The 69,060-nt window shown below is 58.3% G+C and overlaps 1 protein-coding gene across 7 annotated transcripts; it reads left to right on the top strand.

Moving 5' to 3' along the window:
- The first annotated feature begins 46,696 nt into the window (after nt 1-46,696).
- On the top strand, nt 46,697-66,164 carry PDGFB (platelet derived growth factor subunit B). Of its 7 annotated transcripts, XM_034644024.1 has the most exons (8): nt 46,774-46,827; nt 48,478-48,556; nt 54,734-54,830; nt 57,101-57,190; nt 58,397-58,602; nt 59,881-60,052; nt 64,096-64,249; nt 64,575-66,164. In XM_034644024.1, the coding sequence occupies exons 3-7, from the start codon at nt 54,764-54,766 to the stop codon at nt 64,221-64,223; spliced, it is 663 nt and encodes a 220-aa protein (XP_034499915.1). In that variant the 5' UTR covers nt 46,774-46,827; nt 48,478-48,556; nt 54,734-54,763; the 3' UTR covers nt 64,224-64,249; nt 64,575-66,164. The 7 variants fall into 7 exon arrangements, with proteins under 7 accessions (XP_011217152.2, XP_034499914.1, XP_034499913.1 ...); XM_011218850.3 differs by lacking the exon at nt 48,478-48,556 and having other exon boundaries at nt 46,697-46,827; nt 59,908-60,052; nt 64,099-64,249; XM_034644023.1 differs by lacking the exon at nt 48,478-48,556 and having other exon boundaries at nt 46,697-46,827; nt 59,908-60,052.
- Nucleotides 66,165-69,060: the final 2,896 nt, after the last annotated feature.

Raw genomic sequence — 69,060 nt, 5'->3', positions numbered from 1 at the left:
TAAAGGCCAGCGCAGAGTGAGGAGAGAGACTTCATGGGCTGTAGCAATCAGGGAAGGCTTTCCGAAGAGAGAGGCTTGAGATGAGCCGCGAAGGCAGAGCAATACCCTGCCCACAGCTAACCTGAATGGAATGGATGGTTCTGGAAGGGTGGGAAAGCATAATTCAAAGGAATGAGCTTCTAATAGAGAAATGTCAGGCACAGCAAGAAGCAAGTTGGGGAGAGATTTAGAGGGGGTTTTGGGAGGTCTTCCCTGTGACCCTCCATTGTATCAGGGGGTCCCAGTTCTCCAGACCATGATGGGGTGGGTGGGGGTGGGGAAGTTGACCCCCATTGTCCATCCGTGCACTGGGGGCCAGGCACCACATCTGGCACTTGCCAAGCATTGGCTCCTTTGCTCCTCCCATCTATGGGAGACAGGCACTAAGAGGACCCCATTTCACAGAAGAGGAACTTGGGCTTGACCCACAGGCTGCTCTGGGCCCCTTTATCTGGAGGATCAAATGGGGAGGAGGCCTTTCATAGAACCTGGTGGCTTCTGCCTAGGCTGTTCCCCTGCCAGGAATGCTTTTCCCTCTTTTCTGTAGTGGACAGTCCCAACTTGCCCTTCTGGGCTGGACTCCAATGTCGCCTCCTCCTGGAAGCCTTCCCAGACCACCACCCCCGCCCGCCGACCAGAGTGCCCTAATGTCGGCTCTTCCTGCTGTCTCAGCTTCTCTCTCCCCACCTCTCACAATGGCCATCACGTTATCAATTCTTGCTGCTTTTGGCTCCGTGTCCAACTTGCCAGCCAGATAGCAACCTCCTTGGGTCAGGGGCTGTGTCTGTCCCCGTTCTGCTCTTCTTGTGCCCTGTGCACCCAGCAAGTGCCGAGCACATAGTAGGTGTTCAACACAATAAACGCCTGTTGAATAACCAGCTCACTGAAGGCGAGAATGAACACGCAAATTGAAGAATGAAGCGATTTTGGCAGGGTCACCCTGACGGTCAGGGCTACATGGCCCTGGTGGAACCTGGGGGGTCTTTGCCCTCCGTCTGGCTTCCCTGCTTCCATTCTGGAGGCTCATGTCCATTCTGCACTCAGCAGCTGGAGGGATCCTGTTAAAGCCCCCATCGAACCGCACCCCTCCGTGCAGGGTCTCCGCTTTCCAAGACGGAAAGGGCTGTGTGGGATGTCAGCTGCACCATGTGAATGAATTTAATTCCGCCAAAGCATACATTTAAAAATCCATAAAATGGTAAATTTTATGTGATGTGGCTTTTACCACAGTAATCAAACAAGGTGTCTCCCTTCTCGGCTCCAAACCCTGCAGAGCTCCCGTCGGATGCAGAGTGCCAGCCCGAGTCGCCCCCGTGCCCAGTCCCCGACCTCACCTCCCCCTCTCCCCCTCTCCCCACACTCGTCCGTGCCTCACTGGCCTCCTCTCTGTTCCTCTCTTGTGGCAGGTGCAGAGCTGCCTCAGGGCCTTTGCACTGGCTCTCTCCTTGTCCTGGAATGCTTCTTCTCTAGAAGTTGGCAGAAATGCCGCTTTCCCAGCCGGGCCTCACCTGCCCACCCTAGTGAAAACTGCAGCCCTCTCTCCCGACGTCCCCCTGTGCCCACCTCTTCTCTTTTCCACGGCACTGTCGCTTGCCACCTTAGGGAGAATGACCTTAGTCATCACGTTGACTGTGTTCCCTGTTCCCTTATTTTGGTCATTGTTCTCCAGGTTCCAGAGAAGCTGGGGAGGGAAGGGATGTGGTCTGGAGCGCGTGAGAGAGAGGGAGAACCCGGAGGCTGCCGCAACTTCCTCAAAGCAAATTTAGGAAAAGCTGAAGTGAAAAAGGCTTGGGCAGCTGAGGGCTTCCTGCAGCCGGTCCCAGGGGCCAGGGACACGCGGGTGTGTGTGTGCACGCGCATGTGCGCGTGCATCTGTGCGCGTGGCAGTGCGCACGTGTGCATATGCATGTGCACGCGTGTCTGCCCGCATACCTGCATCTGTGCGCTCGCACACGCATGAACTGTGTGTGCGTGTCTGCGTGCGTGTGTGCTGCATGTGTGCAGGTGTGTGTGCATGTGTGTGCCATGCGTGTGTCCACATGCACGTGTGTGCGTGGGTGTGAGAGAGGGACAATGAGAAGTGGCGTGTGTCTCTGCGTGTGGAGTGTGTCTGTGGGGCTGCTGGGAGAAGGGACTTGCACTCTTGGGGCCTCAGGGCGTTGAGCTAGGGGGTCCTGGATACCCCAAGACTCCTGGGCACTGTGGGGCTCCGTGCTCTGCCCTCGCCCTCCCTGGGGGGTGCGGCCTGGTGAAAGAGCCTGTGGGCTCGGGAGCCAGGCTCTCAGGGTCCGGGTCTCAGCTCTGCCACTGATGAACTGTGGCAACTTGAGGAAGCCCTTCAGCCCCACTGCCCGAGTCTCAGAATCTGAAAAATGGGGATGACTGGACAAGAACCCATTTCCTCGTGTCGTTGCGGGATTTGATGACCACAAGCACGCGAGGGGCTGAAGCCAGCAGTGGGACCTCCGTTAAATCAGCACAGTTGGTATTGGTCTCAGATCTGGCCTGGGTGAGCTGGAGCCCAGCCGCAGAGAGCAGGCACCCAGGGGGTGGTCACCGCCTGCCGAGGAGCGAGGAGGGTCCAGGGTGGTCAGGAGGAGGCACCTGTTCCCAGCAGGTGGTCTCAGCTGCCGCCAGGGGGCTGAGGATGGTTTGGCCAGGGAGGGAGGGAGGGAGGGAGGAGGGCAAGGGGCTACAGGGAGCAGGGAGTGAGGGACAGAGATGGCTTGGTGGCAGCTGACAGGAACTTGGTGAGATCTATGCCCCGTGGGATCAAGGAATGAGGCTGCAATGCGGCCACCACGGGGACCCCATCCCGGAAGTACCTGCCTGCATTTGTCCGGGGCAGCGGGGAACCACGGTAGGTGCTTGAGCAGGGGCAGGGAAGCTTCAACACAAGGCTTCTGGTTCCAGACTGATAGGCGGAAACCACCGTAGCACAGTCTGGAACATTTCCCCACAGAATACCTAGAAAACATAACCTGTAAAAACAACACAGTAGTTAGAGCGCCCTCCTCGGGTATGGAGTGGTAAAGCCTTAAGGGACATAGGGGCCCAGGGGAGCGGGATCTGTAAAGCCTTCCTAGAGGAGGAGGCCCTGGAAGTGGATCTTTGTGGAGGCAAAAAGAGACTCTGCTGTGGTGTGCTGGGTGGCTTTGGGCAAACCACTGCCCTCTCTGGTCTCCGCTCCCATCTGCCCTGCCAGGGCTGACCCAGGCCCCTCCCCAGAGGCTTTCTCACTTCTGACATTCCTCCATCAAAGTGAGGACCGCTGGAATCTGCCGGGGGCCAATTGGGGTTCTTGGTTTAGAAAGAGACCCCCACCTGCCTTGGTTTCCCCTCTGCACAGGGCGAGGTAGGGAGGATAATAATGCTTGATTGTCAAGGACTTTGCACGCCTCAGGGGCGAGATGCCAAGGATTGTTTTCCATTCCTAGGAGGGTGGGCCCTTCCTGCCAGGAGAAAATTCCAAGCTCCAGCAGCCGGGGAGGGGGGAGATCCTGCCACCAGCCCCTGTGACCACATACCCGCCGCCCAAACCTGTGGCATCAACGGCTTTCTTTCTCTTCTCCTTCTCTCTTGGCAAAGGTACTTGCCCAGGGCCCAGAGGAGAGGCCCTCAGCAGTTTTTGTTTGCTCAGAAGCGCCCTCTCTCTTCCCCTCTCCTTTCCCGCCTTTGCTAGTCAGGCCGAGACACAGCCCCGAGGCAGGGGCCCTGTGGAAGGACCCCCACCAGGGCCTGGCTCATCCCCCTACGGGATGTCTGTCGGTCTGGCCGGTGGGAAGATTGCAGACTGGAGTCCTCTGGGACAATGGAATTTTTGTTTGGGAATTTGCTGCTACTCAGAGCCCGCTCCCACTATTCCTAAATCCATTTCCATGGTTATGATCTTTGGTTGCAAGACGCTGCATTTCTGAAATTATTTGGTTATAAGAACCTTGGGCCTGGAACGGAAAACGTTCCAATATTCGATGGTCTTGGAATTTTCTGGTTGTAAGGAACTGTGGTGCTAGAATTTTCTAGTTCAAAGGCTCTGTGGTTCCGGAAGTCTGGATCCAGTTGTCCATAGTCCCAACGCCACATCGGGGGTTGAAGGTGCCACGGGAGCTAGGGGGGCGGGAGGAGAGACTGGGAGGGGGCCGTGGCGGGTGGCGCAGTGGCAGGCCAAGTGCCCCAGTGCGGGCGGTGGTGGCAGCCCCTGTGCTGACAGCTGGTCAGGGGTCGCTGCCTGAGCTCACGGCGCTGGACTTGACTCTGGACCAGCAGGGGACGGGATGGGAGGGGGATCCAGAAGAGGTCAGGCTGAGAACCTTCCACAAGCTCCGCCACCTCCTTCCCTCCCTGGGCCCCCCTCCTGTTGCAACTGAACTCCCAGGGGCCGAGCCCACCTAGGGCAGCCCCTTATGGAATGAGGGGAGACTCCAGACGCAGGGAGGGTGGGAGGGGCTTTCCCAGTCCCACTGAGGGCAGGGGCAGCCTAGACACCCCTCACCTCCTGCTGCAGGTCCAGGGCTCTTTCTACAGGGTCTCAGGCTAATCAGCCCCTCAAACATCTCTCTTCTTCCCTGGATGTGTGGTGTCTGCTCACAGGCTGAGCCCCCACCTCACGCCCCTAGAACACTGGCCATCCCAGATCTTCGGCCTGCCAAGAGTGGGGAGCTCGGAGTTTGACACCAGGGGGCCTCAGTCTTCCCATCTGGGCGCGGGAGGCGGTGAGCTCCCCGCCCTTGGGCCCAGCCCACGTCCACTCTGACGGACCGGTGTGCTTCCTCGGCACCCCACCCCCAACACCGGCCCTTCCCCAGGCTCCCCCTGGGCCCCCTGGCTTCTGTGAAGGGGCTCCCCGCCGCTCCCGGCGCACTTTGGCGTCCTCCCAGCAGGCTCGTGGGAGCTGGAATTCGGAGCAGTCCCTGGCGTGTGTGTGCTGCATCCCGCCTGCCGGGGCACCTCCCCTGACGAGGGGCCAGGAATTCCTCCCGCTGGCTCCCAACAAGTCCCCGGGGAAGGAGGAGCTGTGGGAAGGGGCAGGGAACATACTGGAAGTTGGGACTGAGTGGGGGGTTGGGAGGGAGCCCTGGCCTGTGGACACCCAAGGTAGGACAGGCAGGTGGAGGGGAGAGTCGGGATGTGGGTGAGCTCTGACCACGTCCTCCAACCTTGTCTGTGGTCCCATCATGTGCACCCGCGATGACAGCCTTGGTGTCCTTCTCTGCCCTTATATAGATTTGTCTGCTGATTCAAATGTTTACCGAGCAGCTACGATGTGCCAGGCATTACGCTAGGTGCTGGGGACGCAGCCGTGAGTGGGGCAGAGACAAATGCCATCCGCATGGGGCTTACATTCTGTGCAACGACAGCTGATCAACACGGACCCCATCTGAGTTGTGCTCCTGTGAGTTCCTGGGGACAGGGGTCTCTCCTGAGCACAGCCCTCTCCCACTGCTCATGCTTCTCTGGTCCTCACCCAGCAGGGTGCTGGGAACCATGGCCCTTGGCTGGGTACAGTGTCCCAGGGAACATTGAGGGCAGAGCCCTGTGCTGGGTTCCTTCCAAGATTTGCCCTTCCCTTGCTAGGTAACCTTGGGAGAGGCGCTGCTCCATGTCCCTATCTGCAAGATGAGGCCCTGGGACCAGATGGGCACCTTCCCCACCCCAATGGCCTCTCAGTCCTGTTTCCAAGACACATGAGGGCTGGTCATCCTCCAGCGGTCTTTGGCTGCTGATGGGGATAGCCCTGGGGTTGGTGACATACTTCTAGCTGCCTACCTGGCCCCGCCTCGTCTTGCCTGGTCCTCCAGCTGTGCGGCCCAGAGCAGTGATGTCACTGCTGGGGAGACAGTGACCTCAGGTGGGGGTTACCCTGCCCCAGGCTCCTCTGGCCTATCGCCAGGCCTGCTTCCCATGGGGAGGCTTCACAGCTTACTCTGCCACTCTGAACGACTCCCAGCTCACGTGGACCCTCAGCATGGGCTCGGCCTTCATCTGGACACGAGTCAGGTCTCTCCAAGCCGATCTGGCACAGCCAGAGGGCAGGGCAGGGAGTTGTGGCTCAATCCTAACCTACTCTGTGTCCTCGGGCAAGTCACTCTCTCTTGCTGGGTTTCAACTCCTCTCCTGAAATACAGGTCTGTTTGGTGTCCCAGCGGAGAGCGGGTGGGGGGCGTTCCCCAGAGCAGGTGGCCCTGGGTCTGTGGCCGGGAGAGAACTCCCTCAGTTGTCTGGATAATTCCAACACGCCCGTACTCTCCTGCTTTAATGGCGCCAACACGCTGATGTTGCCTTCATCGCCAGCCTGGGCTCAGCTGCCTCTTCCGTGGCCCCCAGAACTCGGGATCCCCCCCCCCAAACTGCTCCTCCCTGGCCTTCCCTGGCTCAGTAAATGGCACCACTGCTCATCTAGTTTCTTTTTTTTTTTTTTTAAAGATTTTATTTATTTATTCGACAGAGATAGACAGCCAGCGAGAGAGGGAACACAAGCAGGGGGAGTGGGAGAGGAAGAAGCAGGCTCACAGCAGAGGAGCCTGATGTGGGGCTCGATCCCACAACGCCGGGATCACGCCCTGAGCCGAAGGCAGATGCTTAACCGCTGTGCCACCCAGGCGCCCCGCTCATCTAGTTTCTTAAGCTAGAAACCCACGGTCCTCCTTGCTGCCCACAACAACATGGACACATCTCCCATCAGGAGCAAAAAGTCACGCACGCGAAGGAGCCCAAGCCACCACTACCGCTGCGTGCAGGTCAAGGAGGGGCGGGGCAGGAGGACGGTCCTCCTTGGCAGTCGGGTGGGTGGGTGCTGACCAGAAAGAGAAGAAGGGAGTTTCTGGGGCCCAGAAGTGATCTGGCTCTTGACCTTGGAGCCCGTACAGGTAGGTTGAGGTTGAGTTAAAACATCTGTCATCAGTCTTGATTCTTCTCTTCCCTCGTCTACATTGTACAGCGGGAGACAAAAATCCCAGCTGTTGCACACCTTCCCATCTATAGGAGGCAGGGGCGTGGGGGGGGGGTGGGCAGCTGCCAAACAAGGAAAAGAGGTAAATATGTTGTAAATCGGAGAGTAGGGATAGGACGAAGCAAAAGGACACAGCCAGGGAGGTGAGCCCTCGCGTGATGGAGGGAAGGAGCCTCAAGGTTCCTGCGAGGTGTCCCCGGCAGGGACGGTGCGTGCCAAGGCCCTCAGGAGGGAACTGAGGACAGTTAGACAGATTGGTGCTGTTGTGGGTTAGAAGAGATCACCGTGAGGGCTCAGGAGAAATAGAAAGCAGAAAATGGGGATTGGAAGTTGTCATTTTAGGGGAGGATAAGGAAAGTTGAAATACTTAGGGGCTGATATTTTAGATAGGGTAGCCCCTGGTTTAATTGCCGACAGAGCCCTTACTATCTCCCCAACCTGCATCTACTGTTCTCCCTGGAACACGGCCCCCTCTCCCCGCCCGAGGGCAGCCCTCTCCCTGCACCCCAGATCCCGGCTGCCTGGCCTGGATCGTGGGATGGGTACCCGCGTGACGGACGAGTGAACGATCTTTGACAGACGGCCCTGCCTCTGTGCACCAGAACACGCCCTCGCTACGGAGATTTGTTTGGACACTACTTTCCCCCTGGATGTTCTCTCCATGCCGCCCACCAGGCCTGCTCTGTTCCAAGCTGTTCCCTGCAGGAGGTGGAGGGCGTGGGCTGGGACTCACGACCTGGGCTAGATCTCATCTCAGTTGCTCCTCGCTGGGTGGCCTTGGCAAGCGCCTTCCTTCCTGAGTTGGCTTCCTGGACTGTAAAATGGGGATATTCACACCCAGGCAGGGTGACGTGAAGGCAGGGGTCGCCAAGGGCCAGCACAGGTCCGGCCCGTGCGGGGAGCTGTGAGCTGGCGTGTCCGGTGGCTCCCTGGGTAAAGGGGTTTAGGAGGGGAGTTTTTAGGGAAGAGAAATTCACGGGAGGAGGTGTCCAGGGATTTGGATTTTGGCCTGGGTGACTTGGGGCAGGTGGCCTTCCCTCTCTAATCATCGCTTGGCTCTAAGATAGCTGGTGTGGCTGCCCTCCAAGGGGCTGGGGCCTGGGACAGGGGCTTGGGGAGCCCCACCTGGTAATAGGAGTCTGTGAGGCTGTGTCGAAGGCCAGGGGCAGCGGCAGCTCAAAGTGTCTGGGGCAGACAATGGGCACTGTGTGCGGGGGAGCTGGGTGGGGCGGCGTGGGTGGCACGGTGGCACCCCAGCAGGAATGTGCTGGCCTGTCTGGGAAAGTGAGCACATCACTTCCCTCGTGGCCTGCTCCCCCACAGTGGCCTCGTGCCCACCCTGCCACACAGGGTTCAGCGGAGCCTGGAATGGCCGAGGAAGGCACGGGCAGACCGGGAATTCCTGGGTTCCCGCTCCCTGCAAGCCTGAGCAACCCCCCGGGCCTTGGAAGAATGATGGGGGCGGGCGCATGGAGCTTCCCCGTGCCATTGGCTTTCTGGGTGGCCTTGGGCAAGTCTCTGCCTCCTTTGAGGCCTCAGTTTCCCCATGTGTATGAATGGTCTTTGATGGCCCTGTAGGGACTTCCTTGCGTTAAAACATCTCTCGTGTCCCAATCACCTCCCTTTCTCTGCCTCCCTCGCCCTCCATGGAGTGGGGACTTGGTCTGTCTGGGTCAACCACGCTGTCCCTTGGCCCAGAACAAAGCGTGGCCATGGCTCCGCTCAGTAAACATTTGCTGAATGAAGTCATTTTCATTACCATTCAGATCATTTTCTGCTTGCCCCCCTGGTCCTTTCTCTGCGCTTCTCATCCTGCCTGTCCGTTGCCCTGTTCTGGGGGTTTTCAGGACAGCAGGCTTCCCTCCCAGCAGCTTCTAGTGGGTTCGGGCAAGGGGAGGCACTGGCAGATGGGGCTGTGGGACGAGAGAAGAGGGGCATCTCTCCCCTGCTCTCCTCCTTGGTCCAGCCAGGCCCCCCCCTCCCCTCTGGAGCTCCTGTATATGTGGCTTTCCTTCCTGCTGCCCCTCTCACTCGCTCTCCCCTCAGCCCCTCCTTACCCCTCCGCTCTGGGGACGCTCTTCTGTCCAGCTCAGGGTGGCCCCTTTTCCAAGCTTGCTGCTGCTGCTGCTCCTTCTTAAGATTTAGAGAAAAAAAATTTATTTGTTCCAGAGAGAGCACACAAGCAAGGGGAGCAGCAGACAGAGGGAGAAGCAGGCTCCCTGCTGAGCAGGGAGCCCGATGTGGGGCTCGATCCCAGGACCCCGGGATCATGACCTGATCCGAAGGCAGACGCTTCACCGACTGAGCCGCCCAGGCGCCCCAAAGCTCTCTTCTTCTATAGCCCCTCCTATCTGTTCTGGCCAGGATGCTGCCACGTGTGTTCATTGCATCCTCCCAGCCACTGGGCCAGCGGTCTGGTGGCTTTCATGATCCCCATTTCACAGAGGCAAAAACTGAGGCCCAGAGAGGTACTGTGAATGGCTCCAAGCCTTGCGGCCGGGGGGTGTCAGAATTGGAAGCCCCGGTCTGTTACTCTGCCGTCCGGGGCCTTGGGTCCTGGGCAACCCTTGATTTTCAGCTTTCCTGATGGTCACAGTGTTAAAAGCTTGGGATGCTCGGGTGGCAGGCCCAGCAGGCAAGAAGAACAGTCAGTCCTGTTCTGGCCGGGGCTCTGGGCCAGGGGCGTATCACAGGCACTCCCCCACTCCTCCCCGGGGCGGGGCTGTGGGGACCGGTGGCTGGGTGGGCCAGGGGACCGTTCTGCCAAGGCCAGCCACAGGGCAGGTGAGGTCTGAGAGCCTCCGACGGTCTCCATCTGTCAGCAGCTGTCTCTGTCCTGCCGCCCGGCAAGCAGACGGCCCCTCCCTGGGGAACTCCCCGACCGGCCGGTGAGCCCAGGGCCCAGACAGGCTCCCGAACTCCCGAGGTGGCCGCTGGATGACTTCATGGGCCTTTCCCACTCCTGAGTCACCACCACTCGCTTGCTGACCCCTGGGCACCTTTGGGGGGGAGGCGGCGGAGCTAGTGGGCAGGGCGGGTCTCTGTTACCTAACAGTGCAGGGGGAGGGGAGGGGAGGCAGACAGTGGTGTTGCCTCTGGTGTGCCCTATGAGAGGGCACCTCGGCCCCTCTCTGGCCTCAGAGACAACATCACCCCCTCTGGGGGGTGCATCTAAGTCCCCCCCATTCCCGCTTGGGCCTGGGAGAACTGACCGACTTGGGGCTGTGAATGCGGCCGCAGCAGAGTGAAGGGAGGAACATTTCTTCCTTGCTTCGCCCCCAACACAAGTGTGAATCAGCCCAGGTGAGGAAGCTGACTCACCTTCCCACCTGGCCCTGGAGAAAGGGACACTTTCCCTTCCCTGGGGGTTGGAATCGAACTTGACTGTTACTTGCAGAAGAGAGTGACTCTGACACTGGGTGGGGTGGGTGGGGGGAGACACAGTGCAAGGACTTAGGGTGTCAGGTCCCTGGAGGAAGACGCCAAGCACCGACTAAGTGCCAGGCTCATGGCATCCACTTGGCAGACATCATCTCAGAGAAGCCTTACACCAACCTGTCAGCACATACCCTCGGTTTGCAGAGAAGGGGACAGAGGCTCAGTGAGGGGAGTCACTCACTTTAGGTCACATTGCCCGGGGAATTGCCTATAGCCGGAGATCTGACCCAAGCCTGGGAATTTTGTTTTTGGAGGAACTCTCTTATCCCATCTTACGCCCTCAGCCCCCCATTGTGAGTTCAGCCCCAACTTCCTTAGAGACCAGGGGAGGCTGGGAGGTGCAGAGGCAGGGAGGGGCAGATCCAGATCCCTTCACACCCACAACCTGTGTCACAGGGTCCAGGGGTCGCCGGGGAAGGGGTGAGCTCCTCCTCTGTGCCCCCATCACGGGTTAAGTCTTCTCCCCAACATTCTGCTGTTGTTAATCTTTAAACAGCCTGATGATTAATTAATTACCAAAACCCACAGGGGCTCGGTTGAATGCACCTGCTGCCTGTGACCAGGGAGCCCTCTCCCCAGCCCCCTGTCCCCCAGCCACAGCGTGGGCGGACAGACGCACAGGTGAGGCCCGCTGGTCTCGCAGATGCAGATAGGGCAACACTGTCCCTGCTGCAGGCAAACCCTGCTCTCTCCCAGGCCCTGGCCGATACACAGCCTGCAGATGGCAGGGGACAGGGCAGGAGGCAGGGCCAGGGCTGCCACAGGAAGGAAGACAACCTGAGAGGCCAGGCAGGGTGAGGAGGGCTGCTGGGGCCTCCTCCCGGCCTTGGTTACACGGGCTCTGTTGGAACTCCACCGGGCACACTGGGAGCTTCCCGAATCTTTGTGCCCTTGGTGTCCAGCACTGCGTTGGCACCAAGGACCATCTGAGCTCGGCAGGTGTCTGCTGACCGGACGAGACAGGCCCAGTGTGGGTTCTGACCCCTCTCCCCCTTCACCAGTCTGAGCCTCAGTTTCCCTCATTTGCCTGACTGTCCTGCTTGCCTCCCGGGATGAACCGAGCAGAATGATTCTCTAATGGAAACGCCGGGGGCTGCAGATGGTGGCTGTGGAGGGGATTTGGGGGCAGGGCTCTTGCTGAGAAGCAGTAAGACAGGACACAGGACTTCGAATTCAGAAAGTGACCTTGGCCAAATCCTTCCTTCTCTTTGAGCCTCTGTTTCCTCATCTGGGGGACGAGGGGCTGGGATCAGTGAATGCTCAGGACCTCGGGGGGACCACTAATGGGTGAGTGGGTCCTTGGCGTCATGAAGAGGTCCCCGCCCACCACTCTCCCCTTTCCCTCCCTATCCCCACCACGCCCTGGGCTGCTCAGCTCACCCCCCTAGGAGGTGCTGGGCTGTGAATGTCAGCAGGTCATCCCTCCACGGACACAGGGACGGGCCATTATCTAGAGGTCTAAGGACCCCAGGTGACTTCCAGCCAGGTCCACCAAGGCGCATGGGAGAAATGTCAGCCCTGCCCATGGTGACCATACTTATCTCATTTCTGAGGGGCTTGGCCTCCCAGAGAACCTGAGACACTGACCCTGGGAGGCAAGGGGTCTTTGAAGACACGTTGTCTTCTGGGGTTTTAGAATTTTTGGAAAATTAAAAGGAAATAACACAAGTAATCCATAAATCCAGAAGCACACTCTCATCGTAAGAAGGCATATTGGCCTTCCCTCTGTTGGGGTTCAATCGAATCCCCCCAAAATTCACGTCCACCCAGAACCTCCAAATGTGACATTATTTGGAGTAAAGTTTTTTTGCAAATGTGCTTAGAATAAGGATTTCAAAATAAAATGATAACGGGATTGGGTGGGTCCTAAACCCACCAAGAGTGTCACGGGAGCGAAGGAACCACTTGAAACAGAGGCAGGGACTAGGGGGACCAGGTGACAAACCACATGGGCCAGAGCCACCAGAAGCCAGAAGAGGCAGAAAGGATCCTCCCCTGGGGCCTTGGGAGGGAGCGTGGCCCTGATGACACCTTCGTTTCAGACGTCGGGCCTCCGGGACTGAGAGTCAAACTTTATGTGTTGACTCAGGTCTCCCAGTTTGTGGTGATTTCTTACGGCAGCCGCAGGGTACAGACCCGGGTCCCTGGGTCCCTCACAGTCTGCGGTCTGTCCCTCGGGGCTTCTCTCTGCTCTCCACCCATGACCATATCGTGTAGACAGAGATTGTGGCCTTAAAACTCAAATAGGCACACGTTCCACGGGATGTTCCACAAACGGCTCTCTCCCACCCGCCCAGGCGTACCTGGGAGAGCGTCCAGGTTCTTCCCCTCCAGCTGACTCTGTCCTTTCTACGAGTCCACGAGTGACTCTGTCATCCCTCCTTCAAGAAGCCTGACTGATGGGCACGCGGGTCCTTCCCAGCTCTTTTCCATCAGACACAACGCCACGACGACTGTCTTAGCCCGGTCCCCTTGGCGCCTGCATGGCGGTTCCTGGAGCACAGAAGTTTCCTTAGAAGGGGAGTTACTAGGTCAAAGGGTAAGCTCGTTTAGAATTTGATTGGTTTTGTCAGATGTGGTCAACATGTATTAGAAACTTAGACTCTTGAGAACGAGAGAAGCATGAAAGTATACTTCTGGATTTTATAATGTTGGATACTCCCAACCCCAGAATCAGGAGACTCGAAGGCATTGGGAGAGGGGCCCTGGAAAGGACATCCGTGCCGGCGTCTCACTCCAAGGGAGCCTTGCGTAACTTCTCCCAAACCCTCTGTGGGTCTCTGTCCCTCTAGGGTGAGCAGGAGAAAGCAGAGGGGACAGGACTGGGGCCCTGAGCCCCTGGGGGGTGCTGGGGGAGCTTGACGCGGAGTGAAGTGCCTCCCCAGCCTGGCACCCAGCCCCTCTGCCCCATTCAGGCTGCCCCTTTCTAGCTGAGGTACCAGGCCCAGTTGGGCCTCTGGAGCCCCGCTCAATGTCCCCTCTGTGCGCAGCTCAAGAGATGAGCATGGAAAGGGCAGGAGGGAGGTGGGGGGAGGTGGGGGCCACCTGTTTCTAAGGCTGATCTGCTAGCCCCAGCTGGAGGTCTGGGGTCTGGGGTCTGGGCCAGGGCAGGGGGCCCTGGGCTAGACTGGTGGCCTGCCTCAGGCCACCTCCGACCTCACTCTGGCCGTCATGCCATCCCGGCTCCCCTCAGTGATTTGAGCCTGCTTTTATTGAGAGGTAGGGGTCTAGGCCCCTTTCCCTTGAATCCGAGTCCCGTGGATGCTGGCACAATATGGCGGAAGTGGTGCTACGTCAGAGCCTCGACACAGCTCGCGCGACATGGCAGCTTCCATGGCGTATCTCTTGGGATGCTTGCTCTTGGAACTCAGCTGCCATGCTGTAAGGAAGCCCAACCGCTCCATGGAAAGGCCATGTGGAGAGGAGCAGAGGCCCCAGCTCTCAGCCCAGTGGAGCTAACGGGGCACCCAGGTCCCAGCTGAGCTGCCCAGCTGAAGCCACCCAGAGCGGGGGTGGGACGTCCCTGCCGAGCTCTGCTTATTCGCAGCAAGGTGAGAGAAACAGATGCTTGCTCTTGTTAAAGCCACTGAAGTTTGGAGTCATTTGTTACCTAGTGATAGAGAACTGGACACCCCCGGGACCAAGAGAGTCACCACCAATGCCTGAGAATAGGCTCTGGGGTCAGACCCACCAGCCATGTGCTACGACCTCTCTCTACAGATAGTGATTGTACTAGTTCTTGCCCCATAGGGCCCTGAGAGGGTGAAATGGGGTGATGCAGGGAGTGGCCCGGCCTGGCGTGAGCACAGGGTGAGCGGTAGCTGTTAGGACTCTTGGCTGCTACTGTTATTTTTGTGGGCACCAGGCTTTATTAAAACAGGTAGGTCCTTCACTGCTTCTTCCTTCAAGGGCCTCCCCCTCCAGGAAGCCTTCCCTGATCACCCCAGGTTGAGCCGCCACCACCTCCGTGCAGCTACAGCCCCCCGTTCCACCCCTGCCACAGTGTGGGTTCCCCTGAGTGGCCACGACCTGTTTATAGCTGCCAGGCTGGGAGCCCCTCAAGGGCATCATTAGAAGGGCCAGCAAGTGGTTGACGTGTCCAAAGGAAGGGCGAGGTCTGTGTGCACACGGGTGGGGGCTCTGGGGTGCTTCTGTAGTTGAATGCAGCCGGGGTGTGCACTGGGTGGGTCTGGGGTACGGCCGATGTGTGTTTGGGCAGGCCTGTGTGCTGTGCGTGTGTGCGTGTCTGTGCGCATGTGAATACCTGTGTGTGTGTCTGTAGGTGGCCGTGGCCACGCCTCTGTGCGTGGAGCGCCCCTGCGCCCCTGCCTCTGCAGGAGAACGTGTTCATTCGCATGCATTCATGGATTTGCATGAGAGCCGTGTGCATGGGTGTGTGTGTGTGTGTGTGTGTGTGTGTGTGTGTGCGTGCGCGCCTGTGAGCATGCTTCCAGGGCCAGGCTGCTGCCGTGAAAGCCTCTCGTCGTAGCAACTGCTACATCCAGGTCCCACCATTCCTCATTTGAGAACTAAAAATAGCCCGTGTCCAGCTCTGTCCCAGCGGGCAGGGGGCCAACGGGCAGCCCCAGCGGGCACCCTAGCCAGGTGGTTGCCCTCCCTTCTCGGGCCACTGTCCTCCTTGCCTGTCCCTGCCTCGGGCTCCCATGAGCTCATGCAGGCCTTGCTCAGCCAGGGCAGGGAGGGGGTGGGGAGGTGTGGAGGCCCTGCCCCTGGCCAGGCGGCTGGACTCAAGCAAGGCCTGATAAGGTCAAGCATGGCATGGGGTCCGCCCCCTTGCTCCGGCCAGGGCCAGCGGACGGACATGAGTCAGCACAGGGGGCATCGGGCAGCCCAGACCTGACCACTGGTTGGCCACAGGGCAGGCCCGGGGGTGGGCTCTCCTCCCTGGGCAGGGCTGGAACGGGCCAGGAGGAATCTCCTGCTGGCGTCGGCCAAGCCCTGACCTCATTCTCCATCTTGAGGAACACCACCTCCACCTCCACCCAGAAAGCCCCTCTCAGAGGCTCCCGGGGGGCTTCCTGCGGTGGTCTGGTCATACCCCTTAGCATTCACAGGGCAGACGCCCACCCTGCACCAGGGTGCTGCCCGGTTTAGCTGCACTGCCCCGGGAACCCCCATACATCCCCCTCCTCGGGAAGTCCTCGATGAGCCCCAGGCTGTTCCGGGCATCTTCCGAGTCTCCAGCTTCCTCCGTTGGAGCCCCTCACTCTCAAGAGGGAAGCATGTCTTCTTCATCTCTGTGTTCACGTTGTGGTCCCTCAATCCTTCTCCATCACAGCCTGGGGGGAGGTGTCATTCTATCCTCCTCTACAGGGGAGGAAGCCAAGCGATGGGACTGGCCCAAAGTCCTCATTTAACTGTGTGACTTTAGGCTAATGGCCTGACCTCTCTGGTTTCCTCACCAGAGGGCTCAACGCGGCACTAACCTCCTCCCGGTGACGCTGTGTGTGGTGTCAGGGGACACTGTGAATTCTTGAGGTATCCTGCAAATCCCACCTTGGGCAGGATGTCCTGGGGGATCCCCAGACATGGGCTCTCTTGGGGGCTGTGCAGCCCCCAGCTGGACCGGAGGTTCAGGGATGGAAATGCTTCTGGCTGGAACCCAGATGGTCCTGGACCTGGGGTTGAGCCCTTCCCGGAAGGAATCCAGCTGCTCTGGGCCCAGCTGGACGGACGGGAGCATGAGGGGAAGGCTGCGGATGGGAGCTGGCCCGGGAAGGAGCTAGCTCAGGAAGGAACCTGGAGAAGGAGCCTCTGGCCCGGGGTGTGAGTGGGACCATGACACACCCCAGGCTGCGGCTCCTCAGCTGAGAAAGGGGAGGACTTAGAGGAGGAGGAAAGACTCCTCGGCCTGGCCCCTGAGCGCTGAGCCGGCCCCCCCCAACTTCTGGTGCGCGACTCAGTTTCCTCATCTGTAAAATGCGGTTATAAAGACTTTGCTTCGGAGACTTGTTGTGGGGACTGAGTGGATCGTGGGTACAGGGGCCTGACGCACAGGGGGCCTCATCTGGGGCACCTCTCCTCCCCCATCCTCTCTGCCTCCCAGACTCCAGGACACCTGCAAATGCCTCCCGGGTCCCAGGCTTAGAGAATGACACAAAGGGGGGAAGAGGGGACAATTAAAACAAACAAACACCCTATAGACCTGCTAACAGGCTCACGCATGTCCAACAATCAAAATACATCAAAGGGTGTGCAATGAAACAGCCCCCTCCCGTCCCCTGCTGGAGGCTTCTCCCAGAGATGGCCTATGCAGAGACTCTCTGATCTTTTTGTTCTCCACCTTAAGCCCATATCCCTAAAGGGCAGAGTCTTCCTTGCACCTCGGAGAGTGGAGAGCGGCCCACACCGATACACACAGGGCTTCCCCATCCTTCTCCGTGGCTGAGGTGGAAGGCAGCCCATCGCTTCTTCCGCGAGACTGTGGACTGAAGTGTGATTTATTTATTTATTTAGGAAAGTAAGGGAAAGGCTTAAGGAAAGTGTCTTTCCTCACATGTCTGCCTTGGGAGCCCTGGGTTTGAGTGTGGACCCTGCCACACACCACGTGGGTGGGGGTGTGGGGGGGTCTGGTGACTTGCTTCTCCTCTCTTGGCCTCATTTTCTCACCTGTGAGATGGGGGTTGTATCCAGCACTGAGGTAATTTGCTAACTGATGGCCCATTGGCACCCTGTTTGTGGAGGTGTTTTGCTCCCCCAAGTTTTCCAAAATCTGCAGATTTTACACTGAAGTCCTGGCTTTTGAAAATTCAAGCCTGGCAATAGGGGGCTGGAGTGCTTTGGATGGGGCAGGGGCGCTCTGCTTGGCCGCAGGCCCCACCACGCCCCATTGCCCCCTTCCATTCCCTCCTGCCTGACCTCGTCAGCCTCCTCCAGGGGGGAGGTGTGGCTTTGGCCGCTGGTGTTAGAGTTGAGCAAGCATAATGGCGCCTTTGTGAGCTCCCCAAGGTCAGGGTCGCCAGCACCCTGCACAAGCCCAGCGTCATCCTCCAGTGTCTGGGACTCGGTAGCTGGAGCCACAGCTCCTGTAGACCTAGGGACCCAGGCCCCAAGCAGGAGGCTCCAGAGCGTCTCCCCTTCCAGAAGGGAAGCGGAAGTGCTGGCACCATGTCTGGGAAGGGCTCTGGGCTCCGAGCCAGGCAGCTGTGTCCCAAGAGGCAGTGGCTAAATCTTCTTCCCGAGGCTGGAGCCGGAAGCTAGGCTGCAGACACCTGGAGTTCCCATCTCCTGGTCCCCAGGATGCGGATTCCTGTACGCCACCCCCCACGCCTTCCTCTTTCCCACCTACGTTTGGCAGCCACATCCTGTAGGTTGGGCCAGGCCAAAAGGGGAAAGGGGAGGCAGGACGTGGGTGGGCTCCCAGGGGGACCTCAGTGGCATCCTTTGTCCAGGGCAGTTGAAATCTCTTCTTGGCCCCAGGGTGCCTTGAAACACAGTTTGAAAACCACTGATGGAGCCTTTTGACAAATGGAAAACAGGGGCCTGTGGGGAGGGAGAGTGGGAGGGTCAGACCCGGGGGACCCTCACAGTTCCTCCTAATCCCCAGTCTGCACCAGAGCCTGGCACTCGAAAATGCCGCGTGTGGTGCCCCAGCCCTCCTCCCCTGACAGTCCCCCTCCGCCTTGCTCCCGTTTGTCCAGAGGGCCAGGGAAATAATGGGGCTTCACTGCTTCCTATGTCGGACACCCCATTTCTCCAAGCCTCACTGGGTGGGTTCTGCCAAATGCCCACCTCCCAGGGCTGTTGCGAGCAGCAAAAGGGATGCTAGCACAAATAACGGGGATGCTAATCCCAGCAGCACCCCTCCCCCAGCTCCAACCAGACGCTGCAGCTCATTGGTGAAAACAGCTTTATTAAGCCCTAACTTGCACCCCATAAAACTCCCTCATTTAAAGTGTGTGATTCAATGGTTTTCAGGACCTTTACAGAGTTGAACAACCAGCATCACAATCTAATTTTAGATCATCCCTGAAAGAAACCCAATTCCCCCCCCACCCCCGGCAGCCACGCCCCGTTGCCCTTCCCCCAGCCCGGGGAGCCACCTGCTACTCCCTGGACGTGGCTCTTCTGGACTTTTCGTATCAATGACACCACACAGTATCCGTGGTCTTTCTCAACTGGCTTCTGTCACTGACCATCACGGGGTAAGGATCTTTTTTTTCTGGCTAAACAATATTTCATTGCGTGGATTCACCGCATCTGACTTATCCATTCCTCCGTGGTGGACACTCGGGCTGTTCCCCTCCTTTTGGCTATTATGACGAATGCTTCTATGAACACTCCCGCACGAGTCTCTGTGTGGACATATGTTTTCATTTCTCTTGGGTGTATGCCTAGGCAGAGAGCTGCTGGCTCCGATGGTAACTGTGTTTAACATTTTGAGGAACTGTCAAATCATGTTCCAAAGCCGCTGAATCATTTTACATTTCCACCAGCCAATGCACGACGACTCCCGTTTCTCTGCACCCTCAGCCATGCTTGTTAGAGTCTGTCCTGATGACAGTCAGCCTAGTAGGTGTGAAGTGGCCCCTCCTTGTGGTGTTGATTTTTTTTTTTTAAGTAGGCTCCACGTCCAGCGCAGAGCCCAACACGGGGCCCGAACCCACAGCACTGAGACCAAGACCTGAGCCGAGATTAAGAGTCGGATGCTCAACGGACTGAGCCACCCAGGCGCCCCGGGGTTTGATTTTCATTTCCCCAACCATGAATCATGTGATGGTCTTCCATACATATCTTTTGGCGAGATGTCTATCCAAACGGCAGGATCTCATTTAACCCTCACAACGACATGACGAGGTTTGTGGTTCAGAAGAGCTCCTGAGATGGGGCGCCTGGGCGGCTCAGTCGTTAAGCGTCTGCCTTTGGCTCAGGTCATGATCCCAGGGTCCTGGGATCGAGCCTCTCATTGGGTTCCCTGCTCTGCTGGGAGCCTGCTTCTTCCTCTCCCTCTCCCCCTGCTTGTGTTCCTTCCCTTGCTGGCTGTCTCTCTCTCTCTCTGTCAAATAAATAAATAAAATCTTAAAAAAAAAAAAAAAAAGAAGAAGAGCTCATGAGAGATGGTGGGGACAGGGTTGGCAAGCTCTGGGCCACCATGCTGGGCACTGAGTCTGGGGAAGAGGGACCTCATGCATTACAAAATCATCAGAGTGGAGGCCCTAGCTGATGGTGGGGATTAAGGCAGTATTAGGAACCCCCCACCTGGGGCTGCAGGAACAAAGAACTGAGCCCTGAGTGCTGTTTCTGTCTGCCTCTGTTTCATTCTGTGACTTTGGACAAGACACCGTCTGCTCTGAGCCTCCGTTTCCCTATCTAACATTGATTCTGCTGTGAGAACCAGGCTCGGTGCTACAGGTAAATTCAGTGAAAGCAGGACGAGGGGCTTGGTGGTTCCAACCCTCAGGTGGCTCACCTCCAGTCTCCGGCCTGCGGGAGCCGGCTGTCCGCAGGGGCTTCTGATCCAGGTCTCGGCCAGCCCTTGCTCTTGGGCACCGAATGCTGGGAGGCCTGGGTCTGCAGGGAAGACCTCAGGCTGGTGGTGAGCGGAGAGCAGGTGGTCAGAGCCTGGGCTGCTAGTCTGGGGGAAGCAGCGCGTTTGTCTCTTGGCTGAGTGCCCCTCCCCACTGCCCACCTGCTGCTCCCACCTGGGGGCAGGCGTGGGGCTGGGAGCTGGAAGGGGAGAAGCGGCGGGTCAGGCTGGGGAAGAAGAAACTGAGTGAGTTGACTCCCTCCCTCCCTCTCTCCCCAGTGGCTTGTCCAGCCCTGCGTGCCGGTCCTCCATGGTGCCTTCTGGATGGAAGTGCTGAGCGCAGTACGGTCCTCATCTCAGGAGACTTGCTGAGGGGATGGACCCTGCAAGCCTGGGACCCGTGCTGCGCGCGGCACACCCTGGCCCTGCCCCCCGGAGCTCTGGTGGAGCAGGACAGACAGACAGAAAAGCCAATGCAGAATCACAGCCGTTCCCTAGGGTGTTTGCCAGAGGCCAGGCGCTGCCCTAAGGCGCTTGAACACGTGAAGTCATTTAATTCACCGCGCAGCACTCTTCCGGCAAAACCACCATCACCTCTGCTTATAGATGGGGGAACGGAGGCTAGGAGACGAGGAGGGGACTGGGTCAAAGGGCCCCAACGAGTCAGTTGCAGAGCTGGGAGCAGAAACCTGGGGTCCTGCTCCCAGCTCTGGGTCCCCTTCCCACCCTGCAGCCCCTTCCTCTTTTTCCCACCCCACCCTCTAGAACTCGGACCTGGTGCTTTGCCCCCCTGCCCCCTACCTCACGGTCTCTGACCAGGGTTTGAGACGGCCGTCCGGTGTGCTGCAGGAGATCCGGGTTTAAGCCCTCACTGTGACTTGGGCAAGGCCCCCAACTTCTCCCATTCCAGGTTCTTCCTTGGTGAGCAAGAGGGCTGGGCTGGGTGCTCTGGAAGGGGCTCTTAGGGCAGCTCTGGAGAGCCTGGGCTGGGTCAGGGTGGGCTCCCTGGCGAGGTATGGGTAGAGCCGGGCTTGGGGAAGGGTGGCTGCAGACTTTGGATCGTTTTCCAGGAGACACTGGAGACCAGTCCCCCTCCCTCACCAGCTCTGGCCCGCTTCTCATCGGCCTGTCTCAGGCGGCTCTTCCGAGCGGCTCCTCAGATTTCAGCCTGGAGTTTGTAATAGTGGGATCGTGGGAGACCCGGGGGGCAGGTGGGTGGCCCGGCTGCTAGGAGGGCTCCGGCACCCGGTCTGCCCCGGGTTATCTCTGGTCTGGGACAGGCTGGGAAAGTGAGAAGCTGTGTTATCTCCTTCACTTCCCTCCGGAGATAGGGCTGCCTCAAAGCCCTCTTGTTCTGCCTCCTCACACCCACTGGCCCCCCAGGAAAGTGGGGAGGCACCAATGCAGCCCTGAGGCCATGGGAGGGGGGGAAGAAGTGAGGCTGAGTGGACTGAGCACCAGGCAGGGAGCAAGGGGGTCCTGGAGGGTTTTCAGCCTCCTTCTTCACTCCTTCACCGCATACTCACCGAGCACCTGCCATACGCTGGAGCGGGGGCGGTGGGGGGGAGTTAAAGTGGTTCACCCCAGTGTGGCCCAGGCACTGGCCAATCAGGTGACTTGGGGGAGGCAGGACCAAGGATCCCCTTCTGGAACACGGGGTGCACACTAGTTACTAGTCAGGCGGAGGTCGGGGGGTCTTCAGGGAGCGTTCAGGCAGGTGGGGGGCATTTGGAGGCCTGGAGCAGAGGCTAGAATGTTGATTTGGGTCTATTTCGGGATTTTAGCAACCTGTAAGTCCTGGTGCCTCCCAGATGGCTGGGTCGTGATGAGGGGCCCTGGGGGCAGAGGCACCTGGAGTTCTTGTCCGGAAAATGGTCTGGGAGTGGCTCTTTCTGCCAAGAGAGATGAGGTGGAAGCAAGGTCCTTCACCCTCCCAGTGCCAGTGAGGGTCAAAGTGCTGCTATTTGCCCGTCTTTGACAAAAATGGCCATTTCGCATTCTCGGCCGCAGTGAGCGCAGACGAATGGAGGAATTCGGGTTTCCCAAGCCTCTTGCTAGGCACTGGGGACACGGCAGTGAGCAGGGCTGGCCAGGCCAGCACTCAGGAGCCCACGTCCTGTGGAAGACGGGACCACCAACCTGTGGCGGCCGGCGGGTCCACGGGAAGCATGGCACATGGAAAAACAGCACCCCCCCCCCAGGCTGGCCGTGTCCTGGGTCCCGGATCTGGTGACCGTGTCACCTACAGGGCAAGAGGGCCTTTGTAGGTGTGACTAAGTGGAGGATCTGGAGCTGGGAGTTTAGCCTGGATCTTCCAGGTGGAGCCCAGGTCGTCACAGGGGCTTTAGAAGAGGGAGACGCACTGATCTGTACACATAAAACTAGTGAAAACAACAAAAGTTATGTTAGATGTGGTTTATTACAATTTGAGAAAATTCATAATGTGATAAACCCCATGTCAGTGACTTAAACACTTTCAACGACATGTGAATCGAGTCTCCATAAAGCTGTTCAACAAAACCAAACGGGAGTCATTCTCCAGACCACACACGCGGTATTTCTCAAGCGTCAACGTCAGGAAAGACTGAAGGCCATCGCGTATGGGAGAGACGCCACGTGGGATCCTAGATGGGTTCTGCAACAGGGAAAGGACATGGGTGACAAAACTGGTGACATTTGACTAAAGTCTGGTTTGGGGGCACCTGGGTGGCTCAGTCGGTGAAGCGTCTGCCTTCAGCTCAGGTCATGATCTCACGGTCCCAGGATCGAGCCCTGCATTGGACTCCCTGCTCCGAGGGGAGTCTGCTTCTCCTTCTCCCTCTGTACCCCTGCTCATGCTCTCCCCCTCTCTCTCTCAAATAAATAAATAAAATCTTAAAAAATAAAAAAGAAGAAAATCTGCTGTATCCCTGCTAACACCTTCATTCTGATCGATGCAGCCCAGTTATGTTGCATGTTAACATTGGGGGGATCTGGGTGGAGAGCACGTGGAAGCTCTCAGAATTAACTTTGTAACTTCTAGCAGCCTAAAATGAGTTCTGCATAAAAAGGTTAAAAAATGGAGGGAGGGGAGAGGGCCGAAGTCAGAGAGACGTGACGATAGGAATGGAGATCAGAAGGAGGTCGGAAGATGCTGCGTTGCCATCTCTGAAGACAGAGGAAGGGGCCGCAAGCCGAGGAATGCAGGTGCCTCTAGAATCTGAAAGAGGCGAGGACAGGGACTCTTCCCTAGAGCCTCCAGAAGGGACACAATCCTGCCCCCAGCTGGATCTCCAAAAGTGGAAAGTAAAAAAGAATCGTGTTGTTTTAAGTGTCCATGCTTGTCGTCATTCGTTCCAGTGGCCACGGGAGAGTCACGCAGCCGGTAAGGGGGTCGCAGTGATGGCTGCCACCCCTGAGGAGTTCTTTAAGTGCTTTACATATGTCAACTCAGCGAATCTTCAGACACCCCTCTGCAGAGGGACTATTGCTGCTCCCATTTTAGATGAAGAAAATAAGGCACAGAGAGGTTAAGTAACTTGCCCAAGGCCACATAGCTGGATGGGTTGGGCAGGTGGCGACTGTGCGCGTGTGTAGCCCCTGCCCTCCCTGCCCGGCTTCACCCTATGTGTAATGCTGACCCCACACTGTCAGTGTTAGGCCCTTTACACAGAAAACTTCATAACTACCCTATAAACTAGATGTTCTTGTCATTCTCCATCTAACAGGCGGGGAAACTGAGGCCCAGTGAGGTGGAGGTCCTTGCCCGAGGTCAGAAGGACAAGGCTGGAGAGTGTGCCCCCACGATGGAGCTGGGGAGCGGCCCCCAGCTCCCCTCTCCTGCCCTCATGTCCACATTCGCTGGGCTCCCAGAATGGGAATGGCATCCTTGTCAGATGTCAGATGTCCCCGCACCCCTGCATGCCAGAGACGGAGGGACATCCCGGCCCCATTGTTCAGGCCAGGAAGCCAACCCCTCCCTTGATGGCCAGGAGAGGCGGTCTTTGGGGGGAAAGTTCCTTCCCAGAGAGGTGAATGCCCAGGGAGCAGGCCCTGGCTGGGCCCAGGCCAGAAGGCACAAGCTGGGCCTTTAAGGGAGGAGTGGGGGGTGGAACTGCATGCCAGGGTTTTCTTATCAGAAACCCTTTCTGGGGGATGGGAGTGGACCCAGGGCCAAGGGTGGCTGGTGTCTGCAACTGGGGTGGGGGTAAGGGGCTCTTGGTTAAGGTCTGGCCCCCTCCCTCTCTGGGCTCGGTTTTCTTTGCTGTGAAGTGAGAGTGGGGCAGGGGCTCTCTAAGCCCCCGGGGTTTGGTGCGCGCTCCCCTGTTCATCCACAAGGACACAGCGAGAGCTCACGGTGGCGGGGGGGCGTCCACGCCAGGTCTACTCCTGAGGCAGTGAGACACTCCCTTACGGTGTGTTTTGGAGGTGAGGAAGCTGAGGCACAGAGAGGTTAAGGAATGCCCAAGGTCACCCAGCCAGCGAGCTGAAGCTGGGGTGTATGCCTGGGAATCAGACTGCTGGGCCGTGGAGACCACCAGCCACACCCGCTGGCCTGGATCAGGGCTCCCTCTTCCTTTCTCTGCCACCTGCCCAGCCGCAGAGAGGTGGGTCTGGATCAGGGATTGGAGGTTGGGGAGTGAGTGTCTTGTGGGAACTGAGAACATGGATGTTGCTGGGGCTGCAGTCTCTCCCCGCCTCCCCATCTGGACAAGGGCTCCAGAGCCAGCTGCAAACCCTCCCCTGGGTTAGGGAGGGCTTCTTGGAAAGAGGCGGCATCTCAGGGGAGCAGGAGTAAGTGTTAGGCAGGTAAAGGGAGGGGGAGGGGGCATCCTGGGCAGGAGGAACCCCAGGTCCAAAGAAACATAGGGGTGCCTGGGTGGTTCAGTTAGTTAAGCATCTGACTCTTGATCTCAGCCCAGGTCTTGATCTCGGGTCGCGAGTTCAAGCCCTGCATTGGGCTCCACGCTGGGCATGGAGCCTACTTAAAAAAACAAAACAAAACAAAAACCCACGAAGAATTGGAAAATCTCTAGCGCCTGACTTTTCACTTCCAGCTTTCAGGTGCATTTGCTCAGGGCTGCCTGGGTTTGTGCTGTCCTGGGGGCCCCTCTGAATTTCCTCTGGCCGGGCTCTCTATTCACCTGCCGGGGCCTTCTGGTACCTGTCTTCCCCACTGGACTGTCAGCCACGTGCGGCTAAGGACCTGGACTCAGGAGCCTGACCGCCCCGCTCAGATCCTGCCTCTGTCCCTTGTGGCTCTGTCACCTGGTCCAAGTGACTTCCTGTTACTTGTCTCAGTGTTACTACTGTCTTTGGTCTTACTGCTGAATCCTTCCAGCCAGGCTCACATCACACAAGGCTCGTGGACTGAATGTGTACGGGACGCGCAACCAAGAGGCTGAGCACAGTGTGGGGCAGGCTGGCCAGGTGGGGTCTGGGTGGTGGTTGGGGGGTGGCTAGGCTGAGCAGCGGGCCCCTCCCCCCGCCCCGGGCCATCTGGGAATTGGCGGGGTCTGCAGAGTGTTCAGAAGATGCCAGAAATCCACTTTTGTGAAATCTCCCTAATTTTAAGGGAAGGCCAAATTCTAGAAAATGATTGGAGGTCCAGGAAAACGCTGGAGGGGCTGCCAGACATCACCCCTCTCTGCCTTCTCACCGGCCCAAGACCTGGATATGCAAGTGAGCACCTTGATTTGCATATAACCCAGTGCGGAGTTGTCTTGAGGGAGTGGGTTTTATCCGTTTTGTTCATTAAAGGATCTCCAGGGCCTCGGCCTGCACCTAGGCGCCCCTTACCTGTTGACCGCAGGAGGGAATGATTAGAGGGGCCCCTAATGATGGAAGTAGATAAGGTACAGAGGAAAGACTGCGGGGGTCGCCGCCTGGCTCAGGGACCACGCACAGTGCAACGCCACTTCTTGGGGCCTCTCTTTGTTCCTCTGGAGAGTGGGCGCAGCTCGGGTCCTTTGGAAAGCAATTTGACCAACTGTGCCAGAAACGTGTATGACTCACTGACCCAGTAATTCCATTCCAGCCAAGGAGATATCCCTAAATACGGAAAAAAGGAAAAGCTTCCTGTGCAAAGATCTACCGAGATATATGATTGATGCTGTTGAAACACTGGAAATCACAGAGATGTCCAACAATAAGGGAATGTTAAATGAACTATGGAACTTCCACTGGACAAGATATTAGGCGGCCAATAAAAATGAGGTTCCAACGGGAGGGAACAGAAAGGAGGTGAGAGAGAAACTAGCCAGGGGAGTGCCCGCGCTCTAATGGCAGGTCCAAAAGGCAGGATACTACCGTTTTTTTTTTTTTCTTTTAATATACGGTATGATCTCAGCCACGTTTAAAAAAAAGTTCCCAAACAAAAAACTATGGAAGGAAATACATCAAACCTTAACAATGATTGTCTCTGGGTGGCGGGGCCGTGGGTGGTGATTTTTCTTCCTTATTTTGACTTTTCTGCATTTTTCAGATTTTCGTAAGTGAACGTGTATTGTTGCGCTCATAGTCGGGGCATTAAAAACGAGAAAGAATTAAAGTTCGGGGGTGGGAGCCGATGCTGTGTGAGATCCGCCCAGGTCTCTGACAGGGAAGGTCAAACTGGCCTGCTGGGCATCAGGGAAGTTTCTGGGCTTGGAGCTGGCACCCCAAGCGTCAGAACCAGGACTGCCGGTGTGACCCTGGGCAAATGTTTCTGCCCTTCGGCACCTCAGTGGTGTTCCTCGTCAAATGGGGCCTGGTCCCCTCTTTCACAGAGGGGGGGAGCGAGAACAGGACACCAACGAGGCCCTGGAAGGCCTTCAGGAATTCTCACTGAATGAACAGAAATGGTACTGTTCTTAATCAGTTCCTGGGAAGGCCAGTTCTGCTTTAAGACACCTCTGAAAGATGTCAGCTTTCCTGCCAGGGAGCCCCTGGGAATATTTTCAGCCCCAGAGGTACAGATGTTCCTGACTCATTTTGGAAAGTAGAACTGGGGTGATTTCCAGAAATGTATCACCAAGTAGAGAAGCATGACTGGGGGTTACAGGCCTAAGATCTGGTCCCAGCTCTTCCCCTACAGCTGTGTGACCTTGGGCGAGTCACTTAGCCTTCCTGGCCTCAGCTTCCCCTATGCCATGGGCTCTGGACACAGAGAGTGCTACAATTCCTAACCTCTCTCTGTTGAACCCAGATCTTAGAAGCAGGGACCCCGAAAAGAAAAAAAAAGAAGCAGGGACCCTGGAGTCCCAGAGGGAGCCCTTTATAGCCCAGGGTCCCCAGAAGCTCCCATGGGTGACTTGTGACCTCATTTCTTGTCTTCATTTCCCAGGAGAGTTGGGGGGAGGGTTGGAAGGACATTTCCCAGCTGGTCTCTGGAAGCTCAGTCTGCCGTGATGGGATTGTCCTCGGTTTCCCTCAACGTTCTCTGTCGCATTTGACTCCTTTAGAGGGTCCAGCAGGGCAGGGCAGGGCGGGGCTGCTTCCGGGTGGGGAGTGTGTAACCAGGCAGGGCACCCGAGCACATGCAGCCCGCACCACACTCCCATCCTGGGGGTGACAGCCACCCTGTCCTGGTGCCACAAGGACCGTCAGAACCTCAGCCCTGGACATTCCCGGCCTTCCGCTCTGACACAGAGTGGCTGTGTTCCCATGAACCTGTCATGTCCCCGTAAGACGCAGATCGAGGACCGCAGACCTCATTATGATCTCATTAGCCATTCGGGTCCTGCGTGTCTGCTGCGTCCCCCAGGCTCGCTTTCCATGGAGTCATTGAAGTGAACCTTTGCAACCATTCCGTGAGACGGGCCCTGACGCTCTCCAGCACTGAAGATGGGGATCGGAGCCTCAGAGAGGTTAAAAATCTCGCCCAAGTTCACGCAGTCAGCAAGGGGCAGGGCCGGGATTTGAGCCCAGGCTGTCTGGCCTGAGTCCATACTTGTGACCGTGATGCTTCGAGATCACGCAGCCTCTTCCAGCTGCTGCTTTGCCGAATGAGAAGCTCAGCACAGGTCAGTGGCTTCCCAAGGTCACAGAGCAAGTTAGTGCAGAGCCCAGACCTGCTCCAGACCCCTGGACTTGGGGTAAGAGGTCTTTGCACAGGAATGCAAGTGGGTCTGTCATCCCTGGCTTCTGGGCCCAGCGTGGTGTTCGCCACACAGGCTAGTGGGTAATGGGCTGACTGGACCCAAATAACTCTCCATTCATTTGTCTATCGGCTGAGATCCTTCCCAGTGGCAAGCCCTATGCCTGGCCCTGGGGGATGGCGATGAGCAAGACCCATCTGCTGCTCATAACCCAGGGACTTCCAGAAGGAGGTGACAGCTGAGATTTGGTCAGAGGGAGGAGGGAAGACAGGGTGTTCTGGGCCTGGGGAACGGCTGATGCATTTGGGGAAATCCCATGGCTTCTGAGAGGTTGGCAAAGGCGAAGGAAAGGGGGCTGCTAGGGTCTGACACTGTGGGGCCAGTGGGTGGGTGAGGGGGGAAGGCGGCGGGGGAGTCCAAAGTGGGTCAGCCACTGACAGAGAGGCCAGGCTAGGAGTCTGAGGCCCACCCACTAGGAGGGGAGATCCAGTTTAGGAAAGGATGTGGCTCCTGACTTCCTGGGTCACAACTGGAAGAGGAAGTGGGGGTTGGGGCTGGGCTGGGTGGGGCTGAGGTCACGAGGCAGGAGGGGTGGTGACAGAGCAGCACCCCAGGCCACGGCTCTGCAAAGTGCTAGTCCCTCAGAGGCGGGAAGGGTGAGAGGGAAGCTGACCTAGCCTCTGGGGTTCTCTGACCACATCTCCCTGCTCTCTTCCTCACTTGCTTCCTTACTGGCCTTGTCGTTTCTCCAATGCAGCCAGTTCATTCCTGCTACAGGGCCTTTGCACCTGCTGTTCCTGCTGCCTGATATGGCTCTCTTAATCATTTACCTCTTTAAATGGCACCCCCCAGAGAAAGCTTCTAAATGAGGCTTCTAAACCACTCTGCCCCCTCCCCATCCACCTTGCCTCCCCCAGCACCACTCGGTGGTTCGTTACTGCCCATCTCCGAGGGCCATTTCATGCCACCTGCTCGCTTGTTCACTGTCTGCTCCCCGTCTCAGGACATAAGCTCAAGAGGCCAGGGGCGTGGTTGATCTGGTTCATCACTGAATCCCCAGCTCCTGGGGACAGTGCCTGGCACCCAGTGGGCCCCCAACAGCATGGCACTGAGTACTCACCATGTACTAGGTACCACCCTACGGGCAGTAACTTATTTAATTCTGAAAGCCCTGTGGGCAGGGGCTAATCCTGGGTTGGTGAGGCCTGACGCTGAATGAATCTTGGGAACTTTAAGGAAAATCGCTCATGATTAGCAATATAAAATAAGGATTTTATATGTACCTTGGAACGGCTATGCACATGAGGGGTGCTGGGGCTTCAAATTAAAAGACTGCAAGGCTTGGATGCTATAAAGCTTTTACATCCGTTGAAAACATGAATGACAAATGACTTACCTTCTCTGGGCCTCAGTTTCCCCCCATTTGGAACATGAGGATGTACCCTGAATGGACAGGAGGGCAGCCCATTTTGAGAGGCCCCTTGTCTCACCCACCAGGGGTTTTATTTGAGTGGAAGGATTCTGAAATTGTTCATTCATTCGCTCATTCATTCATTCGTTCATTCATTCATTCAAGAGACACCTGAAGCTTTACTACATGCCAGGCCCTGTGTCAGGCCCTGAGGACAGAGCAGTCAAAATAGAGTCGCTGTTGGCAGGAAGCTCGCCTGACAACGGAAGAAGGCAGCCCACGGAACACTGAGATACAACGGGTTATCATTGGAAGGAGAACATCAGGAGATGAGAGAAACAGTGGAGAAAAATAAAGCAGGGAGAGAATGGGGAGTCAGGGGGGTACGGTGTCGGGGGGGGACTCCCTGAATCGGTGACATTTGAGCTGGAAGCCGAGGGGTGAGAGAGTGAGCTAGGCAGGTGTGCAGGGAAAAGAAACCTGAAGCAGAAGGAACAGCATCAGCAATGGTAAGTGCTGGAAGTAAGTGCCTGCTGAGTCTGGGGACCAGCTAGAGGCAGCGGGTGAGGGCAGAGCGGCGGGGGCAGAGTGCAGAGAGCTCTGGGGCAGATCACGTAGGGCCTGTGGGTCACTGTCAAGACTTGGGGGAGACGGGAGCCACTGGAGGGCTTGGAGCAGAGGTGTCTGTGTTCCACAGACTCACTCTGGCTGTTGTGCAGAGAAGAACCACGGGCTTGAGGGCAGAAGGAGGGCGATGGGTCAGGAGGCTGCTGCCGGCATCCAGGTAAGAGATCATGGCCGCCTGGATTAGGATGGCGCGTGCAGGTGTGAGAAGCAATCCTGGATTATTCTGAACATGGACCCAACAGGATTTGCAATGGGTTATGTTCCAATGAGCTACTGCTGTCCAACAAACAAACCCCAAAGCAGCTTCAAACAATCAGAATCACTTTATTATTTCTCGTGGTTTCTGCAGCTCAGGATTTGGGGATGGGCCCGGCCCGGCGGGCTGGCTTGGGGTCCCACATGCGGCTGCAGGCAGTGGCTGGAGCTGGGATGGCAGGGCGGGGGCTGCGGGGACTGCCTGGGTGTCTTTCCTCTCCTTCGGTCCAGCCACGGGCTCTCCGTTTGGGCTGTGTGGCCTCGTTGGGCTTCCTCACAGCATGGCGGCCCAGAGCCCGAGCGGAGAGGCCCAAGCGAACCCAGCAGAGGCCACATTGCATTTTCTGACCTACCTCGGAAGCCCCAGAGCATTGCTTTTGCAAATCCAAGTCTATCCAGCTTCAAGAAGAGGAACACAGGGGAGCATCGGCAGCCTGCAGTTAAGAGTGTGTGGGATGGGAGATACTGCTGTGGCTCTCTCTGGAAAATGCAACCTGTCACAGACTGAAAAAGCAGAATCCGGGTGCTGTCACTGGGTGACGTGACCGACTTGCTCAGCCTCTTCACGCCTCCGCTTCCTAATTTGTAAGGGGGAGCAGGGACCGGCGACATCCCAAGGTTGGAATTCCACGCGGGCCACGCCTCTCCCACGGATGGGCTCCGTGAACGTGAGCTTCCCCTGCCCACGTCTCGCCAACCACGTTTGCTCCACTGTGCAGCCCGCGGAGGTTCCCTGCCACGGAGAAGCCGGACGCAAGACACCAAGCAGCTGGGCCTCGTGGCGTCTGTCGACCCTGAGCCATCTGCCCGGGCCTGGGCTGCCCTCCCGGTGTGCGTGCCCGTGCACGTGCATGTGTATGGGTGTGCTCGTGGTGCACACCCGCATCCTCAGTGCCTGTGAGCCCGTCCCTCTCCCAGCCCTGCTGTGGGGGCATCTCAGCCTCCAGCCAGCTGCTCCAGCGGGAAACCTTGCCTGGTCTGCCATAGCCGGACATTCACCTGGTCCTGAGAATTCCCCTCAAAGCCGGTTATCAGGGTGGCCCCCCTTGACCCTCCTTGGGCCAGGCCTGTCATGGTCGCCTCCACCCTGCTGGGTCCCTCGATCCTCCTCAGGTCTCCTCTCCAGGGCCCGTGTGGCCCCAGAACCATTCCAGATGCAGGCATGGAATTCTAGAAAGGGCGGCATTGTAGGGCTAGAAGTCAGGTCAGTGACTGCCAGGGCCCGGGCAAGGGGCAGGAAGGAACTTTCAGGGTGAAGAACATATCCTATGTCCTGACTGAGGTGGGGGTTACACGACTGTGTATGTTTGCGGTTTGACACCTGCTGACTTTTACACCTCGCTAAGCTGACAACCACAAAAGCTGCCCGGGTTCCTCATCTATTCGAGAGCTTGTCGAGCACCTGCGGTGTGTCTGGCACCGTTCTCGGCACTGGGGCACAGAGCGGTGGGCAGAGCAGACCAGATCCCCGTCTTCATCAGCAGGGGGGCGTTCGGGGGCAGACGAATTATAACTACAGGATATATAACGAGCAGCGACGCCAGGGGAGAATCAAGGCAGCCGAGGAACCAGGAGGGACCCAGCTCATGTCGAGGACTTTGGCCACCTGTCCCCTCTCCACTGCCCCCTCCCAGAGGTCTCCCTTTGAGACTGCTCCCCAGAGCCCAGGTGGGGCCAGGCTCTGGGAGAGGGGGCTTGAAGGCCAGCGCTTCCTGTCTCACCAGGAGAGGACAGCGGGATGAGACACGTGCCCCTGTGCTCCCACCGCAGTGGCAGGACGAGGGGACAAAAGCCATTTCAAGCCGTCGTGAGCACACCCTTGGTACACACACGCCCCAGGCTCGGGCACACACATTCTCCTTGGACATCAGTGCGCACGCTTGAACACGGGGCTCTGGCCTGCGTGTAAATCCACACCACGACTTCGGTGCCTGTTCTCTTGCAGTCCCGTTCGATGGCTCCCACGCTCTCTGGGGGCACACTCGCAATGCAAATGCAGGTGGGTGCGCACGCGCACGCGGACATCTTGGCTCTGCTGCGCACGTGGTTAAGTGCGGTGCTCCCTGAGCGCTTACTCTCCCTGTGTTCTGTCTCTCTCTTCCCACCGGCCTCACGAGGCAGGCACGACCATGACCGTGTTTCACAGACGGGGACACAGAGGTGCTAAAGGGGTCGTTAACTTGCCCCAGATCTGCAGCTGACCGTGTTGAGCCTGGATCTGTAGCCAGGCCTTCTGGCTCTGGGGTCTGGTGTTTGTGGCTCTCCATGGAGATCACCAGGTGTTGAGGACACCTGTTTTCAGGGTCTCCTGCTCCTCGGGAGGCCCCGTGCCCCATGCGTGCACACCAGTTCAGAGTTTACCAAGCCCTCTCCCTTCCTGAGATGCGACAGTCATGGGTCTTGTTCAAGGTCACACAGGGGTTGATGGCAGGACCAGGACTAGACCCCGTATCCCTGACTCCTGGTCTCTCGATCTTGCCCTGCCCTCCAGGGTGTTGAGCTGCTGGGCACTGCGCTCTTGCTGCATAGACTTAGGAATTTTCTGGAGAGCCGTGGGCAAGGGGAGGTGTGAGGAGGCAATAGTGCATCATTGGGCAGGACAGGGAAGCTTCCCGAGGCAGAATATCCAGCCTAGTTTGGTGGGGGGGTTATGGGGACAGAGGGGGGGTCTGGGGGGCTGGCTGTCCAGGGTTCTGCGACTGGCCCTGCAGGGGGCTGAGCACAGCAGGTGTGCTTCATCCACGCCTGTTTGATGGGGGCGGCTTGTCCCAGCCAGATGACAGGATCCGGACCCACCCCCCACCACCCCAGGGAGAGCAGGGTCAAGGCCAGGGATGAGGGAGACTTAAGCAGACAGGGTACCTGTCTGGGGATGAGGAGTGTCGGCCCAGGAAGTGTGGCTCGCAGCCCATCGTCGCTCTCTCCGTCCGCTGCAGGAGGCTGTGCCTGGCCAGGCATTGTTCGCAGGTTTAAAAATAAAGGCATCTTGGCCTGGGCCCTGCTGGCAGAGGGGAGGACGGGGTGGCCCTGCCCCAGGCCTGAAGGGCATCTGGCTGGAAAAGGAGGCCTCATCCAGCACCACCACGACCAGCATAGTTGGCAGTGTGGGGGTCCCCAGAGAATCGCCAGCACCTCAGCTTCTACGTCGAGATGCAGGCAGAGGGTCCCGGGGTACTGGCTGTCCTTTCCTCACTCCGGCCACACAGGGCTGCCCATCTCCCTCACCAGAAGCTTCCAACAACCTGGGGCCACCAGGGAGACACAAGTCTCCCCCTAGCACCCTCTCTCCTCTACCAGCTGATAATACCGACAATAATAACCGTGTCCCAATAGCCCCGGTGGGGAAGGCACTGTGATTACCATTAAGCAAATGAGAAAATCGAGGTTCAGAGAGGTTTATTAACTTGCCCAAGGCCACACAGCTGTCCAGTGGAGGAGCCAGGGCTCAAACCCAGGTCTGTCTGACTCCTGAGTCAGGGTCCTAGCCAGGTGCCCCAGTGTCCCTCGCCACTCCAGCGCTCCACCTCCCGGGCCTTCTTCCTGGCCTGCAGAAGCAAGAAGCAGTCTACTTCGCCCAGCGGGTCAGGGAGGGAGGCAACCGACAGATGAGGAGCCCTGGAGTGTGCCAGGGCCCGGGGCGGGGGAGGGCTTGGTGTTACCTCACTCAGTTCTTACACCAAGCCCTTGAAGGGGGGGGGTCATCTCCGTTTTGTAGATTAGGAAACTGAGGCCCAGAGAAGCAGTCACTGTAGAGATGGGATTTGAACCCCGATCAGCCTCAGCCCAAAGCACTTTTCCTCACACTTAGTGTCTGAAGGGTTAACAGGAATCTCCGACACAGAGCACTACCCCCCCCACCGGGACAGGGTTCAAGTATAAACCAAGAGGCACTGAGCGTGTGTGGGTAGCTGGAGGGAAGAGTGTGATGGGGGGGGGACGGTTGCCAGGGAACCAGCCCCCCCCAGAGATGGTAAGTAGCTACCACAGGCCAGCAGTTCAGGCAGCCCCCGTGCGCTCCAGTGCAGGATGCCCCCCACCTGAGAGGGGACCGCCGGGGCGCTGCCCTTCCCCGTTGGCTCATGGCTGCCAGCCTCCCCATTCCAGACGAGATCCGGTGATCCCCCGTCCGCCCCCGAGGCCTCTGCCGAGGTTGGCACACTGGTGCTGGCTCCGGAAAGCGACATTCCAGAGGCCCCCCGCAACTCCCTGCCAACCTCGGATTCTTGGCAGGGCCTGGGGGGGGGGGGCGGGACGGCCGCGGTTGGGGAGGATTGTGGGAGGGGCCGGAGTCAGAACACCTGTCCACAGGATGTGAGAGGAACCAGGCCAGAGCCGGGGCAGACCCCGCGCCCCCCCAGGGACTGTGTGCCTCTGGCTTGCTCACCCACACCCCAACAGGAGCCTGGGCAGGGGGCAGCGTCTCAGACACGGCTTTCTTGAAAAGACACATCCTTTTCAGGTGCCAAAGTTCCTCTTCCCACCTTCTCTAAAAGGTTTTCCAGGCCGAGTTCCCACTTGCTGTGTGACCTTGGGCAGACACATGCTCTCTCTGGGCCTCAGAGACTCATGAGAGGGCTGAAGCCGGAAAATCTTGAAGGTGCCCTCCAGCAAACAGCGTTTATTATCCCTAGGTGCTGTGACTTTAGTCTCCTCCCCGGGCTCCCTGCTGATCCCCTCTCCATACAGCCAACAGATCCTCTTAAATCTGCGGGAGGCTGTGGCTCCCCCGCTCCTCACCCTGGGGAGGGCATCTCCTCTTGCTCAGTGTGCTACCCTGGCTTCTTCCCCACCTGGCCCCTGCTGCCTCCTGACCTCATTCCTGCCCCTCTCTCTCCTGGGAGTGGACTCCTGGCCTCCAGACTGCCCCAAACCAGACCCGTTTCTTCTCTCCTTGGAGTCCGCCCTTGCCCCTCCTCTGGCCTGGAGGGCTCAGCCCCACCCAGCTCTTGGAATAGTTCTTTCTGGCCATCCAAGTCTCAGCTCAAATGTCACCTCTCTGAGAGGCCTCCCCTGACCCTCTCTCCACATCAGGGCCAGCCACACCACCCCCGTTTCATGATCGTATCTCTCTGATTTATTTCCTTCATAACATGTGTCAAAATGAAAACGATCTTGGTCATTGACTGTTCTCTTGCTGATTGTCTCTCTTCCTCTGTGCTGTCCGCCCCGGGAGGGCAGGTCCACTCTTTCCGCAGCGCTGGGCCCGGCACGCAGCCCACACTCAGCCAGAGACCTCGTGCGTCTCTCTACACGCCCCAGGTCCCTGGTTCCTCACCATGTGTTTCTATCCCTGGAAGCTCCCCCTGCCCCAGCCTCTGCGGCTTCTCCCCCACCCAGGCCTGGGCTGAGGTTCCTGGGGACTCAGCTCCGGGCCGAGCAGCCCAAGAGGCAGGGCAGGCAGGGTGGGAAGACCCATGGCCCCGATCCCCTGGCCGCCCACTCCCCAAGAGCAGGAGAGCAGCCCTGGACCTGGAAACCCCCTGGGTCTGGCTGCTGGGGCAGGCAGTTCCGGGGTGACCTCATCGCCTTGAAAGGAGGGCAGCAGGGGCAGGAAGCAGAGGACGCATCAGATGGGCTAAATTTAGAGCGTTTGATTCAGCTCAGGCGGGACAATATTCCTGGAGTCCCCATTGTTTGTGAGGGGCCAGAGGGCAGGCTGTCCGTTGAATGGCTGGGTCTGAGCCATGCCAAGCTGTCTGCGCAAGCAGAGGTGGGGGTGGGGGGTGGGGGAGAAGCCAGGCCAAGGGTCCTAGGGGCAAGGCCAGGTCGGGTGGGTGCAGGCTCTGGGGCTGCTGCCCTTGGGATTAAGGCCCAAGGTGGGAAGGAGGATGCCTCAGAGATGAGGAATGGGGCTCTGGGTGAGAACTCAACTGTGTGACCCTCATGATGGTCAGGACAGCCGTTAGGCCCCCTCCCTATTCTACCATTTTACAGGCCAGGAGCCTGAGGCTCAGACCCAGGAAACGAGCCCGCCGCGGGGCGCACCGCTGCCCTGTGTCCTGATTCCCAGCCTGGGTCTGTGCCCGTCAGCTGCACCTGAGCCCGCTGCCCTTCCGACCAGGACAGGTGCTAAGAGCCTGCACCCCAGCGAAGCCCTCTCCCTGCATGGCCAGGCAGCTGCGGGGGGGTGGGGGTGGGGGGTGACACGGGAGGAGGGTGGCTTGGCCTGCGCAGGCTCCAGACCCTGTTGCCATGGCAACCCAGGGTCCAAGCCTGCCCTGCTCTGGAAGCAAGCCTGATGCGAAGGATTTCCCTGGGTGAGCGGGCACGGGCTGGAGCTGGCTTCTGACCCTTGCCTGCCGGAGCCCAGGACTGGGCCAGCGGCCCTGCCTAGCTGCCTGGGCTCCTCACACGACCCGTGCTAGGCCAGAGCTCCTTGACGGTGTCCTGCTTTTGCACCCACACCCCTCATGCCCACGCTGCAGCCAGGCAGCCAAAAGAGGGTGGGGATTGTCCTCGATTCAAGGCCTTCTCCCTGGACGGAGAAGGAACCTTTTCCCCCACCTTGCAGGCTGTGAGTCCTTCCTGTAAGTCCCACTGAGGCCCAGGGAACTCCTCAGGCCACCTGCCTTGGAAATGGGGGAGGGGACGAGAAGTTCCCAGGGACCTGATCTTCCCACTGACCTGTGACAGGCACAGGGACAGGACCAAGGATGCTCACCGTGGGCCCTACCCTCTTCCTCTTCCCAGCTCAGAGAGGGCCTTGGAAATGAAGCCCAGCCTAGCCGCCCCCCAGCCGCCCACAGTTCCAGGTGAGCAACCTGAGCGCCTGAGCCCGGATGAGGCTCGTCTCACACCATACACGGGGCAGCCCTGTCCTCCTGGGCCCTGCCCGCTGCCAGTCCCCGGGCTCCAGAGCCCCTTCTCCCTGGAGCCCCACTGCCCTGCCCCGGGCGGTGGCCCAAGGCTTTTCACTGCTCCTCTTGATTTCACATCATGACTCATGTTATCATGTTCTCAGGAGCTGAGTAACCACCTGAGTTATTTATACCCTGGCTTAGCAGGCTTCCTTCCCTCCTCCCAGCACTCAGGCAGGGAGGACTGGGAGGGGGTGGGGAGGAATCTGGGAGGGGGGATGTGGACTGGGAGAAGGCAGCTGAGCACCCCCCATATCACCTCCCCTGGGGTACCACCCCCGTAAAGCACCCAAAAATAACCGTGACTACCCCAGCACAACAGGATGGGTCTGTATCTATGGCTTCGATATATAGGTATTATGATGGTTTGGGGAGGGGGGAATTCCTTTCCCGAGCGAGTCACCCGTCTGGAAAAATAAAGAAGGAAAAAGCTGAAATTTTTTCCTTCCATCAAAACAGGAAGGAGCTGGGGGAGGTGGGGGGGAGGATGGGAAGATAAAGGGTGGGGGCTGAGAGGCACCCTCCACCCTGTGGTGGTCTTCAGGGAGGGGAGGCCCGGGGCACCTGCACGCAGGGCCCACCGGCCCTCAGCTGGCCCTGCGTGTGTCCCCGCCGTGGGCCTCCCTGGCTGCCCAGGGACGTTTTCATCCCCTCCCTCCCGGGCCTGTGTACGTTCATGGACACACACAGATGCTCACGTGCACACAGACCCGTGTCCCTCCTTCTGCTCCCCACCCCCCCGGCCCTCTCATACGCACATCACACAGACACACTCGTTCACCTCCATGGGCCCCCACCAGATCCCACAAGAGAAAAGGTCTCACTCTGGGTGGGTGGGACTTGGGGGGTCTGCCTTCCTGACTCATTTGTTTCTCCCTCCCTTGAGCACTGTTCTGGGAGTCCTAAAACTTCAGTTCACCTCTGACTTTGCTCCAGCAATGACCAGCAGGATGACCTTGAAGTCACGTTTCCTCTCTGGAGCCTCAGTTTCTCATCTGTAATACGGGTACGGTCATTTGCCGTGCTGCTCCCCTCGGGGGCCAACGGTGGAAACGGCCTCGTCCAAGCGAGGGGAATTGGAACTAGAGCTCCCCTTTCCTGAGAGCTCTCTCTGTGCTAAGCATCTACGATCAGTCCCTGGATTAATCCCCTCACCCGATGTGCTAGTTCCAGAATTGGCCTCTTCTACGGCCCAGAGGGCAGGGACTCACCAGGGTTACACAGCTGGGGCGTGGTGGAGGTTGGTTTTGAACCCTGGGCTCCTCTGCACTGTTGGCACCCAAGGAAGAATGAAGGAGGTGCCGTCAGAGCCCCAAGGAAGGGGAGGAGGAGGAAGGGGAGCAGGAAGAGGGCGATCTCGCTTCTCTGGCCTCGTGCTCCCACCTGGGACCACTGATGACAATGCCCCATCGTCAGCAGGGATGTGCCCTGGTGGCCAGGGGGCGCATCCGTGCGCAACGAGCCTCATGCCCACTGGGCTGGTGGTTCCCATTAAGACGATTAGTCACTCCCACTGGGCTGTCCTGTTTGCTTATTGACTTATGTAAGCACCGCCGGAAGGTGTTTTTATAGTTCTCCGTCTTTCTGTCTGTCTGCCACCTGCCTGCCTCAGCCTGTATGCCCCTCAAGGGTAGGGGGCTCCAGAGAGGTGAGCTGGCAGTGTAACACCCAATTCTTTGTGAGGACAAGTCTGGGGTACTGGGCAGGGCATGTCTGCACACCCCCCCCATAATCAGATCGTGTTGGGACCCCATTCTACAGATGAGGACACTGGGGTCCTGGATTTTGCTCCTCCCAGCTCAACACCAGACAGGCCCAGGACGGCCACTCCAGGAGTTGTAGCTCCGAAGCCCATGGCACTGGTTCAAATCTGGTTTGGCGACCCCCTGATCATGTGAATCAGGGAGGTCGTGTGATCTCCCCAGGACTCAGTTTTCTTGTCTGTAAAATGGGGATAATATACTTTGTTCTCCCAGGATTGTTGGGTGGCTCAAGGGAGTTGATGTATTAGTTCGGTCCATGTGAAATCATGGGGCTTGACCATTTGTGACCTACCCTGTAGGTCAGCCCTTCTCAAACTGCTGTGCCCGTGGGCCACTGGGAGTCTTCTTAAAACGCAGATGCTGACCAGGCAGGTCTGGGGTGGGCCTGGCACTGTGACTGCTGACAAGCCCCCAGGTGCTGGTCAGCGGACCACACTTTGAGGAGCAATGGTGTGGATCTAGACAACGATGGAAGGGCAGTGGCTGAGCAGCGCTGAGCAACCGTGCTGCACCGGGCACCGGGCGGGCGCCTCGGCAGCCGTTCTCACATCTGGTCCTCACACAACCACACCAGGTGAATGTCATCATCCCGGTTCGCAGCTGAAGAAACAGGCTCAGAGAGGTCAGTGTCCTGCCCAAGGACACACAGCCAGTAACTGGCACAGCACGGTCTCAAAGCCAGGCCTGCAGGGCTTACCCTCCAGGGTGCTTGTCCATGGATCCAAACCCCTGCACGGGCTCACGGTCCCTGCCCTTGAGAAGCTCGCAGGCCTCAGGGGGGATCTAAGACACATCCAGGACATGGAAGCATCCTCAAGTGGCCTCTAGGCAGTGGCGAGAAGGGACAACTTGCTACTTCTGGAAACTCACTCCAGGGAAAGCTCCCCAGCGGGCAGGCAGGACGGGTGAGGAAGTGGGAGAGATGCGGTTATGGAGGAGAGTGAAGGCTGCACTGGGAGGGGGGATGTCACAAGTAAAAGTGTGGTCTGGGGTAAAAATTAGCCACCCACTCTTCCTTGTGAACTCCAGCTTCACCCAGAACCTTCTCTCATACCCATCTGCTTCCCTCCCTTTCCTACTGACCATACTTCCAGAGTCACCGCCCTAGGGTCCTTGCCCTCCCCCCCCACCCCACCGCAGGAGAGGGCTGGGGGTCCCTGCCGTTGGCAGACCTGTTGTTCTGACTCACTGTGTGATCGTGGGGAAGTCACATGACATCTCTGAACCTCAGTGGTCCCCTCCGAACAGCCTTGGCCTATACGGCAGGGACAGGAGCTTGAACACCGATGCAGTGTCAGACTTTCTCCCAAACGAGGGCTTCCTAATGGTGGTGAGAGGAGAAGGCGACTCCGGTGGCAAGCCGAGGAAAGGGAGTGAGGGGGGCAATGACCATCCGTTACCCGCCACCTCTGTCTAATTCTAGCAACCTCCCCTGTCCATGTCAGCCGGCCATGGTGGGGCACCACTCATGGCAGAGAAAGAGGCTCCTTCAGCCGGAGTCCAGCCCAGTGCCCACCAGAGGGCCTTCCGCAGGTAGGGGTGGAGCGAAGCCAGAACCAGTGGGTGAGGGAGGGCGGAGCCCAGGTGGTCTGGGCAGCTATGTTTCATCTTTGCCCTGCCTGGCAGGCAGGGGCAGACGTCCGGAGGGTGATGCCGGCACCAGGCTGCCCAGGTTCAAGTTCCAGCTCTGCCCTCGCTCAGCCTTGACCCTGCCAAAGCTGCTCCAGAGCTCGGCTCCCCCATCTGTAAAATGGGGGTGATAGCGCTCCTCTCTCATTGGCAGGTTGTGAGGCTTAACCGGGTGAATATACCTGGGCCCATTTGCTCTCAGGAATATTGAGGATGAATCTGTGACCTTATTACTGGGATTAACTTCCCATCCTTTTGACAGGCTCATCATGTGTCCTGCAGAGAGTTGGGGAGGGTCTGTGTGCAGCTGTACCCCCACCAAGAGGGGCTGCCTGCTACCTGCCCGCCCCTCTCCCCCGCCTACCCTATCCCAGTCCAATTTCAGAGCCTGGGCGGCAAGGACATCCTGATCTGGAAAGGGCCAGCTAGCCCCTCTGCGGGACCACACATGGCTCCCTGCCCCAAGGTGGTGGGCAGGTCCTGGGGGCCCGCTGCCTCCAGCCCTGCCCAGCCTCCTCCACTTGGCTCACTTGTTTAATTTTCTGCACAGAAAGTGACATGAAACACTGAGCGGCTCTGACACAGGCCACACAGGGAGGCATCATGTCACAGGGAGATGGCAAAAGTGTGGGCTTTGGTGTCACGGCTCTGGATTCAAATCTCGCCACTGCTGCTTCCTTGCTGGGTGATGCCAGGCAAGCGAGGATCCATCTCGGAGCCTCAGGGGCCCCTCCCCCAGGTATGAACAAGGTAAGAACCCGGCTGCTTTGCTGGTAGAATGGTGACAATTGCTATGCTTTCCTCAGGCAGAGCGTTTGGCCCAGGGCGCGTGCTCTGTGCGGGAGGTGTCAATGTTCCCGAGGCCCAGCCGGGGAGCAGACCGCGGGGCCATGAGGAACAACCTTCTCTGGGCAAAGCCAACCAGCACCAGCTCCGGGGTGGGGTCATCTCCCAGCCAGTTTGGGGGGGCTCTGCTCCGTTTCCAGCCAGCTTCCAGGACAGGTAGATCTGAGCCGTCTTGTCCAAACATCCTCTTCCTTGTCTGGAGACTAGAGGAGCTAAAAATGCATTGCTTAGCCCCAGGAAAACAAACACCGAGCTTCCCTTGCCTTTGTATACAGGACACAAGGCCCGAGGCTGCAGAGGCAGTGCCGGTGGGCTCCCCCAGGCTGCCCTAGGCCTGGGGGTCCGTCGGTCTGTCTGTCTGTCTGCCTTCCTGGGGTCTCTCCTGCCTCCCCGTGACTCACCAGCGTGGGGGCGTCTCCCACAGAAGTGGTGGGGGGCTCTGTGTGAGGACCACCCCCCTTCCAGGTGATGTGCCTGTAGCCTGCCCAGCCTTGGGCTCCTCCCCTGGCCCTGTCTCCTGAGCTCACAGGTGGGTGTGTGCGTGCGCGCATATGCCTGGGGCTGGAGTGGTAACAACGATCAGCCCAGGAGCGCTCTGGCCAGGCTTTCAACACCGAGGATGTGTTAACTCCATGAGGCGATCACTATTGTTATCCATGTTTTATAGATGAGAAAACCTGAGGCTCAGAAAGGTGAAGTTCAAGGTCACGAGCTAGTAAATGGCAGAGCAGGCTTTGAACCCAGGCAGTCTTTGCTGGGAAGACTCGTCCCCGGTTCCACGCAGGCCTCCGGCTCCTCAGCTGCGAAAGGAGCACCAACGCTGCGATAGCTCCCTTCCTGGGTGAAGGTGAAGGGGGCCCCGGCCTTGCAGCCCGGGGGGGGGGGCGGGGGCAGGGCATCGAGCGGCTCTGGGCCAGCTGAGTGCAGCTACACGGGGGTAGATGCGTCCTTTGCCATCATACAGCCTGGGGCTGGGGCCTCAGGCCATTTGTGGCTTGGCCTTGGACTGTCCCCAATTTGGAGCCGGACTTCCTCCAGCCATCAAGCTGGGAAAAGCAAACGTGCCTGGCACGGGTGTTGTTAGGGCTCTCTCAGGAGAGCGGGGATACCCATTCTGGACTCGAGGGCCCAAGTCTGCCCCCGGGATGGAAGCCAGCTCCTTTTTTGGCCCTGAGCCCCCACTCCCAGGGTATGAGACGTTTTGATGGAGGAAAGCTTAGACTGCTCTGGACACGGTCTAAAAAGCCCTGGCCTTGGACAGGCCCCTTGGCAATTAGCTGAGAGCCGTGACCACTTGGTTTTCTGCTGGACTCAGGCTTATCAAGGGGGTGGAGGGTGAGAGTTATGGGGTGTGGCCCCCAGCCCACATAACCAGCTCACAGGCTATTGGAAAGCCTGATTCCTCAGGGCCCCAATGCCAAAGATGGGCCCGGGGTCTTTCCAGGTCTGTGAGGTGCCCTTGTGCATTATGGTTTAGAGGCTCACGTTATAAGCCCTCTCCCCGACCCCTTGCACCCCTCAGGTAGGGCCTGGCATCTTTGCACCAAAAGGCCAGGACTCAGAGGAAGAAACAGGCAAGATATTTACTCATTTATTCATTCTTTTAGTAGACATTTATTGAGCAACTGCTGTATCGTGGGAGCTGGAATGAGGCCCTTGCTCACCTGGATCTCAGTCTAGTGCTAGACTGATACACGGGCAATGACAATGTCATGGGGCACATGCTGTGGGAACCCAGAGCAAGTACCAAGCCCAGGGGGCTTCCTGGAGGAGGTGCTAAATCAAGTCTCACAGGAAGAGGAGGAGGTGTTCTCTAGAGGATTGCTTGTGTGGAAAGACCCCCACACTGGCATGGTGTCTGCAAGAAGAGGGTATAGGAAAGGGGTTCTCCTTAGTATGGCATTCAGGCCGGGTGCCCTGTGGTTCCAGCTGCCTCTGCTGTCTCTGTCCTGCCCCTTCTAACCTGTGCGAAAAGACATCTGGACTGTAATCATCCGTGTCTATCTCACTCAAGAGCCCGGTAGGTCCCAGAGTCCCGGCTCTGGGTCTCCTTTATTACATTTCCTCATGGGGCCTGCAGACAGCAGGTGCTCAATGATGCTGCTCCCAGTAGCCTCCCCTCTTTGCATCCCTCCCCTGAGGCTGAACCGTGTGCTCCCTCCTTTGCGCTCCTACAGCTCTTTGTACGTCAGCACTTTCAGTTGGCAAAGCACTTGCACATATATTTGTGTGTTTGATGTTCACAGAAGTGTAAAATGTGTCAATTATCACCATCAATCATCACCTGCCAAGAGGCAGCATAGCATGGTGGCTTAAGTGTGTGGGCTCCACAGCTGGAATGCTTGGGTTCGAGTCTAGTCTCTACCACTTACTGGCTGTGTGACCTTGAACAAGTTGCTTAACCTCTCTGTGCTTCAATTGCCCCATTTGTAAGATAGGAGCCACATACCTCACAGGAGCACAGAGAGGCTACATGCCGAGTAAGAAGAACACTCCCTCTTACACAGTCCCCGTAATAATAATGGTAGCTGTTCTCATCTCTTTAATGGATAAGGATCCAGAAGGTCAAGGTCAACATCACCTAGCGTCCTGTGGTTTTAACTCTAAGTCTTTAGACTTCAAAGCTTGTGTTTGGGGATTATCTTCCCACCCCCACCCCCAATCTCCCTTGTCACCCCATCTCCTAATTTATCTGTTTATGCATCTGTCTGTCCTTCTGGATAGGGGCCCCTCCAAGGCAGGAGCCTGTATGAGCCCTGTGCTGTCTCCCCAGCGCCTGGAATAGTGCCCGGCCACCGGGGAACACTCAAATCCTGTGTTGAAGGAATGATGCACTCTGGGGGCCAGCATCATGCTCAGTCCTTCCAGATGGATGATCTCATCTGAGCCTCCAGACCACGTTGGGAGGTAACTCCGAATTCTACAACTGCATTGAGGTACCACAAAATGCAGAGATCGGTTTTGATATAGGTACATACCCGGGAACTCATCATTCCCAGCAAAGCTGACACACACCCCCATCACCCCTACACTTTCCCCAGGCCTCTCTGAATCCTTCTCTCCCTCCAATTCTAGATTTATTTCTAGCTTATAGGGGAGGAAACCAAGGCACGGAGAGGTGAAGCTTCCCAGAGACACTGTGACCAGCTCAGGTGGCCACACCAGGATTTGAACCAAGGTGACCTGTCCCCGGCCTGCCTCTCGGCCACTGCGCCATGCTGCATAGGCGGTCATGAGAAGAGAGTGGGTTCTTGTGTAAAGAGGCCCGCCTGGCAGAGTCCTCCCTCCTCTGTGCCCCCCTCGCTCACGTCCAAGAAGATGGCTTAGGAAGAGACAGCGGGTGTGCCTGTTTCAGCGACAGAGGCCTGAGGAGCAGGCTGGCACCCCAAAGGGATGTCTGGGTACCAAGGGTGGACGGTGGAGACAGTGCGAGGGGACCAGATAAAGGTGTCCTACAGCCAGAAGCCCGGTGATGCAGTGAGCCTGCGGGTCCCGTGGTGGGTGCTGGGCTCGGCGGGTGTGCGTGTGACTCTGTGACTGGGACCGTGTGACTGCTGAAGGCAGGGCCACCGCAGCTCTCGCAGCTCTCGGCGCTGGGGGCGGAAGGCGTTAACTATGTGAATGCAGGCGTGGGGGGGGGGCGGGCCTCCAAACCTGGGGGCTGAGGGAGGTAGTAAACATCAGGGTGACTGTGGGACTGTGATGGCGGCCCTGCGAGGGTGCTGCAGGGCTGTGGGGGTTTGTGTGACTTTGCAGTTCAACAAATTGGCAGCGCCTGTCATGTGCCAGGCAACCAGCGAGAAGGCGGAGACACGGACCCAGCTTTCTGCTGAATGGTACTGGCTGCGGGGTCTGTGCGATCACCTTGTGGCTGGTTCGGGGCTGGGTGCCCTTTCTGGCCCTAGGTCCTCTCAAGAACTCTATCCCACTGGGAGGCTAGATGCAAGCGCACAGAAAGGAAGTGACTTGCCCAAGGTGACCCAGCTCCTCAGCAGCCGGGCAGGATCCGAAGAAGCTGCAGGGCGTGAGTCCTTCACCGCTATGCCCGTGTCAGGGTGCGAGTGCCGCCCTCAGGGCTGCGGGTTTGGACTCCTGGCGGTGGCCGTGGAGACAACTGCCCAACCACGTGGGCTAGAAATCAGGCCACGGTCACTGTGCTAAGGGGCGGGGCGCTCAGTCGCCCCTAGTTCTCCCTTCCCAAAGGCCAGATCCTGGGCAGAGGGGCTGCCAGGCTCTCAGAGACCCCTGAGCGCCCCGCCCCCGCCTCAGGCCCTCCCGGAGCTCCCCCCCTCTTCCCGGTGCTGACTCTCGGCCAGAAAAGGAAAGGCAGTCTCCACCCACCTCTAGCGCTCTCCCTTCTCCTTTATAAAGACCGGAACAGCTGAAAGGGTGGCAACTTCTCCTCCTGCCGCCGGGAGCCGGGAGCAGCCCTCCTGTCTCCCCGCGCGCCCGCAGCCTCCCCCGCTACCTCCCTGAGGACTCCCCTCTGGCCGCCAGCGCCCATCTTTCATTCCCGAGATAGAGATATTTTGCGCACACACACACATACACACACGCGCAAAAAGGGGGGGGGGAAGGCCCACCCTCCAGCCTCGTTGCAAAGAGAAGCCGGAGCAGCCGCAGCTCACAGCCCGCAGAGGACGCCCAGAGCTGCGAGCGCGCGGACAGACGGACCGACGGACTCGCGCCGCGTCCACCTGTCTGCCGCGCCCGGCACTGCGCGCAGCGGGCACGCCGCGAGCGCGGAGCAGCCGTGCCCGCCGCCCGGGCCCCGCGCCAAGGCGCACACGCTCCGGCCCCCCCCACCCGGCCCCGGCGGGAGTTTGCACCTCTCCCTGCCCGGGTACTCGGGCCGCCGCTGCAAAGCCAACTTTGGAAAAAGTTTTTTGGGGGAGACTTTGGCCCTGAGGTGCCCAGCTCTGCACTTTCCGACTTCGGGGGCCTTTCCAGAAAATGTTGCAAAAAATCTAACCCTGCGGGCAGAGGAAAACGCCTATAGTCAGCGAGTGAAGACGAGCCATCGACCGCCGTGTTCTTTTTCCTCTTGGAGGTTGGAGTCCCCTGGGCGCCCCCACACGGCTAGACGCCTCGGCTGGTTCGCGACGCAGACCCCTGGCCGTGGATGCTCACTCGGGCTCGGGATCCGCCCAGGTAGCGGCCTCGGACCCTGGTCCCGCGCCCAGGCCCTCCCCAGCCCCTCAACGACGGAGCCGGGGCCGGGGGCGGCGGCGCCCGGGGGCCATGCGGGTGAGCCGCGGCGGCGGCTGCAGCGGCCTGAGCGCCTGATCGCCGCAGCCCCGAGCCGAGCCCACCTCCCTCCCCAGCCCCCGCCCCCCACCCTGGCCGCGGGGGCGGCGCGCTCGGTCCACGCGTCCGGGGCCTCGCGGGGCCGGGCCCGGAGTCGGCATGAATCGCTGCTGGGCGCTCTTCCTGTCTCTCTGCTGCTACCTGCGTCTGGTCAGCGCCGAGGTGAGTTGCGACGGCTGCCAGGGCTGCCTCGCTTCATTCATTACCCCCACCCTCACCCCTTAGTCGCCTCCTCCCCTCCTTGCAGTGAACTTTGGACCCTTGCAGCCCACGGGCCTAGCGCCGGGCGCTAGGTGACCTCCGAGAGCTGGGACGCGAGGTCCGGGACGTGCCAGGCTCTAAGGGGAGGGGGCAGCGGTAGCTTTCTTTCCCAGGGGCGACCCCAGATCTCCGGCCCTTTCAGTGTCGGGGGAGGGTGTGTGTGGCCCTGTCCCCCACCCCTCGGGAACCCGAAGGGAGAGAGGGTGGGGGTGGTGCTGAGGGTGCAGAAGGCAGCGCGTTCTCCCAAGCCCACTTTGGTTCCAGCTTAGGTTCTGTCCAGGACCCGGCTTGCACGGGAGGTGCGAGCTCGCGACCCGGTGGCAGTCACGCCAGCCTTCCTCGGGGATCTGCCTCCCCTCCCTGGCTCCGGCTCCCGGTCGGGACCGGCGCCCTCGGGCCAGCGCAGGGCATGCCCGGCCCTAGAGCGCAGTCCAGCAGCAGCTTGTGTCTTGGGGGCGGGGGGCGCCGAGAGAGAGAGAATGAGAGAGAGAGAGAGACGGAGGTTTTGGGCACTCGGAAATTGGGGAGGAGTAGAGGCTTTTAAGGAATCCAGCCCTCGGGGCGGTGTGTGCCCCAGGCCCTGCCATACCTGCGCCCGCGCCCTGCGAGAGGAAGCGCCTCTCTTCCCCGCTTGCAGGGTGCGGAGCGCGCCAGTAAAAGCGTAGCTGCAAGGCAGGTGGGGTGTAAAAACGTCTGCGGGAGCTATCAGGTCGGATCAGTACCCCCCCACCCCTCCCAGCCTCACGTAGCAGTGAGTTGGCAAGTCCACCCGGAATCCAGGTGGGAAAGGGGGCGGGGCAGGGAGGAAGCGCGAGGTGGAGGGGAGGAGAGGGCAGCGGGGAGCGCGGCGCGCCTGGGTCCCGTCCCGCCTCCGCTCGGCGGCGGCCGGGAGCCCGCACCTCGCCGGCTCCCATGGAGGGCAGGCCCCTCCTGGCGTCCAACGAGGCGCAGGAAGGAGGCAGCGGCGGCGGCGAAGGGGTTAAGGTGAAGGGCTCCGAGGCCGCGGCCAGACCTTGGGCCGCCGCCAGCGCAGGTTGTTTTGACCACAGAGGAGCCGTCGCCGTCTCCTTTTGTTCTCGGGGCTCCTCGAGGGCCGCCGGCCGCCCGCCCTGGGGCCCCGCCCTTCCGCGGCCAACCCCCAGCGGTCCGCACCCGGGAGGGAGGCCGCAGGGCTCGGCCCGGCAGCCTGCAGGCCCCTCCCGACGCCCCCTCCTCTCCTCTCTGCAGCCCCCCGGGCCGCGGCCAGCTGTTGGGGAGGGGGGTGCCGACCGGCCCCAGCTGCCGCCTCGCCTTGCCGCGGGGCCTGGGGGCTGGGGCCGGTGCCAGGGCGTCCTGGGAACGGCGGCGCCGCACCGCACACACACGTACGCCTGGCCCCAGAACACGCGGCCTGAACACACGTGCGTGCACACCCACGCACGCACACAGGCACGCACGGTCCCTATACACCCAGCACCAGGTGCCCACCCCCGCGCAACAGGTGGGCCCACCGTGGGCCCAGCGCGGGCCCTGGAACCTCGTCATCTCTGTAGTGACAGCATTTCCTTGCAGGGCCCTAGGAGCAAGGGGAAACAGGGACCCTCCCATCGCGTCCTGGCTCCACAGCACCCACTGATTTTTGCCTGCTCAGGTCAGCTTGCCGCCCCTCAAGCATCACCCCTCGGTGATTGCATTTTTTCAACTACCCCAGGAGACGGAAAATAGTGTCGATGAGACTGGGGGGGGCACTGTGATGTCCAGATCATTCTCCCTTCCAATGAGCCCTTCTTTGATCCTCCAAGACTGCAGGACCCTCGCTGCTGAGGGGGCTCCCACCTGGCTGTTCTATCTTCTTTACTGATCCCAGCGTGCTCTGGAGAGGCTGGATGACAGCGGGATGAGGCTTTTCCCCTCCCTGGGGCCTGCCCTCCTCATTTCCAGCTTCCTCCAGCACCTCTTCCTCCTTCCGCGCCACTCCATGGATATGCGCGTTTGGGGGAGCGCTATGGCACAGAAGCCGGTGCCTGTCGCGCCCCCTGTAAGCCCAGCGTCCTGGAACACAAGGCCCTCGGGAAGTCACAGTTGTGTGGTGCTTTGCAGTTTCCCACTTTCGCACTGAGCCGGTGTCAGCCTCAGCCGGCCCTGGGGGAGGAGACATAAAGGGGAAACCCTTCAACAAGGGGGCCAGGCGGGGAAGGGAGACTCCAGGAGAGCTCACTGCTGGAGGTGGCCTTGGGGCTGGCCTGGTCGGTGGCCTTGGGGCTCTCCTGGTCCCTGGCCTGAGCCTCAGGTAGAGGCCCCAGCAGCTGGGAAGGAGGGGTGGGGGGGTGGGAGCTCTGATGCGTGGCCTGGCAGAGGGTCCGCTGAGGCCTGGGAGGTCCTATCTCCATCAGCTGAGCTGGCTTCCGCAGAGGGTAACTCCCACTGTCATGTGATGTCTCCCACCCCAGCACCCTTCTGCCCCCAGCGATGGAGGGAAGGGGCCTGGCAGCCCTTTACCCCCCAGCTTCTTTCTGGTTTGCTATTGGCCTTGGGTGGTGGGGACCGACTTGCTGGATTCTCCCAGCTCTAGAAGTGTCTGCAAATTTAGGACTGAACAGAACTTCGAGGCTCTGGGGCAAGACCTAGAACAGTGTGCTTATCTGTGTGGGGTGGGGGGAGGGGGAGGTTAATTCAGCGAGAGTGGTAAAGAGGTGTTTGCCATGGGCTTCCTGGGTCCCTCTCAGTCTCCCCCTCCCCGCATGCCTCTTCCAGGACAGCTCTTCCGTTCTGGTTTATTGTCCGTCTTCCCTCGCTAGTCTAAACTCCTCTCGAGCGTCTGTCTTGGTCACCACTGTCTCCCATTCTTGGAACAGTGCCTGGTCCAAGGTGGATAATCTCTAAATATTTGGGGAAAGGACAATGGATGTGGGGGGACTTGGGGGGTAGTGGCAAGGAAGGACCAGACAGCTGTCTAGCGCTTGCTAAGCGCTTTATAAACATGGCCTCACCCCCAGGGCGGTGCAGCCCCGGCTACTCTGCTCTCGGGCAGGCATTCTCCTTTGAGCCCTTCCCCCCATCTTGAGAGAAAAGCTTGTCTTTCTGTTCCATGTCTTGGGAGTTGGCCTGTCAAGACTGGACAGGACAGAGGAAGAAACAGAAGGAAAATCAGACTGCAAAGATTCCGTGTATCTTGAGCTGGGCCTCAGTTTCTCCCACCCCCCAAAATGTGAAGGTTGGATCAGCCCTGAGCTCCCTAAGAGCAGCAGAATTCCCTGACCTCTGGAAAATGCAGATTCCTGCTCCGCCCTGCCCCAGTGCTGGGAGTTGGGCTGGCTTGGGGTCGAGGGTAGGACTCCCGGGGCGGGGGGGGGGGGGGGGGGGAGTCAGTGACTGTGATGGGCCGCCCTGGTTGTAACTGTGGCACTGGCCCCTCTTCCAGCCCTAACAGCTTTTCTGCTCCAGGGGGAGGTGGACGACCCCGTGTGGGGCTGGGCCAACACCATTCAGGAGGGGCAGGAGGGTCCCAGGAGCAACAGGGAAGGGAAATGCTAGGTGGGAAAGTCTGGTTCTAAATGGCTTCTGTGGTCTGCCCAGAGAAGGCTTCTTCAAAGGGCTTGGCTTTGGCATCGAATCTAAATCAGGCCTGAGACTGTCAGGCAGGCGGGCGCTTGGAGGCCTTGCCGGCTCCTCTCTCCGCCAGCCACAGACAACGCCCCTGGTTGCTTGGGCTGAGCCTGTCGTCTCCCTCTGCAGAACGGAACAGCGGGCTGGGGAGGGCTGCGGAGTGCGTATCTACGTGTGCAGCTGGGGCCCTGGGGGAGGGTGGGGTCCAAGCCCCTTTGATCTGCCAGCCTGGTTGGGAGCAGGTAATTCACCTGGCCTCACGCTAGCTCGTGCCCTTCCTACCTTCTGCAGCTGGTGTTGGGGGTGGGGCGGGGTGGGGAGGAGGCTGTTTGCCTTGGCTCCCGGGGCTGGCTGTGCCCCAGCTGCCTTCTCACCACGCCCTTGCCCTGTCAGGAACCCCAGGCCTGAGCTCTAGGGCAGCTTCATCTGGATGCCATGCCGCTTTTCCCTGCCCACCGTAGGAGGGTTCTAGAACCTGTGCCCAGGAAGCCCGGGCTCTGGGCTGCTCACCCTCCCACGCCAAGAGGAGCCTCTGACCCCCAGCAGGTGCCCATGCCAGTCTCCCCCAGGGCACTGCATCCTGGAGCGGACCACAGGCTGCATTTCTCCGTCCCTCACCCACCCCCAGCCCGGAAGGGACCCGCCGGCCCACGTGGCCCCAGGCAGTGCCAGTGGTGGCTAGGGTGCTGTTTCCTGGGGCCCGGCACAGGGGCCAGCGGAAAGCCACACACTCGCCCAGGGCAGGCAGCTCTCCACCCACCAATTGTCTGCCTCAAATATGCCCCGCGTTGCTGGCCCTGGGCGTGTGTGCTGCTCGCTGGTGCCCTCCAAGGAACCACCTGAAGGACTCGGTGGGCGGCAGGGACAGCTCAGTAAGTACCATTCTCTGCTGGCTGCTCTGCTCTGCTGGGTGCAGTTCTGCCTCCCAGTAACACCAGTCAGGTGTTCTTCGCCCCATTGAAAGATAAAGAAGCTAAGGTTGTTCAAAGGCTTAATCTGAGAGGCCAGGTCTCCTTAGCAGCTGAAGCCCCTGCTTTTCTGTGTCCTCGAGTTTCTCAGCCTCTGCCCTGTTGACATCTTGGGCCAGGTAATTCTGTATTGCGGAAGGCTGTCCTGTACGGGGTGGGCACCGGCCACCGCCTGCTAGATGCCAGGAGCACTGCTCTAGCTGTGACCCCCTCAGCCATGGCCAGTGTCCCCTGAGGACCGTCTAGCCCCTGCTCTGTGACACCTGATGCCAGAAAGCTCCATGGTGGGCTGGAAGAGGGAGGCGCACGGCCCTGCTCTTGTGGCGTAGACCTGTAGCCCTTCACTTATTTCTCTAAGCCTTGAGCTTCCTCATCTGGAAGATGGGGATTCAAACACAGAGCCAGCTGCTTTGGATTGGTAGTTAGTACATCACTAGCTCGGTACCTGGCTCAGAGCCGGCCCTCAATAAAAGTAGGCTGGGGTATTATTATCAAATCCAGGGGGCTCTTGGTGAGTTCTGGGCATCCAGTGGCCAAGTGACTAGAAACATGTGCAGGAATGGCCTCTCTGCTTAGAATGGATGCTTTAGGAGGGAATTTGCTAAGAGGGTGGAGGGGGGAAACAACCCAGGTGGTCCTCCTGGTGGAGGAGGTAGGAGGCTCATACAGGAGAGAACCCCACGGAGAAGGGGAGAGACCTTCGTGCATTTTATGAGTATTTCTTGAGCACCTACTGTGTACTTCCTCCCACCACTCCATTCTGTCCTGGGCTCTTGACCACTCAGCCTGGGAGGGTGTGGGTCCATTTTCATAAAACATCGTCTCCGTGCATCGCAGGCTGGGTTTGGGGCATCCGCTAGTCCTGTTTGGGGTCTGCCTACTCCACCCCGGCTGACAGATGCAGCCAGCTCTCCAACGGGCAAGGAGGTCTTGGCATGAGTGCTACATGCCCTTTGGTACTGGGGCTTTGGGCCCTCTCCTGGGGGGTTAATTGGATCATTACTGCACAGACAGCCTGGGAGCCCTAGCTGGGCACCCTCCCCCTTGGCTTTCCTCTGCTGCCTCTCGTGCCACCACAGGCAGAATTAGAACGGAATCAAATGTCTGCGACCCCCTGATGCACACAGATGAGGGCCAGGACCAGAGAGGGGCAGTGACGCACCTGAGGTCATGGGGTGGTTGGTAGCAGAACAAGGGTAGAATTTAGCTCCCTAGGGGCGCCTGGGTGGCACAGTGGTTAAGCGTCTGCCTTCGGTTCAGGGCGTGATCCCGGCGTTATGGGATCGAGCCCCACATCAGGCCTCCTCTGTGAGCCCTGCTTCTTCCTCTCCCACTCCCCCTGCTTGTGTTCCCTCTCTCACTGGCTGTTTCTATCTCTGTCGAATAAATAAATAATAAAATCTTAAAAGAAAAAAAAAAAAGAATTTAGCTCCCTAGACTACCAGTTCTGGGCTTGGCAAAACCCTCAGGGGAAGTAGCCTGCCTTGGTCTTAACTGGGCACCAGCTGCCTGCCTTCCGGTCTGTGGGTAGGGCTCTGTGTCCACATTTGGAGACACCAAAGGCAGGGGCTCTCTCTTGGAGTAGGAGGAGTGGAGTGTGGCAGAGGTAGGGGAGGAAAGTGAGGGGCGGCTGAGCTGATGCCCCTCTCCCGTCTCACACATGCAGCCCCAGGCTCCCCAGCTTCGTAGCCATGGACCCTGAAGGAAAGACCCCAGCTGCCAGCCAGGCTTACTGCTTGGGCCCCAAGCTTCCCTGTCTTGAACCTCCCGGCAGCCCTAGAGACCAAGCAGGATTATAAGCTCCACGTTCAAATGAAAAAACTAAGCTCAGGGTTTCAAGGAATTTATTTTAAAAGCGGGCATACCCACACTCTACCCTGGCTCCAAGGCCAACCTGGGTGGCCAGAGCTGGATGGATGTGATGGAACCCCAGGGGGAGGTGTTCCCAGAAGCCACGATGACCGATGAAGAAACGGAGCTTTGGGGGAGTCAGACACTGATCCATCCCCAAGCTCCTAACAGAGTTTTGGGGAGAGCCCCCTGGGCCCGGCCACGGCCACGGGGCAGATGACCTCCTCCCCCCGTCGGGCAGGGACTCAGCCTGTGCAAAGCCAATGAGAACTCCGGTCCTTGGAGTGTTCCGTGAACTGACTAGAGGGGGAGCTCCTGCTTCCTAATCCAGAGAAACTGAGGCACAGAGTTGTTTAAGTGAGTCAGGTCTGCCGGCACCCACTCCAGGGCTCCTTTCACACAACCGCATCATCCTGCATCTGTGTGCGCACGTGTGTGTGCGCGCGCGTGTGTTTGCACGGCTGTGAGTTCGGACATGGGGCAGGGTCTCCCGCATTTCCTTTGCCCCGAGGCACTTGATGTCCAGATTGGGCATGCCTCCTCAAGACCTCTGGCATCAGCCCCTCAGGTCTCCCTGGACCACGAGGGACGTGGCCATGACCTTCCTATCGGGCTGCTCTCCTGTCATTGTGAGGCCTGCGGTTTCCCTGGAGGAAGCCCGGCTCCGAGTGGGGCCTGTTAAAGCACTTATTAAGTTTCAAGTGCTTTTGGTAACAGGCCAGAGGGGCTCTAAAAATAGGGTTTGGTTGGGCATGGGGCAAGGGTAAGCTTTCAGGTTTCGTGTCTGTATCTAAGGATTCCCTCTCTCCTCTTTTGAGCAAGAGACTAAACAGATCTGTTAGTGCCTGGGGTCCCCTGAGCCCACCCAGCTCTGCAAGCATTTAGGAACCAGCTCATGTACCCAGAAGGCTGGGGGCACGGGCTCTGCCATCAGAGCGTCTGGGCTTTGCGTGCAGGTGCCACTGATCATTCTGTCTTCTCATCCGTGAAATGGGGGCAATTAGATCTCCTCTGACAAACGCTGGCTGTCATTGGCTGTCAGGTGGGGACGAGAAGCAGAAAGACGGTTGGAGTCTCCTGGACCCCATGATGCGATGTGGGAGACGGGCGTACATCCGATCTATCGCAGAGCAAGCTGGAGCTCTCGTGTGGGGTGGGGACGGGCATCTGATCTGAGTCTTAGAGGCTTGAGCAAGTTCTGGTCCCCAGAACTTTGTGCTTCTGATTGTCAGGCCTGGAATTTGCCCCCACCGTGCCCCCAGCCTGGCTGTCCATTTGCCCATAGCCGAGAGGCCCTGTGGGGGTTTTCCATGGGAGGGTGCATGCATGTGCGGCGGGGAAGAGGGCCATGGCTGGAAAGCCCTCCACTCAGCTCACTTGACCCCATGGTGTCTGCCTGGCAGGGGGACCCCATTCCCGAGGAGCTCTACGAGATGCTGAGTGACCACTCGATCCGCTCCTTTGATGACCTCCAGCGTCTGCTGCATGGAGCCTCCGTAGGTAAATTGAACCTCATTCAGTGCTCTGGGCCACCACTGAGTCCTCGGGGGCCGGGAGGGGCAGGGCAAGGGGCATCCTCCCTTCCTTGACTTCCAGAGAACGAGAGGCCTGTGGCAGCCTCAGGAGGGCTCGGCCACAACTGTCCGGGGCAGGGCTGGGTGGGTGGATGGGTTGGTACCTGGGATGTGGGGCGTGGCAGAAGCAGCCACATGTGGCTCTGGCTTGGTGCACGGGGTGGGGTGCCAGGAGGAGGGGGGCAGGGAGAAGGTGCCCGGGGCATATGCCGAATGTGTATCCAGGTGTGGACTCAGCCAGGGAGGGTGGTGCCGAAGGAACCATCTCCCTGTCCCTCTGGCCGAGGGCCCAGTCTGTGAGGTCTCCCGGGGACACCTGGCCCAGACCAGCAGGCAGCCCTGCCCCAGCCAGAGAGTGCACTCAGCGAATGGGCACGTGCTTGGTGGCACACACGTGGCAGGGCTGGTGGGCTGGGTCGGGAGTGTATTTATAAACGCTGTCTTCAGAGCAAATTCCATTCTATTCTAACCTCTGGCCTGTTCCCTGGAGCCCTGGTCAGCAACCCCCCCTGCACCCCAGCTCCCCTTCCCTCTAGGGTTTTGTCTCTTTGTCACTTTGTAATCCTTGCCCAGACTCCTATCTACGGGGGACAGCATTTCCTGTCTTTGTTTCCTCTCCCCGTTGGGCCCCTGGCTCCCTCTCAAAAGCATTCCCGGGCCCTTTCAAACCCGCCTGTGCCGGGGGCTGGCGAGGCAGGCGGGAGGGGGCCCCAGCTGGGCCCACCTATTGTTCACTAGGCCCCCCACCCGATGTCTCCCACATCCCCCACCCCGTGCCCGACTGGCCAGCCCTGGCCAACACAATGGGGCAACTTCCAAATTTAGCCTTTCTGCAGTTTCTTTCCAAGGCCCATGGCCCCCACCCTCGGACAGCCCCTACACACCCCGGCTGGGGGTCGGGATTGGAGACAGAGGTTTTCAATAGCCGGCCTGTTTCGAGGCAACCATGTGGCTATTTTTTCCTAATCAACTTAACCTTTCCACAAAGCACATCTTTTCCCCCATCTCCTCTCCACCAGGGACATTCCAGAGATGGCAGGGAGAAGGGAAGGGAGCGAGAGGGACCGACAGACGCGCTGACGCGGGAGCAGTAGGCTGGACAGAAACGCACCAGTTGTAGGACCATCTCCTCCAAACAGGACCCCCTGGGAGCCCACAGAAGAACAGGAGCTTTGTTGTTGGCAGGGTCAGCGGGAAGGGGAGACAGCCAGAGCAGCGAGGGGCTGCGTGGAGGGGGCGGGAGCTTGTCTCCAACACCCCTCCGTCTGTTTGCTCGCTCTTCAGCCATCAGAGAGCTGGAAGGGTCTGCCCAGGATTCGGTATCAAGCTCAAAGTCCTCCTGTCCGGCCCTCACCTCCCACAGAGGTGTTGCCTGCCTCTAGAGAGAGGGACAGCGCCAAGGAGCACTAAGCCAAGATGAGGGCCTCCCAGGCTGGAGAAGGGAACTGTAGTTTATGACCCGAGAGAGCAAAGGAGAGTTTAGGGCAGACACCAGGTCGAAGGTTAGAGGGGAGAGGCAAACACAATGAGACTCTGGGAGCTGAAGCAAGACCCAGGCCTGGAAGGGCCCCGGGTACGGGCGCCCCCATCCCAGCAGGCCGGCTCCCCACCCCTCCCTGCCTTCAGCCCCCACCCCCACTCCTCTCCCTCCTCCCTCTCCAGCTCAGCTGGGCCATTGTCCGGGGCTCCAGAGGGGCTGTGTCCAGGGCATGCTGGTCCCCCCGGGGATTCTGGGAATTTCTCCATTCAGCACTTCCTATGGGAACGCTGGGCGGAGGGGCACTGGAAACTCGCCTTCGGAGCTCTGGGTCCTTGCCCTGCCCTGGAGGCCGAGGAGGGTTCGCTTACAGTAGCAAAGGGAAGGGTTATTTTTAATTCCTTTGACATGGGTTCTGTCCAAAAATGTGGCTGAAGGACCCAGAGTGGGGCTGAAGGCCCCCCCAGGGATGCAGTCCGGGCCCCACCACCCCCTGACCCCCATGGCCACCCTGGGGTTGCCTGGAGGGCCCCTTGTCAGAGCAAGGACCCTCAGGTTTACAGGGACCTGGAAAGGGAGTCTGTTTTTTGGAGTGGGATGCCAATGAGGGGTGAGAGGCCACCTTCCTGCCTGCTCCAGATCCCCCATTGGAGCCCCCAGCCCACGATCAGACCAGCCAGAGGCTATCAGGGTGCATCTGACTGTGCCTTCTCTTGCAGAGGAAGACGGGGCCGAGCTGGACCTGAATTTGACCCTATCCCATTCTGGAGGCGAGCTGGAGAGCTTAACCCGAGGGAGAAGGAGCCCAGGTGAGGCGGCAGATGAGAATGGCGAGCCCTCCATGGTGGGAGCCAGACAAGGAGAACTGGGGTGTGCAGCCAGCCCACAGCTCTGGGCCGCCCCATTCGTCCCGCTCTGAGGACTGAGTTGAGCTCTAGGAGAGTAGAACGGTGCTTCGATTCACTATATTGGGTTGAGTCATCACGCCCCAGCCCCCAACACACAGTTTCCTAAATATAGTGCTTTTAAACTCATTTTTCATTACTCTAACCCTAGAGATAGCTCTTACTGACCCCATGTTATACAGTTGGAAACAGGGGCCCAGAGACTGTAAAGCCGTGACTGAAGTCACACAGCTAGCAATGGATAGGACTGGGATCCCAGCAGCTCTTCTCACTTGGACCCAGTGCTGTGCTGTGGGCTGTGTGTCTCTTCTGTGGCTTAGGGCTGCAGCCTGGGACAGCAGGCAAAGCTTGGCACCTGCCTAGGTCCCACGGAAGCCTTCCCAGGGGAGGCCAGTATCTGCTCTAAGCCCTTCCTCCTCTCTGCCCACCTGTAGACCCCAAAACACTGGAGACAGTGGCTAGGGGGACCTTCAGATAGGAGTTGGTGGCCTGAGCTCCACTCCTCACTTTGAATTTGGGCAGCTAGTCGAGCCTCAGTGTCTCTCCATGAGAACGACGGCGGAGCCCCAGCATGGACGGAAGACTTGCTGTGGGCCACTCACATTACTCAGATCGGCAAGGGCAGTGTATAGGCTCTGTGATCCCTGTCCCATAGATGATGAAGCGGGCTTTGAAAGAAGCAAGGATGTAAGGATAGAAAATAGTGAATAACGGCAACATGAGAGTAGTCATAGAATAATAAGTGAGTAGGAGCCAGGGGTCAGGCGTGAGATCACAGAAGGAACTTGAGGGCGGGCGGAAGGAAACTGACATTTATGACAGACCAGCGCTCTCAGTGACCTCGCTCGATCCTTGCAGCGGTTCTTGGGTGCATATCTCATGGGGAAACTGAGGCTGAGGGCGCCTCAGCAACCTGTCCAAGGGCCACAGCTGAGAACAGCCAGGACGCGCAAACGGGTCCCACGGGGCGGGGGTGGTGGTGGAAGGAAGTGGGACTCGGCTGGCCACTGGGGAGGGCGCGCAGGGCCAGAGCTGCCCCGCTGGGCTGGGCCGCCGGGCGGGGGCTCTGGGCCGGCCCACCCTCCTGACAGGGGTCCCCTCTCCCTTCAGGTTCCCCGACGGTCGCCGAGCCGGCCGTGATCGCCGAGTGCAAGACGCGCACTGAGGTGTTCGAGATCTCGCGGCGCCTCATAGACCACACCAACGCTAACTTCCTGGTGTGGCCACCGTGCGTGGAGGTGCAGCGCTGCTCGGGCTGCTGCAACAACCGCAACGTGCAGTGCCGCCCCACCCAGGTGCAGCTGCGGCCCGTCCAGGTGCGCGGGCGCGCCGCCCTCTCCCCCCAGCTGGGGGTGGGGTCTCCCCCCGGGCGGGGGGCGGTGGGGGCTCCGGACCCGGGAGAGGCATTCCTGGCAGGCTCCTGGGCTCTGTCCAGTTAGGGCTGCCGGCACTAGGCTCTCTGGGCAGGTACGCTGAGTCCTCAAGGCCACCCCGGCCGCTGTACCCAAAAGCCTCAGGCAGACCCCCAGGCAGGGCTTGGTGTGGGATGTTAAGGGAAGGCTGCTGCCTCCTCTTTACAGGGATTAAAATCCCCAAATGTCCCTTGAAGATACCTGTCTAAAGGCACTTACTGGACGCTCAGAAAGTTCTGGGCTGCTCAGTTTTCCTCCAAACCTGTTCAGGTTCCTTGCTGTGTCTTTAAGAAAGACAGGTACAGAGTTCCTCCAGGCAACAGATACAGCAAATGCTGGGGGCAGCCCCTAGCAAAGGGTCAGAATGCTGAATCTTGCCTCCTTTCTGGAGAGATCGGCTATGCATGCTGGCTCCAGGCAAATTCTAGAATAGAGGCTACTCTGGGAAGCTCTGGGTCTCATGCTGGGCGGGGCAGGGCCAGAGAAGCCTCAGCTGTCTTCTGATTCACGTGGAAAGGTTTTTGTGCCCTTGGGTCAGCCTCGCCTACACACCAACTCAGGTGGGGCGGAGCTGCCGGGCAGGGGGCACACCTAGGGCTCAGTGCTGGCTCTTGCCAAATGCTCCATCTGCTTTGCCACACTCCCCTCCCTGAGGTCAGCTGTGGCCTTTCCCCGTGCCCGCCATCCATCCCAGGCCTGGGCCCCATGCCCGAGATGACAAGTGTCACTCTCTACCACACCACCCACTGTCATGGTATCTCCTGTCCCCAGTGCTTCCAGCCCTATGGATGGACACCTGACAGCTGACCTACCCCTTCCCGCCTCCCTCCTGGATAAAGCCTCCCCCCACTTCCTTCCAGACATCCATCTCCCGCCTCTGCCCTAGTCCCTGACCTTGGCTGGCGCTCCGGGAATGAGGACACCACAGGCCCTACGCTCAACCCGGAAATGCCTTTCTCCCTCTCTGGGAGCTCCAAGGGGGCTGGGGCCAAGCTGGAGGCCAGGTCGGGAGCGCTTGTTTTGATGGAAAAGCTACGAGAAGGGCAGAGGGCAAGGTCCTGCTATTGTTTGGGCCAGTGCCTCTCCACTCCCGGCTTTCGAGGAAAGATCCCTGCGGGGGACACTGGGGTAGGAAGAGTAGGCAGGCGGGCTCCCTCAGCCCCTGCCTGTGTGGTCTTACAGAGGCACTTGGATGGTTCTGTCCTCCAGGTGAGAAAAATCGAGATTGTACGGAAGAAGCCAACCTTTAAGAAGGCCACGGTGACCCTGGAGGACCACCTGGCGTGCAAGTGTGAGACAGTGGTGGCTGCTCGACCTGTGACCCGAAGCCTGGGGAGTACCCAAGAGCAGCGAGGTAACCGCTGGTGCAGGGTCTGTCTCTGAATGACTCGGCTGGGCATCTCCCTTCTCTCTGGCAGCTGCCAGTGGGGGGAAATTGGATCAGGCACGCCCCTCGTTAAATTCATCTGAAGCTTTCCATCTCACTGAGAACAATCCAGATTCCTCCCCTGCCTGCCAGGCTTTACACGAAGATGTTAACCCCTGATTGGCCTTCCAGGCTTGCGGCCCACCATCCCGCCTCACCTATGCCACCCCCACCAGCCTGACCTCCTTGAGTGGCCAAATATGTTTCTGCCACAGGGCCTTTGCACATGCCACTTTCCATCTGAAATTCACTTCTCTCAACTCTTCACAAGCCTACTCATCTTCATTTGGGTCTCAACTCAGAAGTCACCTCCTCCTAGAGGTCTGCCCTGACTACCTTGTCCAGAGCAGCTCCCATCCCCGTCTTGCTACCATAGCCCCCTACCTTGTTGAATGAGTACATGAAATAGTGGGACAAGAGAAGACTCCATGGACATCATCTTCAGATATTTGACAACCTGTCCTGGGGATGAAAAATCAAACTAATTCCCTGTGGCCTTCAGGAGGGATTAGGACCAGTGGGGAAAAGCCATCGGAGAGAGATTTTAACTCCATATACCCAAAGCTGTTGATCAGTCAGGGGGCCAAGATTTAATTATATTCCTTGTACGGTAGTGAGTTTCCTGTCATTGACGATGTGTAGGCAGAGACTGGGCAACCATGCAACAGTGAAGTGACAGAGTTCAAGCATCAGAAGGATAATTGGAACTGGACTTCTGTTCCACTCTTTAGAGTTTGTGAATTCACAATTTCAGGGGCATAGTTTGATTTGAGTTGAAAGGGACCAACAAAATGATCTGATCCAATTGCCTGGTCCACATTTTACAGAAGAGGTGCCTGAGGCTCGGCGAGGCTGGGATCTTGCCCAAGGTCACACAGCCAGTCCCAGGCAGGGGTACAGTTAGAGTCTAGGTATCCTGAAGTTTTATTCTGGGCCCTTCCTCACCCTGACAGCAGTCACTGGCTCTTACCTGCCTTGTCAAAGACTTTAACATTGTTAGAGCTAGAATGGTCTGGAGAGATGACCTTACAAGTCACTTGTTCAGTGTTCTTGATGGGGCTGCCGGAACTCCGAGAGGTTAAGGGACTTTTAATGAAGGTTGCATAGTGACAAAGTCTAGCCCAGAACCCAGGTCTTGTACTATCTAGTTGTGCGCTCTTTAGGCTGTCCTGCTGCCTTTTCTCCCTCGAATGTTTGCAGTAAGGATCAAGAATTATTATTATTATTATTATTATAAATTTTATTTCTTTTTTTTTAAAGATTTTATTTATTTATTTGACAGAGAGAGAGACAGCCAGCGAGAGAGGGAACACAAGCAGGGGGAGTGGGAGAGGAAGAAGCAGGCTCATAGCGGAGGAGCCTGATGTGGGGCTCGATCCCATAACGTCGGGATCACGCCCTGAGCCGAAGGCAGACGCTTAACCGCTGTGCCACCCAGGCGCCCCATAAATTTTATTTCTAAGTAATCTCTACACCCAACATGGGGTTTGAACTCACAACCCTGAGATCAAGAGTCTCATGTTCTACCACCTGGGTTGCCAGCCAGGCGCCCCCAGGATCAAGACTTATTAAATTAATATGATTAGATGAGCATAAAAAAAAAATCACCTCTTGACTTTCAGTAACTTTCTATTGGTAGAGGACAGAACATCTTAGAAGCCTTCTGAAGGCAGGCCTGTCTCTTAGCCTCTGTCCCGTTCCGAGAGCTGAGCTGAGGCACGGATTCCCTGGGAAGGTTGATAATTTGACAGCTTCAAACTGACCTGTTGTAAATTATTAATCCAGTTAACACAGAACAACATGGAATATCGAATAACACAGAATAATAATAGGAATTAACATGGATTGACTTAGTCCGGAAAAAAAATCTCCTTCTTTATGTTTAGGTTGGGGTTCTTTCATGTGCCTTTGCTTCATGTGATTTTCCAAACCAGGTTTTGGAAGGCGTGTTCAACTGATTCGTATGTATATTACATAAAGTCATGCCGTGTAAGTTGCCGCGATGCGGCCCTGGCCTGGCTAAGGCTTGGTGGTGTGGCCCGTGTGATGCCAGTGTCAGACCTCAGGGCTCAAGACTCTGCTCTGTCACACATGAGCTGCAGGACGACCTTGAGCCCGCTCAGGCTTTGCCCAGCCCAGGGTCCTGCTGATGACCCCATCTCTGGAGCCCAACTTCCGGGCCCTTCCATGGCCCTTCTAGGTGTCCTCCCTAGATCCCCAACGGGGATCTGAGACCCCCTCCCCCACATCCTTCCACTGCCCGATTGCAGAGATGGGCTAACTGCCTTATGGGAGCTTATGTCTGTGAGGTGGGAAGTCGGCGCTGGCCCGGAAGAGCTGGGGGTGCCGGGGAAGGCTCCTAGGAAGAGATGGGCCTTGAGCTTGGCCGAGAAAGCTTTCACTGCCACGGTGTTGACCTGGGGGCTTGGGAGGAAGAGACCTAAGTGCTAACCTTGCCTGAGGCTCACGAGCACTGTGATTTACAGGCCAGTGGTGAAAGTATGGACTCCAGAGGCCGTCTCCCAGGTTCAAATCCCAGTGTCTCTGCCTCAGTTATCTGTTAAATGGCGATACATGTATCTGCTGTGAGGATAAATGAGCTTAGGACATTGCCAGGTGCCCGGGAAGTGCTAGCCAAGGGTTTCTGGCTATTTCCGTGTGTTATCACCTAACCCGAGGGCCGGGGCTGCTGCCAGGTCAGTTTTAAAGATACAGAAATTGACGCGCAGAGCGTTTATATGACTTGCCCCAAAGCACGCCACTAATACCTGGGAGAGCCCAGATTTGAACCCATAGCCCAAGCTCTGGCCCACCCCACTGAGCCGCTTCTTGGAGTGGCGAGGGCCAGGCGACGACAGGTGCAGGGATGGGGAGGCTCAGCTCCATGGCGGGCGCGGGTGGTTCTGGCGCGATGCTCAGTGGTTCCCCCATCACAGGACTGGAAGGGGCTGAGAGGCTGGTGGGAGGAAACCTCAATAGGAGGTCAGGGGAAGGAATAAGAAAAAAGTGAGGAAGAGCAGCTCCCGTTTGCTGATCACTTCTTAGTCTGATCTTAGCGGCTTAAGACAACAACCATTTTACTGTCTCTCCCTGATCCATGGGCTGACTGGGCTCTGCCTGGTGTCTCCTGCCGTTGTAATGCGGGGCAGCTGGGCCGGTGTCCCTCTCTCTGTAGTCCAGGGCGTCTCCTCCCCACGAGCCTTCCCCAGCCGAGTAGCCAGACTCCTTAGGCAGTGGTAGAGGGCTCCCCCAAAGCAAAATGGGGGAGCTGCCTAGCCTTTTTTTAAAAATAAGATTTATTTATTTAGTTTAGAGAGAGAGAGAGAGAGAGAGAGCAAACGTCGGCAGGGGGAGGGGCAGAGGGAGAAGGAGAGAGCATCTCCAGCAGTCTCCCCTCTGAGCCGAGAGCCTGACTCGGCGCTCGATCCCAGGACCCCAAGACCATGACCTGAGCCGAAATCAAGAGTCAGATGCTCAACCGACTGACCCCCCCAGGAGCTCTGGGAGCTGCCAGGCCCTCTTAAGGGTTGTGCCTGGAACTGGCACAGCACCACCCTGCCATCTTCTACTGGTTAACAGATCCGAGTCCATGCGAGGCTCAAGGGGCCTGGAAATCAGGAGGGTCCGTGGGGTAAGGACAAGAACTTGAAGCCAATTCCCTTCTGTGTTCTGTGTTTGCCAGTATACTGCCATTGACTCATTTTACCAGTCCTGTGAGGTGAGCAGTCTTCTTACCCCCGTATCACAGGTGGGGAAACTGAGCCCCAGAGTGGTTCAATAGTTGTCCCCAAGGCATATGCAGCTGATAAGCTGTGGGGCTGGGATTTGAACCCAAGGAGGGCTGGCCTCAAACCCCTACCCCTTGTTTCAGCCCGGAAGATCTGGAGAGGTCTGTGGCAGGTGTTGGTTGAGAGCGATAGACCCTCTCCAGAGGCTATCCACCTGCTGACAGGACGTTTCTTTCTCTCAAGCAGCCAAGACACCCCAAACTCGGGTGACCATTCGGACGGTGCGAGTCCGCCGGCCCCCCAAGGGGAAGCACCGGAAGTTCAAGCACACGCATGACAAGAAGGCGCTGAAGGAGACCCTCGGAGCCTAGGGGCATCTGCGAGAGAGTGTGGGCAGGTGAGGCCTGGTGGGGAACCTGAGGCCCAGACCCCTGGCCTGTGGCTTGGGCTGTGGAAGGGGAGAGGTATTTCCCCATACAAAATCCTGGCTCTCAGCCTGGATCCCCTCTGCCCAGTTTCAACTGAATTTTCCCATAGGGTAGGTGGGGGAGGGGGCTTTGGGGACCCCAGCCCAGCTGTGTCTTAGCATGCCCTACGAGAATGGGAAGTCTAACCCTCAACTCCCCCAGTCCTGAGCGATGTGGGAAATCAGCTCCCCATCCCCCAGCAAGGGAGGCACGTGAGCTGTCTCTGACCCCCGTGTCCCTCTGCTTGGCCCACAGGGTTATTTAATATGGTATTTGCTGTATCGCCCCCATGGGGTCCTTGGAGTGATAATATTGTTCCCCTCGTCCGTCTGTCTCGATGCCTGATTCGGACGGCCAATGGTGCTTCCCCCCTTCCGCCTGTCCGTCCACCCACCAGCGGGTCCCCTCATTGGCCTCCAGCGCCTTGCCCGGAAGCTCGAGAAGGAAACGGAGGACCTGAACTCCATTGCTGTCTTCCTCCGCCGACCCCGAGAATCTGGGATAGAAGCACAAGAAAGACCGGTGGGCCCGCTGTTCCCCGGCTCCCGCCCGGGTCACACCTGAGTGCTGTGGACTGGCAAAGCCCTGCACGAGGCCCCGAGGCCCTCTAGGCATGGGTGGCCTGCCTGGGCCCAGGACCCTTGGCCAGCTTTGAAGGGAACGCCCCCAGGCAGACCAGGGTACCTCGAACTCCTGTGCCTGAGACCACGCGGGGGAGCCCAGACTGGAGAAAAGCCCTCCCACGGCGCCCAGGCCCAGTCACTTCTCCCTGGTCACCTCTGCTTACAGTGGCTTCCTTTCGTTTTATACATATGAGATCTTTGACGGTGCGGACTCCTCTGGGTGGGCGTGGCCCAAGCACCAGGCAGCCAAGTGCCCCCTCAGATGGGTTAGAGATGAAGTTTGCTCTGGAGCCGACATGGATGGTGACCTGGGCATTCACTGCCTCCTTCCACTCTCCCCCACCTTCACTTCCTCTGTTTTATCTCGCTACCTCCACCCTGTATCTTCCTCTTGTCCTGGCCCTCAGTCTGCTCCACCAAGGGGCTCGTGGACCCCATACTTCTGCTCCATTAGGCAGAAGACCAGGGGTCAGGGCAGCAGGGGGCCTGCCGGTCATATCCCAGCCCAGCCAAGACTGCCATGTAGGTTTGCGCAGGGTGTGCACTGCACAAGGGCACTGGCTGCAGGGATCATTTTTCACACCGTAAAACGTGGCCAATATGTGTATTTATTAGGACAGTTTTCTGGCAGATGGAGAGAAAAATGTCTAGAGAAAGGGATCCTTTTCCTAACTGACACAAAGGCTCCATGTGGACTGGCTGTGCCCCAACCTGGCCGATGGCTCAGAGTGGTTGGACAGGAGAGCCCATGTTGGGTGGGGAGGCAACACTGTTGTCCATCTGGCCTCCGTTTTCCTGAGTCCTCAGCTCAAGAGTTCCCCTTCCAGGCAGGTGTGAAAAACCCAAGAGAAAGTCTCCAAGGGAAGGGGTAGCCCTTGCTCTCCCCCTGCACACTCCCCCCATATTAGATTATTTTGAGTTCCACTTCTGGTGGCCCCTCCCAGGAAACCAGCTCATGGGCTGGGAGTGGGGGAGAAAAGGGAAAAGACCCCCAGGGCTCCCCGGGGTGGGGTCTGAGCTCCCACCTCCCTCCCCACCTTCGACTGCCCTTTCCTCCCCACCCTCTCCCCTCCAAAATCTGCTTCCTTCAGTTTGTAAAGTTGGTGATTATATTTTTGGGGGCTTTCCTTTTATTTTTTAATTGTAAATTTATTTATATTCCGTATTTAAAGTTGTAAAAAAAAAAAATAACCACAAAACAAAACCAAGTGCATCCACCGGAGTTCTATCTGTTGGCATCGTGCGTGATGATTACCCTTCCCGAATTGGCAGGATTTACTGACAGCTTGTTACGTGTTCCTCTGGCTTTGGGAAGTGCAGACACACGCTTGTGCACACGCTCACATGTGGGTGTGTACACTCGTGGGCCTGCTGTTCTGTGAGGCCCCTCTCTGGGGGTGGGTAAGACCCATGCAGCCTGTCCTATAGGTCCTGGTCCTGCAGCGGCTCCTGACCCCCTGACCACAGGTGTGCCTGTCACTGGCAGTGACAAGAGATGGTTTTCTCCAGCATGAGGATCTCCATCAGGGCACCAGGACCTCGGCATCCCAGGGTGGGGCTGGCGGTGGGGAGGGGATACCCCATGTGGGGAAGGCTGGGGGAGGTCCTGGAGGGGCTGTGGAATTTAGAAGGAACACAGCTGGAAGATGGATCTGGGGTCAGCCCTTACCCAGCTGTGTGGCCTTGGGTGGGCCCTAGCCTCTCTCTGGTCAAGGCTTCCTCTGAAACACAGGAAGATGACCGAGAGACTTGTGGTCTCTGAGGTCCAGCTGCGGGATTCTGTGCTTTCCCTTGCCTGCAGAGACTTGGGTCCCATCCCATAAAAAAGATTCTAAATGTGTTTTGGGTCCCACCTATAGGCAGACTGGGGCTGATGGGGAAACTAAAACTAAAACCATTTTGCCTCTGGAAGTAGTGATCTTCCCGTCACTGGAAGTATGTAAATGGAAGCTGGGTGACAACTTGGCTGAGCTTAGACTGAATAACAGCATGATTGAGTGGTTAATTTATTGACTCGTTCGTTCATTCACTCACTCATTCGCTCACCTTCTTGAGCCCCGACCTTGTGTCTGTCTCTAGCAAGGGCTTTTATAGCAATCCGGTTTAAATTCTTCTGGGACTCCTTGTCCTACACTTGGGGAATTGGAGTCCGTCTGTGGTGGTGATGGGAGGCACAGGTCAGAGGAGTTCAGCTGGAAATTGAGCCTGCCTGCCCAACTCTGTAGGACCCTCCCTTTCCCCCAAGCCCTGAATGTTCTGGGTTCCCAGGGCACCAGAGAAAGCTCTGGCTGGGAGGATGGGAGACACCTCCAGTAGGAGGTGAGAGTTAGGAGTCCGCTGGAGGGCCCGGCGCAAGTGGCATCTTGGAAGCGGCCAACTGCTATGCTGTTCATGGAAGGCAGCAGGGACTTCCCTGGGGGAGACAGGCAGAGCTGCCTGTATCTCCCTCCCCAGACGCCGTCTCAAGCAGCAGCAGTGCTATGGGCTTTCCAGGGGCCTGGTGGGCCCTCTCTGGGTCTTAGACCTGCTAACCTAAAATGGCATTCTTCTAGAAACTATTCTGCTGGAGAGAAGGCATTCCCTTCTTTATCCTTTCCTCTATCCTGTTGGCTGTGATATAGACGTGATGTCTGGTACTTAAGCAGCCATCTTGAGCCATGAGGTTAAAGCTAAATACTGAGATTGGTGGAGCAAGATGGAAGAGGCCGGGTCCCTGCCACCTGACTACCTAGCTTAGGAGTTTTTATTCTTTTTTTTTTTTCAAGTAAGTTTTAGGCCCAACATGTGCCCTGAACTCATGACCTTGAGATCAAGAGTCACATGCTGTACCAACTGAGCCAGGAGTTTTTACATAAGAAAGGAAGAAATTTCTTTCTGTTTGAGCTCCTCCTACCTTGGGCTTTCTAACCTAATCCTGATAAATAGCCCCCTTCTTTCTGGGAAAGAGAGGATGTGGCCACGAGGCTGGGCTGGGCTTTGGCATCACTTTACGAATGCTTCTCCTCTCTTTGAGCCCAGCTCAGACCTCATTTCTCCTGAGGAGCTTCTGTGTCCCAGCCAGCAGCTCTCGTCCCTCCACTAGAACAGAGCTGGGGCCCTCTTTAGAGGCCTAGCACTGACCGCCCCCAGAAAACAACAAAAGAGTGAACATTAACGGCGTAAAAGTAAAATATCCGAACATACAGGGTTGTTGAAGGAGCAGAGGGAAAAAGGATCGGTGACGTGATGGCAGAGGGGTTTAGGGCGTTGAGATCACACAGCTCCCGCCCGCCTGGATCCCCAGCAGCAGCCCCTCTGCTGGCACCGTATCTGGTGTGTTTCCACCATCTTTAACATCAGGTCGGGAAGCCCAGAACCCCAGCACCTGTGCACCGCTTGGGTTCTAGTCTGATTCGTCCGCGTAAGTCCCTGTGATCCTGGCAAAGTCTCTGCTCCTTCCAGATCTGGGCCTCGCTCCCTTCCTTCAGGCCTCCATGGAGGTGTCAGCCTCTCCAGCAGAATTGCCCCTGGCCTCCAGAGCCCCCCTTTCTTGCCCTGCTTTGTTTAGCTTCATGCGCTTTCCCTCATCTGGCTCACTTACACATGCATCCTCCTTGTCTGCACCCTCCCCCACCCCATACTGGAATGGCCACGAGGAGTATGTCGTGCACGACTCTATACCCAGAGCCTAGGATACCGCCTGGGACGAGGTGCTCAATGAATGCCTGTTGAACAAATGAACAAAAAGTTCTGTTGCTGGGGCGATCGAATGTGTCTGCCCCAGGTCACTGCCTGCCCGGCTGATCTGCATCGCACACTAGGTTGTGGCTGGAAAATTGCAGACTCTGACAGTGTCACTAACTGCAGATATTTCAGTGTCCCAGTTAGGGCCATGCTTAGCACTGCATCTTCCTTGACTGGAAGTTCCTTGAGGGTTAGAGGTCATGCCAAATCCATCTTCTAAGTCTATCTAGTCATTATCTCTCTGTGTCTTATCTCTTTATCCATCCATCCATCCATCCATCCATCCATCCACTCACCCACCTGTCCATCCATTCATCTGTCCATCCATTCATCCATTCATTCATCCATCTACCCATTCATCCACTCACCCACCCATCGATTCATCTACCTACCTG

The sequence above is a fragment of the Ailuropoda melanoleuca genome, chromosome 15 (assembly GCF_002007445.2).
Source record: "Ailuropoda melanoleuca isolate Jingjing chromosome 15, ASM200744v2, whole genome shotgun sequence".
In the NCBI taxonomy this organism is placed as follows: domain Eukaryota; kingdom Metazoa; phylum Chordata; class Mammalia; order Carnivora; family Ursidae; genus Ailuropoda; species Ailuropoda melanoleuca.
Note: the sequence above shows the minus strand (reverse complement) of the source record. Positions and strands in the feature narration are given on the sequence as shown.

Coding starts and splice junctions, on each gene's coding strand:
- PDGFB (XM_034644021.1), top strand. CDS start 46,765: ATGAATCGCTGCTGGGCGCTCTTCCTGTCTCTCTGCTGCTACCTGCGT. Junction 46,828..54,733: donor TGCGTCTGGTCAGCGCCGAG/GTGAGTTGCGAC, acceptor TCTGCCTGGCAG/GGGGACCCCATTCCCGAGGA. Junction 60,053..64,095: donor GAGTACCCAAGAGCAGCGAG/GTAACCGCTGGT, acceptor CTTTCTCTCAAG/CAGCCAAGACACCCCAAACT.